This window comes from Arachis duranensis, chromosome 7, assembly GCF_000817695.3.
Source record: "Arachis duranensis cultivar V14167 chromosome 7, aradu.V14167.gnm2.J7QH, whole genome shotgun sequence".
NCBI lineage: Eukaryota > Viridiplantae > Streptophyta > Magnoliopsida > Fabales > Fabaceae > Arachis > Arachis duranensis.
Window position 1 is genome coordinate 63,401,415 of NC_029778.3, and position 70,437 is coordinate 63,471,851.

The 70,437-nt window shown below is 34.3% G+C and overlaps 1 protein-coding gene, 1 long non-coding RNA gene and 1 other non-coding gene across 3 annotated transcripts; 2 read left to right on the top strand and 1 right to left on the bottom strand.

The window, feature by feature from the left end:
- The first annotated feature begins 1,630 nt into the window (after positions 1-1,630).
- Positions 1,631-1,738, top strand: LOC127740757 (small nucleolar RNA R71). Its single transcript, XR_008001616.1, has one exon. It is a non-coding gene; the product is annotated as a small nucleolar RNA R71 (small nucleolar RNA).
- A 19,071-nt stretch (positions 1,739-20,809) lies between these two features.
- Positions 20,810-55,701, bottom strand: LOC107459337 (protein KINKY POLLEN-like). The gene is made up of 23 exons (XM_052251982.1): positions 55,458-55,701; positions 54,404-54,515; positions 53,251-53,541; positions 52,745-53,007; positions 51,706-51,924; positions 49,514-49,679; positions 49,333-49,410; positions 48,270-48,536; positions 45,358-47,457; positions 41,915-43,904; positions 41,742-41,839; positions 40,641-40,991; positions 39,584-39,702; positions 38,367-38,619; positions 37,644-37,871; positions 36,539-36,678; positions 35,570-35,642; positions 28,071-28,175; positions 27,898-27,984; positions 27,277-27,423; positions 27,021-27,188; positions 21,473-21,827; positions 20,810-21,289 (listed from the first exon to the last, which is right to left on the bottom strand). The coding sequence occupies exons 1-23, from the start codon at positions 55,526-55,528 to the stop codon at positions 21,138-21,140; spliced, it is 7,833 nt and encodes a 2,610-aa protein (XP_052107942.1). The 5' UTR covers positions 55,529-55,701; the 3' UTR covers positions 20,810-21,137.
- On the top strand, positions 21,817-26,683 carry LOC107459338 (uncharacterized). The gene is made up of 4 exons (XR_001586271.3): positions 21,817-22,589; positions 22,686-22,741; positions 22,821-22,996; positions 26,441-26,683. It is a non-coding gene; the product is annotated as an uncharacterized LOC107459338 (long non-coding RNA).
- Positions 55,702-70,437: the final 14,736 nt, after the last annotated feature.

The following is a 70,437-nucleotide window of genomic DNA, read 5'->3' on the forward strand; positions in this document are numbered from 1 at the left end:
ACTGACAACGGTGAAACCCTACATACAGCTTGCCATGGAAAGGAGTAAGAAGGATTGGATGAAGACAGTAGGAAAGCAGAGAGACGAAAGGGACAAAGCATCTCCATACGCTTGTCTGAAGTTCTTACCAATGAAATACATAAGTATCTCTATCTTTATCTTTATATTTTATTCATACATCATCCATAATCATTTGAGTTTGCCTGACTAAGATTTACAAGGTGACCATAGCTTGCTTCATACCAACAATCTCTGTGGGATCGACCCTTACTCACGTAAGGTTTATTACTTGGACGACCCAGTACACTTGCTGGTTAGTTGTGCGAAGTTGTAATAAATAGTTGAGATTACAATTGTGCGTACCATGTTGATGGCGCCATTGATGATCACAATTTCGTCCACCAAAGCTTCCAGGGTCCTTCAATTTCTGGGGCAATTTGTGTTGGATGATGGCACTGCATTCCTCTGTGAGTACTACAGTCTCATTATTCTTCCAGCTTCTCTTTTTGGTCATCAACTCCTTCAAGAACTTGGCATAGAGTGGCATTTACTCTATTGCCTCACCAAAGGGTATGTTTATTTGTAATTTCTTGAAGATTTCCAGGAATCTTGAGAATTGGTTGTCCTCCCCCTTCTTCTTTAATTGTAATCGTTAGGGGTATGGAGCTTTTGGGAGACATGATCTGGGCGCTTCTCCTTCTTGGTGTGGCTTAGGGGTTGAAGGTTGAGCCTCCTCATGTCCCTTATTTTCTTCACCCGGTTTCTCCTCTGGTGATTGCTTGTGGGTTTCCTTCAGTTCCTTTCCACTTCTGAGGGTGATGGCTTGACATTCCTCCTTTGGCATTGAGTTAATATTGCTGCAATTGTTGTGTCCAGGAACTTGCTTGAATAAGAATTCAATCTATATTTCCAGTTTCTTGATGGCAGCATCTTGATTCTGCATGTTAGATTGCACTTCTTCCCGGAAAGCTTTGCTATCTTGAATGTCGTTGCATAGGCTTTCAAGTAGAGCCTCAATTTTTGAGAGCCTCTCCTTGGTGATTGATGTGGGGTTGAGAGTAGGTGGTTGTGAAGATTGGTTGGATGGGTGTTGGTAATATCTCTGTGAGGTGTTTTGATGAGTAGTATTGTTGTTGGGGTTGAAGTTGTGGCGTCTCTGATCTTGCCCTTGGTCTTGTTGATTTTCCCATCCAAAGTTGGGGTGATTCCTCCATCCAGAGTTGTAAGTTTTGGAGTATGGATCATGGACTTGTCTAGGTGAGTTTCCCACATAGTTGGCTTGCTCCCAGTCACCTTCTTCTCCCATATTTACTCCGTCTTGAGTTGGTGATGAGGTGATGGCTGCTGCAACTTGGTTCTTTTCCACCTTCTTGGTAAGATCTGCTAGCTGCTTGGTGATCATCTTGTTTTGGGCTAATAGTGCATCCATGTGGTTCAGCTCCATTACTCCTCTAGTGTTACTTCTTTCGGAGGCATAGAAGTAGTCATTCTCAACAACTGTTTCAATGACATCTATGGCTTCTTCAATGGTTTTCTTCTTGTTTAAAGAGCCTCCTGATGAATGATCCACAGTCTTCTTTGACTCATAGGAAAGACCTTCATAGAAGATGTGAAGTTGAACCCACTCATTAAACATCTCTGGTGGGCATCTCCTTGTCAAGTCTTTGAATCTCTCCCATGCTTCATAAAGTGTCTCACCATCTTGTTGTCTAAAAGTCTGCACCTCAGTTCTTAGCCTATTAATCCTTTGAGGAGGATAAAATCTTGCTAAAAACTTGTTCACCACTTCTTTCCAATTAGTTAAGCTTTCCTTTGGGAAGGATTCAAGCCATTTGGATGCCTTGTCCCTTAGTGAAAAAGGGAACAAGAGCAGCCTATAGACATCCGGGTGGACTCCATTGGACTTCACTGTGTCACAAATCCTCAAGAAGGTGTTCAAGTGTTGATTAGGATCTTCTTGAGCACCTCCTCCAAATGAACAACTATTCTGCACCAGGGTGATGAGTTGAGGTTTTAGCTCGAAATTGTTGGCATGTATGGTGGGCTTCTGAATGCTGCTTCCACAGTTTCCTAAATTAGGATTGATATAGGATCCTAAGACCCTCCTTTCTTGCCCAGCCCGGTTCGCATGGCCTTCTCTGGCATGATTATGAGCTTCTTCTTCATGATTATTCTCCAAATTCTCTTCCATGTTGGGTTCGAAATACTCTTCCTCTTCCTTAGCACCAATAATCCTTTTTCCTCTTGTCTCCCTTCTTAGTCTCCAAAGGGTTCTTTCAGGTTCTGAATCAAAGGATGTTGAGACTCCTTCTCTTTTCCTTGTCATACAACAAACAGATTGCACAATAGGAGGTATAGTGAAGATTATTCTTGTTAGAGTAATAGTTAGTGTGAGTGATGCAATTTATCAAACAGTTAGTCGGTTAGTAGCTGAATTATGATCAACTAAGAAAAAGAGAATAGAAAATAGAGAGGGTATAGGGGGTGAGGAAGAAATTAAAAATGAACTAAGGCAAATTGACTGAATAATACAAAACGAATAACGAAAAATAAAAACATGCTCAATCTAGTGATCTTCTAACTTAATCATTGTTGATTCAAAATCAATCCCCGGCAACGGCGCCATAAACTTGATGTGTGAAAACTTGTCTCTCAACAAATTTCCCTTCGGCAAGTATACCGAATTATCGTCAAGTAAAACTCACAATAGAGTGAGGTCGAATCCCACAGAGATTGATTGGTCAAGCAACTTTAGTTAGAAGAATATGTTAGTTGAGCTAAACAGAATTGAGATTGAGATGCAGGAATTTAAATGACTAGAAAGTAAATAACAGAAATTAAAGTGCAGAATCTTAAATGGGGAGTTGGGATAATGAGTAGGAAATTAAATGGCAGAAAGTAAATAGAATGGGTATGATCAGAAATGGGGAGATCATTGGGTTTAGGAGATGTTGCATTCTCCAGATCAAGTTCATTCTTATCTCTTCCTCAATCAATGCATTCATTAATCTCCTTGACAATCTTAAGTGATTGGATCCCAATTCCTTGGCAACCCAATCTCTCTAAGCTTGAACAATTTCCCAATTCCTTGATTTAATTGCTCATGGGAAGAGATGAAAGTGTGGTCACTGATTATACCACATGTATTTCCAAATCAAAGTGTTGGGAGGATTAAATGTCACAATATCCATCCAAACCCCAATTTGGTCCAACATGAGAAAGCATTTCTAGCATGATTTCCTCATCCCTTTTCCAAAGTTCAAAGGAGATCCAATTATGGAGAGTTTCTTTTCTAAGACAACTAACCAATTGAATTAAGATCGAAAGCTTTCTACGTTAAGTACCACGTTAACTTAGTTAACGTGGCTCTTAACGTAAGCTATGAATGGCTTTGCAGGCGTTATTGGTGATCACTTTTCTCATTAATGTTGCAAGCTCTTTGCCATCCCACGTTAGTAGTCACGTTAACTAAGTTAACGTGAATGCTAACGTGGTTCTTCCATACTTCATTTGTCCTGAAATCAAGCAATTAAAGTGTATCAAAGCTCTAGCCAAAGTCATGAGATTATGCATCATCAACTTCTCATGCAATTCTGGCAAAAATCTCATGAAATCATGCAAAATTCACAATAGTTGCTTAAATGAAGGTGTAAGTGTATTTTCACCCAAAACTTGCCTTATTCACTAGGAAAATGCATGAAACTACCCTAAAACAGTAAAGAAAAGGTCAGTGAAACTGGCCTAAATGCCCTGGCATCAATGCTCATCTGAAGAACATCCACTATCACTAGAAGACTCGATTTTAGCAATGTATTTTAAATCAGATTTACTCTTCTCCTCCTCCACATGAATGTCAAACGTTATCTGCACATGGTCATTACTTTAAACTCGAAATGTCCTTCTTCGAAACCCTTTATTCGATAGTGGAATAAGAATCTATATCTGACATTTCTAATCTCCTTGGAACCAACTACACCTATATTCATTGATGCATCCACATATTTAGTAGTTTTTCCTCTTAATTTCAGTCCATAAGCTAATGATGTTTGTTATTTTTAGTAATCGATTCATGGTTTAATGTATATTATTTTGAGTGTGTGAATTTCTTTTGTTACAGGAGAATCTTGAAAGAAATCAAGTAAGGCAAGAATGGAAGCAACTAAACAAGGGGAGTTTGTGTACATCATAGAGAGCTCCAAGGACAACCAAGCCTAGCACTCACAAGGAACTCCATTAACTTTGCGCCTCATATCCCTTTCCATGCGCCTCATGCAAACCATTGACCTCACTCCAAGGCTACCTCTCCTTGTATGCGCCTCACGCCTCAGCCTAGGTGCCTCATGCATCATTCAAGCACATTCCAGGGGCTACCATTTAGCCTATGTGCCTCACGCCTCAGCCTGCGCTTCACGTATGGTCCCATGCGCCTCACGTAGTTTTACAGAGAACTCCAATTCCTCCTTGTTGGACTTGCACTTCACGTAAGATTTCATGCGTCTCATTCACGATCATGGGCCACCTTCCCAGGGCTTGTGATTCTTTGTCGAATCTCCCTTAATCTCCAATTCTTTAAAGTATTTTAGTTGATGATTAAAACTTGAGCTCAAGACCCATGATTTGGAGCATTGATTGACAATTGTGAAGAGTTATTTATAGCTTAACTTAGGATGAAAAACTATTGAAAGAACATTAATTAGTTTAGATTTGATTTTGTTTCAATTTGATTTGGTTTGAATTCTAAAATAATTAGGTTTAGAATTAGGGTTAATATTTAAAGAGTAGGGAGACACTCACATGGGCTTCCTCTCCTCTCCCTATCCGTTTTGACAATTCAGAGTTTTTGTTTTTGCATCATGAGCAGCTTATCTCCTTTGTTAAGGTTAAGAGCTCTATTCATTTTTTTATGAATTATTAATCTAAGTGCTTTACTTTATTTGAGGTTTATGCTTTGATATATTTCATGATTAAATTTTCATTCTTCATCCCTAAAGATTTAACAAATAGCAAACAAATCACTGAAATATGCACATGAAAAAGTTGAGAATGTCTTGGTCAAAGTGGAAAAGTTTTTTCTCCTAGTAAATTTTGTGATTCTTGACATGGAGAAGGATGAAAATGCCTCCATTATTCTAGGGAGACCATTCCTAGCCACTAGGGAGCTCTCATTGATGTGAAAAAGAGTGAACTAATGTTGAAGGTGCATGATGAGCACTTAGTTTTCCATGTTTTTAAAACCATGCATCATTCAAGTGAGAAAGAGAATTGCATGAAGGTTGAATCAAGCGATCCAAGCCTCCAAAAACCCCATGACATCAAACCTAAGTTTGGTGTTGGGAGTGCATTATCAAATGAAGAAAGGAAAGATTTCAAGAAGAAAGTGCCCAGGGAGTGGAGAAATAAGAAGATCCCTACTGAAGACTTCTCACCAGGGAAGAAAGTGATGTTAGTTCACCATCTATTGAAGCCATATACAGTAAACAAAATCCTTTCTCTTGAGCATATTGAGCTAATAAATGAAGACATAGGGAGAAGATTGATCCACAGTGAGAGGAGAGGAGTTGAAGCATTATGATCAACCTCTACCTTAACAAGAACTAACTGTCAAGCTAGTGACGTTAAAAGAGCGCTTGTTAGGAGGCAATTCAACCGTCGGTACCCTTTTATTTTGTCTTTAGTTTCGTTTTATTTTGTTTTAATTTCTTTTGTTTTATTTGAATAAGCTTTTGCATCATTTATTTGATTTTACTAGATAATCATGATTATTCATAATTCCATCACCATTGTTTTTTCTTTGTTGCTTGAGGACAAGCAACTATTCTAAGTTTGGTATTGGAGGCTATGCTCTACATAGTCTAGAATATGATGAAGAGAGAATTAACTCTATCCTTAAGCTTTTATTTCTTATATCTTACATCTATTTTTGTTCTTAGTTAATAATCATGATTCATTCATATTTCATGCCACCTTACTTTTGAAATTACCCAATATCTTTAAGTATACAACAAAGAGTTTTTTAATAGAAAAAGTTGAAGAAAATTTTTTAAATTTTAGGGCAAGTAAGATTAAGAGAAGTAGAGGTTTTGATAATGTGATTGTGTAATGAGATTACATGTTTGTGAAACTTACATGGAAAGCTCTACGACATGGAATAAAGTTTAGAGAAGTATTACGGAAGCTCTCAAAAATCAATAAAACCAAGAATGAACAAGAAAAAAACAAGGCCCAATGCTCTGAGTACTAATAGTTAGGAAGGTAAAAAAGAACTAAAGCTCAAAGAGTTATTTTTCTAGTTAAATGCTTGTGGTGTTTCTGTGTCAAATGAATCTTGAAATATAATATTTAGAGTCAAAGCCAAGTGCAAATAACCCCTATAAAAGAGAAGCCAAAGGCTATGAGCACCAGTGACTGGGAAGAATAAAAAGAAGCAAGGACTCAAAGAGTTATCCAATTAAGTGCTTGTGGTGTTTCTGTATCGAGCAAAGTTTGAGATAAAATATTTAAAGTCACGGCTAGACTTAAGATGCAAAGCACCCAATAAAAGAAAAGGAGAAGTTGACTTCAAGGTGAAAATATATAAAGAGACCTCCATAATATCATTCAAATGGAATTTCTAAGCTCTAAGTTTTTAATGGTAAGCCTAACAAGCATTGGAATCATACATGTTCACACAATTCAGAGTTCACCCCACTATCGCTTAATCACTTCATTCACTGAAATATCAAGCAATTCTTCAACCCACTCTAACATAGAGGAATCCTTTGTGCATAGTTCTTTTCTTACTTGGAGACAAGCAAGATCTTAAGTTTGGTGTTGGTGATGCATCTGCATCTTTAGTAATATTTTCTCTTAATTTAAGTCCATAAGCTAATGATTCTTGTTATTTTCAGTAATTGATTCATAATTTAGTGTATATTACTTTGAGTGTATGAATTTTCTTTTGTTACAGAAAAATCTTGAAAAAAATCAAGTAAGGCAAGGATGGAAGCAACTAAACAAGAGAAGCTTATGTACATCACAGAGAGCTCTAATGACAACCAAGCCTAGCACTCTTAGAGGACTCTATCAACCTTGTGCCTCATGCCTCAGCCTGGGCACCTCACGCATCATCAAAGCACACTCTAAGGGCATATGCACATCATGCCTCAGCCTGTGCTTCACGTATGGTCCCATGCGTCTCACGTAGTTTCACAGAGGCCTTCTCCAATTCCTCCTTATTGGGCTTGCGCTTCACGCAAGGTTTCATGCGCCTCACACACCATTATGGGCCACCTCCCAAGACTTGTGATTCCTTGCCAAATCTCTCTTAATCTCCAATCCTTTGAAGCATTTGAGTTGATGATTAAATCTTGAGCACAAGGCCTATGATTTAGAGCATTGATTGAAAATTATGAAAAATTATTTATAGCTTGATTTAGGATGAAAAACTATTGAAAGAACATTAATTAGTTTAGATTTGATTTGATTTTATTTCAATTTGATTTAGTTTGAATTCTAAAATAATTAGGCTTAGAATTAGGGTTAGTATTTAAAGAGTAGGAAGACACTCACGTGGCCTTCCTCTCCTATCCCCGGCTGTTTTGACAATTCAGAGTTTTTGTTTTTGCATTATGAGCAACTAATCTCTTTTGTTAAAGTTAGGAGCTCTGTTCATCTTTTTACGGATTATTAATCTAAGTGTTTTACTTTATTTGAGGTTTATGCTTTGATCTATTTCATGATTGAGTTTTCGTTATTCATCCCTAAAGATTTAGAATTGTTGAAAACATTCTAACTCCATTTTGAATTCTAAATATTAGGGTTAAGTACTAAAATCATCCATAACGTCTTGGGTCAAAATCAAAATTGTCTTTGACCTTTTTTCGTTATTAAAATCATCCTCAACGTTCAAAAACGCTTTAAAATCATCCTTTTTACCAATTTTATTTTTTATTACCAAACTACCCCTCTCATTAAAAAAATTATAAAATAAAATAAATATAATTATAAAATAAAATAAATATAAAATAAATAAAAAAAGGAAAGAAAGGGATATAGAGAGAAACGGGGGAGAGAAAGAGGGGGGTGGCTCTGCTCGACGGTGACGGTGGTGGATCTCAGTGGCGGCGGCGGCATCGGCGTTTCTCGGCGGCAGAGGCGCGGTGATGGATGAGCACGGATTTTCCCTCTCTCTCCTCAGCAGTGCCCTTGGTGACTTTGGAGACTCCAAAACTGTGAGTCATTGTTAGAGTTTGATTGTAGAAATTCATTCATAGAGCCTTTATCAACTATTGTTGCCAAATTAATTAGAGAGTTCAGAAAGTGCATGCTAACATCCATTAGTGACATCAATGATTTTAGAAGAAATTTAAAGTCTTTTATAATAAAGAAAATGTTTCCATTTTCTTTTGTTCTGGTCACTAACAATGGTCCTGTTGATGCAGGTGACTTGAAGCCTGGATCTGAAGTAACAATTACTGGACCTGTTGGGAAAGAAATGCTTATGCCAAAAGATCCTAATGCCACCATCATCATGGTACATTATCATTTATGGTCATCATCTCCATCATCAGAAGTCCAAGATGAACAAAAACCCACCACTACCACTACCATTATCATCATGGTCATCATCATCATCAGAAGAATAATAATAAAACTCAAAACAGAACCACCACCACCCTCACTATCATCATCAACACCAGAACCCACCACCACCCCCACCCACAAAAATCTAGTTCACAGAAGAAGGAGAAGAAGAAGAAGAAGAAGAAGGAGCGGGCGGTGAGGGCGAGGAGGAGGAAAAGGATGATTTTATAACGTTTTGTAACGTTGAGGATAATTTTAATAACAAAAAAAGGTCGGGGATGATTTTGATTTTCACCCCAGACCTTAGGGACGATTTCAGTACTTAACCCTAAATATTATTTTGGAAAAAGTAATATTGCAATTAGCTTGCACTCTTTCTCACTATTTTTTTATTTAACTAGGAATAGTATTTCAAAGAGTGTGTGACACTTTGTGATTTTCAATTGCTCTAATTTAAATAAGTGACAAAATTCAAATTAGAGGAAATCATTTTTTCTTATAAGTTTCAATTATTTTGGACTAGCATGGATAAGTTACATATAATTCAACTTAAGGACTATTCTTGAATCTTATTTGAAACTAAACCAGAATTGTGTTTAACCTCTTTTTTTAAATAATTGACTAAAAAATTAGCGATTAATTAGGTTAAAGAAAAATTGTATTGCCAAAAAATTGGAATTTGATTAATTATGATTTATCGTGATTGATCTTTGCATGCCTCAAATAAATAAACCTTAACAACCTCACAATTATTATCTTCGTTCACTCACTGTTTGCTATTTTATTGCCTGTGTTTACACGTTTACTTTAATTTGTCATTCATTCCTCTGTTTATTGATTTGTCTAATTAGAATAGTCAATTAATTATTGTTGCTTAGTCCTTTAATCCTTGTGAGAACGATAACTCACTCACTACTTAATATGATTGGTGCACTTATCGAGTTATGGTTTTGAAAAATTCGCATCATTCATCAACACAAGATTCTTCAATGCATCGAGAGAATTTAGATGGTAAGTATACAACATTATAAGAGAACTGCACCCTAATGTCGCTTCCTCCTTATCATTTCTTATGACTTTATTTAGGTAAACAGCCACGAAAAAAAATTTATCATTTTATAAAAAAATATAAATAATTTTTATTTTATGTATTATTTATTAATTTGACCGTCATTTAATTTTGTTTTGCTGCCTATGAAATAGAGAAAAAATTATTTCAGCAAAATTAGAATAACAAAAAATAGATATGTTTATCGATTGTTTTTTACTTTCATTAACTTTAAAATATAAATATCAATAAAAAATATCCTTATTTAAATTCAAATAAGATATCAAGAGATTAAAACTAAAAAAAATAGAAATTTAGATTTTGTGTTTTAGTTTAAATTTTAAAATTTTTTATGTTTTTTCAAATTTATGAATTTAAAATGGAATGATAAACGATTTTTTAAAATTCATTAAAATTATCCTTTGACTTATTGACATCAAAAGAAGTATTACTATAGCTTTTGATATTGAAAATGTTAATATAAAATATATCCCTTTAAGATAATATAGGAACTTGAACTTGTGTTATATTATATTATAAATTTTATTTTTATTCCAAAATTATTTGCTAATTAAAAACCATCTTTTATTCTTTGTAGTAATTTAAAAAGAAATATTTTGATGAACAATTCTATTGATGTTGATAACTTAAAAAAACTAGTGTATGTTTCCGTATTCTGTACGGGATAAAGTATAAAATTATATAAAAAAATTATTAAAAAATTAAAAAATATATATAATAATTATTATTATAAATATTTTACAAAGTTCTAATTAAAATTAAACCCTCAAAATTTTTAATATTAAAATATTAAAAATAATTAGTATTTGTTTTAATCAATTTGAGTTTGTTGAGTGATTATTTCACTTGTCCATTTAAACGACTATTAGGAGTTAGAATCTCACCTTGTGTGTGTAGCAATCCATTGGCTAGTGGTAAATCCTTAATAAATGGAGCATCAATACGTGGTTAGACTTGGCAGGAGTACCTTAATACGCGGGTACCCGACCCGTCTATACCTGTACTCACGATCGGATAAAAGTAGAAAGGTGGATAAGATTGAACGGAAAAGATAATATAAATATATAAGATCAGAGTTCCAAAAACACAATTAACAAGCTCTAGACTCAGCCTGCGGAGCAAAGACCGACCAGAGTATACATATACATCCCAAAGTAACTCAAATCCAGAAAACCGACAACTTGTTTCTCTGAGTCAACCTCTAAGAGGGACAAACATAAAATACAAGGTGGAGAATTTATATCATATATAAATATAAATAAAATACAATCTTGAATCCCAAGAGTTCTTCGCTTCTTCAGAGTCTCCGAAAAACACAGTGTAGGGCATCTTAACCTGCATCTGAAAAACAATAACACGTATGGAATAAGAACTGGAGGTTCTCAGCATGGTAATGGTGCCGCATACATAAGATATAACGTCCCGGAAAAGTCAGAGGCAATCCTAGAATTCCGACACTTAAATTTAAATATTAAAGATTTAAAACAGAGACCATAAATAGGGTGGTTCTCTAAGGTTATTATTACTAATTCCTTTCTAACTTAAGCCCTACTTTCCGCCTTCCTCCAAAACCCTCAAAAACTTCAGTGCACAAACAAACACTACAAACAAAGCAAACACAAATAGGATACAAATATAGCAGATAGAGCATATAGCAATTAAGCATAGATAATCAAATAGGCAAACCCAAGTAAAGCACATTCAAACAAACAAACAAATGCCTATATTACATGCCTGCCCTATGGATGATGAATCTCATCTGTTGGTTATATAGTCAACCCGACATGTCCTGGTAGCTAATCTTGGACAGAACACCATAACATGGGACAGGTATTACTTGTCCACCCATGCTGGCATTTCACTGAAACCGTGGTAGGCATTACTGTCCACCTAAGCAGGTGCCACATCCTTAACCCGGATAAGGATTACTCGTTTATGCACAGGCCATGGCTTGAATAGGAATTACTCGTGTATTCTTGGATCGGAATTGATCATCTACTCTCGACATTACACATCCGATAGGAATTACTCATCTATACCCACAAACATAGCTCGGATAGGAATTACTCGTCTACCCTCACCATCATAACTCGACCTTTCAAAATAATCCATAATTAAACTCAGTTCTCATCATTAATCATATCTCATTATCTTAACTCATAATCATAGCTTGGATAGGAATTACTCATCCATCCTCACAATCACAACTCCTTCATTATCAGCTCATAATATCACCACAATTCTCATTATATCTCATTCATTACTTTCACCACTCTCATCAAATCAGGTATCCCCTTCTTTAACTTTTTTGATGCCCATTTCTATCGTCTTCCACTCGCTAACCCTTACTTCGTGATTCAAAACCTCAATAGTTCAAAATAGTGAGTTTTCATCAAAATAATAGTTTCGGAAGTTTACCGGCTTGCCGGAAAGGTCAAACTGTGAAAAATATAGTTTTATGTGAAAACAGGATTTGTGCATACGCATAGGTCTTGTGCGTATACACACAACAGAGCGTCCTTCCCAACCCGTGCGTACGCACACACACCAGAATTCCTGCAACTTCAATAATTCAGTTTTTGGCACATAATTTTCGACGTTCATAACTTCTTCTACAAAATTTCAATTTTCTCAAATTTTATACCGTTTTAAAGCTATTGAAAATATCTTTAATTTGAAATAGATTTAATTTAAATCCAAAATTCGAGGCTTAAGTTATAGATCGCCAAGTTCACTAAAAATCCGTTGTTACCAAAAATTACCAATACCTCAACTCTTCAACGTTTTCATTTTCAAACCAAAATTTCTCACCCAAAACAACCCCAAAATCCATCCAAAACCCTTCCATACTCTCTTTACCCCTTTCTCAACATAACAATATCCAATCCTTATCAATTTCAATCCCATAAATTCATATCCAAACAACAATATCATAAATTAACAACATAACATTCATTATCAATATTCATCAATCATCAACTTCATCAACAATTAACAATTCACCACATTATCATAAATGGCTCAATAGGTACATCCAAAAATCACTAATCCATAATGAACCCAACTACTCCAACTTATCCTACGGTCAACTAGCCTATGTTTTCACAAAAACATTATATATTATCTACGAGAAACCAAAATCATACCTTGGCCGATTTCTTCCTAAGTTCATATCACAGATATATACATATAAATACTATTTAGGAATTATGATTTTTCTCACATCACAGATTCAGTGATTCATGGCTTCAATCCATACTCTATAGCCATGCAAGAGAAATCCAATCCTCACCCAGAATTTTCTTATTTTTGGCTTCTTCACAAAAAACCTCATAGCTCCCGTTATCGTTGTTGCTGAGTCCATCGCCGCCTACCCCTTCACAGCCCCCATCTTCCTTCATAACTCATGTCACCATCGCTGTTTATCTCGTTACCGTCAATCTCATCACTTAGTCGCCGTCGCTATGAGTTCGGGCATTACCGTTGCAGCTTCATCTGAGTATGTCACCGAATAAAATAAATTTTTTATTCAAATTGTACCAGTTGGAAATAGGCATGCATGAGATCATTTTTGCATGTAATTTCTGAATTTTCTCATCCAAATTTGATCTATGTGGTTGAGTATTTTAGTTTGGCGATCATCGTAGTTTCGTTGCGACAGTAATGTGATGATAAAAGTTGCGGTAATTTCATAACTAATATATGAGACAGACCAGATTATTAAAATAATTAGGGAAATAACATTCAGATGTGCATATAAAATTTATAAGATGTGATTATCTCAGGAAAATATATATGTATAGCCCAAGTAGAAGATTGTTAGGAAATTATTATTTTTTAATATATTTATGGGCAATACATATATTAATTATAATCGCAAATTAAGTAATTTCACATAAAATGACTTATATAACGATGATCTCATTTATTGTCATAAATGTTGAATTAAATAAGTCATTATTACTTTTGATTTGGATAAATGAGATTAAAATCATAGATACTATTTTATTTAAGTTTTAGGGTTTAATGAGTGTCACACTCAAATATAAATAATGACTTTAGGATTTTGGTCTTCAACACATCAAACTCGCCTTCGTAACTTTTTTTCCATAGTAGAATTATGATTCAGCCCTATCAGAAATACAAAGATTTTGGTTGACGAAGATCAAAGAACTACAAGAGTCAATCTCTCTAATCTCAATCATGCTCTCGAATGAAAAGACGCTTTTGCGCTCTTAGTTATATTTCTTAATGATTTAACATGGATGAGCTTGAGATTGAAAAATCCTAAAATTTTCAGCTAAAATAGCATTTTTATTCAATTAAATGATAATAAATAATTTTATTGAATTAAATTAAATTAATGTGATCATTGGATGATAAAGAATGCTAGAAAAATGAATAAATAATATTTTAAGAGTATAGAAATATTAAATTATCATTTTAATTTAATACAATGATTCAATGAGAGGTTAACTATTGAGAATTGAATATAGTATTTTTAAATTCGTATTTTCAATAAAAAGATGTACTTAGTTCTATCCATCCTAATTAATTCTATATTCACTATTACTTATCCATCTAAATAATTTTAACATTGATAGAAAATTATTTTTAGATGCAAAAAATTTAAAATATATTTATTCTATTTCAAAAATCAATATTCATATTTAACTTAGAATTTCAACAAATATGGCAAAAAATATTATATTTTTTAGTTGAAAAAATAAAATATCTATAAATATATTTTTGTGCTTTAACTTTAGATTTTTCAAGAAAAATTGACAAGTTAATGGAATCAAATCATATTTCTATAACATATATAAGAATGTATATTACACATAAATAAAAAAATTAGGTATAGTAAGAACAAATACATAAATTAAAGTAAAATTTTAAAAAATAAGAACCAATAAAATATTGAAAGAAAGATATATAAATATAAGAGAAACAAAATTATTAGACGGAAGAGAAATAATTTAATAAATTTTATGTGTATATAAAAGGAATAAAAAGAAGATATCAATACCTTGTTTTAGCAAGATTTATGGGAATAAACACATAGAATAAGAGAATAAAAAATAATAATAAAAGTGTGTGTATAATAATAATTTTATATAATTTTATTATTATTAGAAAGGGTAAGAGAGAGAGCAGTAGAGAAAAAGTTTTTGTGTATTCAAGTTGTGTAAAATGATACAATATAAAAGAAAATTTATTACAGGTGTTAAGAGAATCGAAATAATAAAGACGTAATATCCTATAATAAATATTTAGATATGTTAAATAATGCTTATTGATCTAATTGATCCTAATTATACTCTAACATCCCTCTTCAAACTCAAGTGACAATTTGAGTTTGAAACTTATTTGAAACAACTAAAAAAAGCATAAACTGATAGAACGGGTGCAGACGAAACTGCCTGAAGAAAGTGCAGACAGAACTGTCAGAAGGAAGCACAGACGGAACTGTCGGAAGGAAGCTCAGACGAAACTACCACAAGGAAACGCAGACGGAATTGCCGGAACGAAGTATATACGAAACTGTCGGAAGGGAACGCAGACGGAATTGTCGCAAGAGTGGCCAATTGCTGAGAAGATGGCGAACTGCCGCAAAACTATTGAAAAGTGACAAAGTGCGAAGAGATGACAAACTATCGAAAGATGACGAAAAACATATGATTTCTCCATGAGAATAAGTAAGTAGTGGATGAGCTAATCGGTAAGGTCAGAAAAGCATCAAAGCATTGACAAAAGAGAAGGAAAAAAATGGCACGGAAGAAAAGTATGAAAAGTATGGTGATTTCACCAAAAGAAAATTAACTTATCCTCTTCAAGGAGAATACCATAGTTCTGATACCATGTTAGAAAGGGGAGAAGGAGCAATAGGAGAAATGTTTGTGAGTATTCAAGTTGTGTAGAATGATAGAATATAGAATGGTATTTATAGGTGATAAGAGAATCGAAATAATAAAAATGTAATATCCTATAATAAATATTTAGATATGTTGAATAATGCTAATTAATCTAATTGATCCTAATTATACTCTAATAATTATATTCAATTAATTGATATACATAATATTAAATTGTGTGATACTTAAATATCTAATTAAATCAATTAGCTAATATAATTAAACCATCGTAATGAATTATATTTAATGAGTTAAAAGAAATAAATTAAGAAATACTCTCAGAAGTATGCCACATCAACTTTATCATTAAGTGTAAAAATCTAATTTTTATATAATAGAATAAATAGAATAGATTATAAAAAAAGAAATTATATTATAATTAATTATTTTTATTTATATATATTTGTATTATTATTTGACAATTTACTTGTCATTTTTTATCAAATAAATTTTAATTAATTTTACTATTTATTTAGAAAAAAAGTTATGAAGATTATCCTGTCGACTTGCCAATTCGTTATAAAACATAATGGATTAGTATTCTAAGCTAATGAAAAGTACAAGCCAAAAAGAAAAAGTTTTTGTCACTACTGCAGCAAACTAAAACTTATCAAAAAAAATATATCAAAATGATATTGTAGATTCTTAAAAAAACAACCATTTTATTTTGACCTGTGAGGCTAATCTGTCCTATTTTTAGAAGTACCTTGGTGGAGCGAAGCAAATAACATGCTTTCCCATTCCCTACTTTTAAACTTTTACAAGCTTACTCATGCAATGCACGGATACCATCTATGTATATAAACATGACATATGAATATATTTAGATATTTATAAGTGATATATATCCATTTTAATTTAATCATTAATGTTTTATTCAATCGCTTAAATAAATTATTATTTAACATTTAACTTTGTAAATAGTTCATCTAAATTTGTTTACCAATCCTTTTTATATATCAAATCAATTATAGAAAAATAACCTGTATAATTCAATTTTTTATAAGATTTTTTTCTATAATTGAGATTTAAATTTTATGGGTAGATGCAATGATTCGCTCCACTTGTTCCAAGTTAAAATTTGAAATTTTGTTGACCTTTCGTTATAAGATATGGCCGGATATTTATACATTTTCAGATGATTCCTCCAAAAGAAGTGAATACCTCTTGGGGATGTACACACTGAAGGACTATCCGGGGTTTGTTACCATCATGTTGGGTTTGACTGTATAACTGACAGATGAGTTCATTGGCCGTATGGCAGACAAGTATCATCTGCATTTGTGTGTATTGATTGGGTATGCATCTTGTATTTGGTTTGCCTTGTTGAATAACTGTATCTATTTGCTATTTGATCTAGTTGCTCTATCTGTTGCGTTCTCTCTATTTGTGTATTCCTTATATTGCTTTGTATGTGTTTGAATAATTGAGAGATTCCTTATGTTGGCGGTGGTGATGCTGAAGATTTATTCCTGATGTGGTGATTGGAGGTTTGTAGAAAACTGAGAATAAATGGATAGTTTAAAATTCCTTAGGTAAGTTACTATTTTTTGGTTTAGTGAGAACTTTATGCTTGGATTAATGTGGAAGATTAAGATTTCTTAGAGAGTTTCTGTTACTTTATATTATATTGATTCGACACTTTTACCCTATTGGAAACCCCCTTGGTTGGGTTCTCACCCACATATTATTTTTATTTTTCAGATGCAGGTCCCAGCACTCCTCAATGAGCGGGAGTCTTATTTGAAAGATGACGAAGAAGACTTTTGTTTATATTTTAGAATCTCTCATTCTTTTGAAAAAACTTACGTGATGTATTTATTTATTTTAAAGACTTATTTATAAAGGCTTATGATGTATTCTTGAAAAGATATATTAGGTTATGTATATCAACTGTTTTACTGTTGTAACTCTAGTCGGATTAATCTTCGCAGCTAAGACTAGTAAATATATATATGTGTGTGTCTTTAATCTTATTCTTCCTTTAAACTTTTAATTCTTTATTTTTTCGATGCGCTTACGCATATTATTGAGTGACGATTTCTCTTTTATCCAAGGTTTAAAATCCTCTTACAAATTTCTAGCTTAATATCATCTTTTATACATAAATAATTATATTTTAACGTAACAACAAACCCTCATTTTATGACTTAAACATAAAGATTTAAGGGTAGGATGTTACAAAAGTCATCAAAGAACTTCTTTGCAGTTCCATCCCTTCCAGCACATCATATCTTTTCTCTTAAAAAACCAGAACATTTCTAGTTTTTCAGATAGAATACAAACAAGTGTAAAAAAAAAAAATCTCTTTGTTCTTCTAGGATTTTTAGCATGTTCCTAGTCCAGGATTGTAGACTTACCTGATTTTCCGTCTTTGGACTTAACGTGAAATGTATTAAAAATCAAATTCTTTGTGAAAATCCACAATCTCTAAACAAATTCATATCAAATTCTTCTTTTTAGAAACATCTCTAGCAAAGAGTTAGGCACTTTGTTCCTCTTCTTTTCTTTACAAATTAAGCCTTGTTGGTAGAGAATTTCTCATCAACCTCCACACAAAATTCAAAATTCTTGAGTGAATATTGAGCTTCCATAGTGCACTCTAATTTGGTTTTTTAGTGTATGTTTGGACGCCATTATTTTGTAAGAAAAAGATTTTTTTCAATGAAAAAAGATATTTTTTTTTATTTTTTAACGTGTTTGGCAAATTTTTAATAGTAAAAGTAAAAACACTAGTAAAATAAAAAAAGATCTTTTTTGAGAAATTGTAATTTACATCTTTTTTTAAAAGATCTTTTTTCCTTAGAAAAAGATGTTTTTCATGTAATAAATAAAAAAATACTTTTATATTGTTATATCCAAATATAATTGATAGATAAAAAGACCTTTTTATATGAGATATCCAAATATAAAATTACTTTTACTTCTCTATAAGATCTTTTAAAAAAAAGATAACTAAAAAAAAGATCTTTTCTTAAAAGTTCACCCAAACAAACCCTTAGTTTGGACTCCTCTCTCACTAGCGTTCTTGGCCTTAAATCATTTTCCTTATCTTGTGATATGCGCCTTAGACTTGGTATTCACCTTGCCTTGAGAACTTCCAAGAGAAAGAGTCTTCTTGCTGTGTCATTGGAATCCTTATTTTCAGAATTTGTTCTACTTCAAAGTTAAGGAAAGTTTCCTTGATCAAGTTCTCGTTCCAGCCACTGCCCTCAGAATTCATTAGCTCTTCTTTTGTAAAGTCCACATTTTCCTAATTTACTCTTCCCCTTACTACCTCTACAACATTTTCAGCTTTCTCAACATCCTCTGAAAGGAAAAGATTACCTTTTCTCTCGTCCCATCTTCTTCATTCACTATGCCCGCTTCATCAACAATGCTATCAATGTAGCTTTTATCCCTGCTTCTCAACCAGTTCATTCTAGAGCGTTGGGCCCACCAGGTTTGTTACGCTTTTAATAGCTCATCCAGTTCCTTTTCCCCGACTCTCTTCCTTTTAATCACCTCATGAGTATGTGGACGAGCATCTAGAGTAGAAAGCATGTTTTGGATATTTCTTATATGCCCTTCACTTTCTTCCTAGGCTCTTCTAATCACATCCCCACACTCTTCTTTTTGGAGCCAACATTTTTCAAATCTAAACAAGTGTGGTTTGTTTCTTCTCCTATTACTCTCCCCCAAAAGGTCCATTCATTATACAATCGTTCACCATGGCATTCCGTTAACAGCAATTAGATTTAAATTCAAAATTATTTAACTTTTATATGTAAAATTTTTTTAAAAACTAATATTAAATTTGAATACAATTGTAAGCATATTATATATTTTAGTGTTTGGAGAAATTCATCACCTAATATATATTGCAAATTAAACTTAAATACTATAGTGCAAGAATAAATGTAATGTTTCAATAATTAAAAATAATGTCCACCTTTTCATGAATCATGATATTATATATTGTTAATATTATTATTACAACTAAATAATATTAAAAAATAAAAATTGTTGAAAAAATAGGTGATATATAAGTGACAAAAATAATATATAATTGATAAATACAATTAAATAAAAAGTTAAAACTTAAAGATATTGTAAGAATATTATATATTTTAGTGTTTTAGGAGTTCATCATCTAATATATAATGAGAAAATTATTTTGTAAACTAACTAAAATAAAAAACTTAGTCATCAATCAAAATTTTCAAATAATTGTACAAAACATTAGCAAAGATAAAGGAAAAGGAGTGAGAGACATAAGATATGTGAGAGGAGATAAAAAAAATATCTGAAATGAATGTTGATTTATATAATAAATATGAATAGAAGTGAGAATAAAAAGAGAGAATAAATTAAATTTTATTAAATAATTATATCTTTAATGAAATAATATTACTACTAAAGGCATAGAGTAACCTACATAGAAATTAAGAGTAAAAAGAGAATATTTAAAAGTAAGGTTAAATATTACATAGGAAGAATAAAAAGTGATGTGAAGAAAAATTATAAAATGACAATTTCACTAAAATATTTATATAGTAATATTAAAAGTTATTTAATATGCCAAGAGTTTATTGTGTTATTACTTAATTTTTCTTTTTATATATTATAATAAATTAACAGATAGATAGATAGATAAATACGCAAATAGATTCTTACAAACTATATTGTTGAAATGGATGACATGGTAATTTTATGTAAAACTTAAATCTTATATGTCATTCATTCACTATAATACTACTTTTGGGCTCTCCTTTAATATATTATAATTTATAATAGATATTAAAAGTGAGTAAAATGAGATCATAAAATAATTTTTATAATTCAATTACATCTATTAAAGATAAAAGTATAAACATAAAAAACATAGAGTAACTAAAGGAAATAATTGTCAAGATAGTAAGATGGAAAAAAAAAATTCTAAGTCATAATACAAAGAAAAAAAGTAGGCTATGCCACCTTAGAGAAAAATATAATGTGGCACAATAGAAAAATCATAGGTGTTTGAGATTGATTCTCAGACTATCTCAGTATCTTGGTTTCTCTTTTTATTTATTATAAATACATAAATTGATAAATAGATTGTTTTGGTTTTTTCTTTTATATATTATAAATATAGATGTTCATACGGATGGGATCGGAATTCACTTTCTCATATACCAACTTGTGTAAATTTTAGGAGTTAAATTCTTTGTTAACAGTGAATTTTCCTTTCTTTCCCCTATTTTTATTTAAATTGCATTAGCTTGTAAGCAGTCTATATTGTTCAAATTATTGTGTCTACACAATCATGCCAAAACAACTCCTATCTTCTAAAATATTAAGCTGCCAAAATTGCATATATATTGAGAAGCTACGTGAATATGCAACCAGAAGAGATGATCACAAAGTTGTTGATGAACAGCAAGTAATGGTAGATGTTAAGAAATGGTATGAACTATGAATACAAGTAGTTCAATGAAGAATAATCCAAAATTTGAGTCCATAGTATTCTTTCAACAAGTTCATCCTCTGAATATGCATGCTGATTGTGAATGATCAAACGCATTGTGCTTCTTGCTTAGATAAAAATTAAGACTTTCCATTTAGGTAACTTAGAGCTTGTTCAATTCACTTAATGCTTCATAGGCTTCAGATGCACTTGAGGAATCACTGTCATATGCTAATGATGAGTCAATCACTTGTTGAGGAGATGTTGATGTTTGCAATGCTGATGCTGGTGGAAATGATTCTTTGGAGAATGAAGCTGTAAAAGATTGGCAATATTTCAATCAATAAACTTATCAACAAAGTAGAATTTTAACATGAAAATCATCTATGAAAACTTCTATCCCATTTTCATGCCCTGATCGAGCATACCGGAAAGTCTAAGTAGTAAAAAGAAAGAAAAAAAATATTAAATAGTAGGAAAAAGACATGAGAATAAAACCTTTGTGTCCTTTAGCTTGGAGCTTTTGAGTGTGTCGCTTAATAAGCTTTTTAGCTTTCACAATCGTAAGCTGCCTAGCAAATGTAGAAGCTTCAGCTTCATTTTCACTGACATCCGAACCCTGTGCCTCTTGTTCTCCTTCACCTTTCTTTGTCTTGTTCACAAATGCCTTTGCTTTTTTCTTTTGAGTGTGGAATAGACCTTTAATGGATGTTACAAATCCATCACCTGCTCCATCAGCTGGACGCGGAAAACCTGACTGGTCAGATTTTACTGCTGAATTGTCTTTGTCCCTTATCTCTGGACCACTAGCTGCACTGGGCTGAATTTGACCTTTGTCTTTAAATTTCTTAACCTGCATGACCCATTTACCAAAAGGCATAAAAATGTATTTAGTACACCATTTACCATTTTCTAACAATTACCATAAAATAAATCTAGACTTTTCTTAATAGGAATACACCATTTTAAATGGGATCACAAGAAAGAGTTTTGGCAATAGAATGTTTTCTGATGTTGCAATGGTTGGTGTGAATAACATAAATATCAAGAGTATATGGCTACTGAAGGGTGTTTGGTACGAGAATGATATCGCTTATGAAAATACAAAAACTACCCTCATCTCCATCCACCATTACTGTGCAGGTCACCTAACCCACCATGTCTACTACCAATTGTCAAGTATTCTTCTAAATATACTTGAAACATTACTGGAAACTTCATCCACCTATCAAATGTAAAACTCAGATAAATATTGAATAATTAATTAATAAGTTAATTATAAGTAAAAATGGTTTAGAATAAAAACTCGGACTCTTATTTTAAAGATTTTGGTTTAAGGTGGAGCCAACAGTTTAAAATTGCAAATGGACTCATGTTGGGCTCAAACCTATAATATATAAACCCTTCACTTAACCCATTTCAGCACACTCCCCCTTCATTAACTCATATACATTCAGCACAAAGAAGGAAGAGAAGAAGATAGTGGTGCCCTAAATATTATTATTCAGCACTTCACTAAAATCCACATAACTTTCAAATTGTAGCTCTGATTGATGACCCATTTACGGCTACGCGTTCGTCTCGACTCCCTCTTCGATTCTATTTAAATATTGTGGTAAGGAACTTCGAAATCCTTGCTCCATTTTTCATTTCTCTTCAATTTCGCGTTTTGGGTTGAGGTGTTGAGAAAATTTTGATTTTTGATATTTAGGGGAGGTTCAATCTTGAGTTCTAATGGAGTTTCAATCCAAGGTTACGTGAGATGAGGTAAGGAATTTCAATCTCCCAAAATTTTCCACTATATGCGAAAACCTAGACTTGAACTATGAGGAATTTTTGTGATTAGATGAATTATGAATTGTTTGGCTTGAATTTGGCACGGAGAAAATTTGCTTGGCGTGGGACCGGTATGGGATTGAGTTGAGGATCATCATTGGTGAGGATTTTAGTAGGGCTTGGACAAGTTGGAGTTGGAATTGCCGGAGAAAAGATTTTCCAAGGTTGAGACTGCCGTCAAAGAAGGTACTGGTTTTAGTTTTGGGTAGACATTATGTAAGGTTATGTGAAAATCTAAGTTAAATGCCCCTACGATATTGTTGAATATTGATGGATATTGTGTGAATGATTAATATTGATTGATGATTGAATGATAATATGTTGTGGTATGAAATTGAGAAATTGAGGTTTGATTAGCCATGTATATGTGTGTGATTGAATTTGGATGTTAGTTGTGCTTGGATTGCATAACATGGCTAATGATATGAAAAATTAGGCCGAAGGCCGTGATTGGGTGAAGTGCACCCTTATGGTAAGTTATGAGCCTCATTTTAAGTGTTGGAAAGGTAAAATTGTATTGTGGATTGTGATTGTGAATTGGTTTGGTTATAATTTTGAGTGAAAATTGATGAAAGATCGAAAATGGTTAATTGATGGGAATTTGATGGCTTTAGGCCTTGAATAGTTAGGACGAGACTTGAGAATTGATGATTTAGTATAGAGGGTGTTTGAAGGTTGGATGATTATGTTGGTTTTGAAATAAAATAAATTGAGAAATAACCAAAATGAGCATTATGTAGAATTTGGTAAAACAGAATTTTGACCAACTTTGACAGACCATAACTTGGTGTTCGGAGTTTGGAATTGAGTGAAACATGTCTTAGAGCTTTAAAACCGTCCATGAACGGAAGAAAAACGATTTTTGTAGCAAAAATTATGAACGCTTGAAAATTGGGGTTAAAAACTGAATTGTGCAGAGTTTGCAGAACTTGGGACAGTAGCAAGTTCCGCGCGTACGCATGCATGGTTCGTACACATGACCCTAGATTTGTGTGTATGCACGAATGTGAATTTTTGCAAAACCAGACTCAGGTTCCGTGCGTATGCATTAGGCATGCGTATGCACAACTACCCAGTTTTGGCCAAAATGCTATTTTTGAACTATTTAACCTTCCCAATATGTTTATAACCCCCTTTAACCTCCATATGGAGTCGAATAACTAACTGATAAGCCTTGAATATACTAGGGAGTGATATGATAGATTAAATTGAACTATTCCTGGATAAACACTTAGTTAACTAAATGAAATATTGCGGGAATGGTGGTTTGTCCTGAGGCTAATTTCTTTTATATTGATTAAATATATGTGTAATACATTGTTGTTGGAAGATTAGGTGTTTTTTTATATGGTGTTTTATTCAAATCGGACGGTCCGATTTGTTTAAAAAAAAGACTATACAAATCGGAGGGTTCGATCTGTTTGAAAAAAAAATAAACTACAAATCGGAGAGTCCGATTTGTATTTGATATTTTTTTATTTTTTAAAATAAAGATCGGACGGTCTGATTTCAGCATTAAATTTTTTTTATTTTCGAAATCACAAATCGGTCCGATTTGTGATTGTTTGTTTAAAAAATAAAACAAATCGGAGGCACCGATTTGTAGCTCCCATAGCAATGTCAAACACTTCTCTTCTCACATCATCCTGAGATACACTCTTCTCTCTCACAAAAAAGAAAAAGCGTTGTCCTGACTGCGGTGAGGACGGTGATCACATTCTGCTCATGGAATAATGAGATTAAAGTAGCTAATAAATGAGTGGGGTCATGTTAGGTTGAATCTTCCAAGACTGGATGGAATTGTCAACTGGCTTAAGACATGATATTGATTTCTTGCCGGACAAGGACGGTGGTATCATCCCGCTTGCTAAGTGCGTAAACTACTATGCGGGGATGGTGGTTGTATCCTGCCTGCGGTGAAAATGGTGGTGTTATCCACTCACGTGATAATGGAATTGGTAATTGATAAAAAATGGGGTTAATAAATCTAATAAGTTGTGAAATTGATTAAAGTTAATGATTATTGACGATGGTGTTATCCCGCTCATAAAAGAACGAAATTGAATATTTGATAAAGAGTTGGGGTTAATGAACTTAATAACTTGTGAAATTGCTAAAAGACATTGATATCGATTGATTGTGGCCTCAATAGCTGGATTGGCCAGAATAGTGGTTTGTCCCACTTGCGTGGCAAAGTCTGGGTGTTATCCCGCTTGCATGGCAAAGTTTGAGTGCTATCCCGCTTGTGTGTTTGAGAATTGAAAATCATTTTTGATTGGCAAGGATGGTAGTCTTATCCCGCTTGCGTATTGGTTTGGCACCGGCACCGGCACCGGCACCGGCATCAGGCAAGGACGGTGGTTGTATCTCGCTTGTTCGTGTTTGCTGTGTCGTTATGAGGATGGTGATTTTGTCCCACCCACGGTAAGGACGGTGGCGTTGTCTCGCTCACAAATTAGACAGAGGATGAAAGATTCCCTCTTTTGATGTGATAGAAAAGTTGAGGATGAATGATTCCCTCTCTTGTATCATGACTGTGATGAGATTTGATGTTGAGCACGATCTCGTGAGGACGGCGATACGTAACTCTCACTTGAGATAATGTGCGTGAGGCTCAGTGAGGACGGCGATACGTAATCCCCACTTGAGACCTAAAAGTGGGTTTTCCATGAGGAGGGCAATATGTAACACTCATGGAGGGGACAAATCTCGAAGTGGGGATGACGATACGTAATGCCTAGTTGAATCAATGAGTACGGCTCAGCAAGGAGGGCGATACGTAACGCTCACTTGAGACTGGAAGAATGTGTTTTGTAGATGTAGAAAATTGGAAAGGCACTCTCCTTTGTATTAATTCTCCCACATCTCTCTCTGATTGCAAGGTGAAAAGGCACACTCCTTCGATATGGAAAGATACACTCCTTCATAATTTCTCCAGGAGAATGTAAAAAAGCACTCTCCTTTATTTATGTTCCTCCTGGGGATGTGCAACCGAGAGACAATATCCGGATTAGCTAATGAGAGTGTCAGGTTCTGACAGTTTAACCGACATGTAAGCTCATAGCCCATGGAACAGGCATGTATAATGTGCATTTTTTGCTATTATTTGAGTGTGCATATTTGTTTGGTTTGCCTAACTGTATATTTCTGTTAATTACTAATTGAAATACTTGCCGTACTTGTTCTCTACTTGTGTTTGCTTTGTACTACATACTGTTTTTGTATGATTTCGCTGTTGAGACATGAGACTTGGGATTAATGATGATTATGACTATGGAAATGAATGAGATCAATGATAGTTTAGAAAATGTTAAGCATAGCGAATTAATCCCATATTAATTAATGTTTGTGATTAAAATTATTGAAATGAATGCTGGACCAAACAATTGTGGTATTGGGATTTGGATAGTAATATATAAGAAATGGTTGAAAATAAAGGTGGATATGGAACTGAGATTTAGTAACTTAACCATGTTTGGATTAGAAAGAACCCTAGGCTTGAACCTTGTGGGTTTCGAGACTAGGATTAACTAGCGGGTTCATATAGTTTTACATAGTCTCTATTTAGAATTATTACTTTACTAAGAACCTTCGGGTTCTCAACCATTGTCGAAATTGTCTATTTTTCAGATAACAGGACGTGACGCATCCTGCTAAGAGCGCGGGACTCGTTGGTGAAGTGAAGAAGACTTTAATTTTAAAGTTTATCTTGTACTTAACATATTTTTCCACTGTTAAACATGTATTTGTATATTTTTCTCTTAGAGGTTTTATTTTGGAGAAACATGATGTAATCTGCACTCTTTCGATTTCTATTATGTTCTAGCCGGCCTTTTCTTTGTAAATCGAGACTATTACTATTCATGTATCTAACTCTAGCTTATATATATATATTTTTTGTTGTTTTTGAACGCGAAGTTTTCTCACTTTAACGTTTCGAGGGTGATAATGGTTGTCGCTTTGGTTTATCTTTCTTTCGTAGGCTCCTAGTTAAACTATATTCCTTCAAATACTACATATGTTTCTTTGTTTTTAGGTGTCGTAATGTTTCGCCACCTTTGACTTACGATTGCAGCGTGAGGCCTTGTGTGATAAGGTGTTATATCAAATGCTTTAAAAAGCACATGACCGAAAATCACGTTCCGAAGATCAAAACCAATTTTTCTACCAAACATGTTATCAAGATAGACTAAAAGAAGGAAAAAATCACCTGCATTCCAGTCACAGATTTCAGGACTCCCCAGATGACATGCTTCTTAACTCGTGAGAAGAGTCTTTGCCAACTCCCAACAAACTCTACCCGATGAAATTGATCCATTAGTAATCTCAGATCACTTACGGCGAATCTTGACCCTTCATATGTAACCGATAACTCAACCTACAAGAAAGAATGCAAGATAACAAGTGATCAGATGGAAGATGGCAAGTGACAACTTCTTTTCAAACCGCGTCCAACAACCACCAACCTGGCTAATCTTGATTTCATGAAACACCATCATCTTTTTTGGCTTCTTCTCGTCACTAGGCTTAGAACCTTTAGTTTTGCTTTTAGGTGCCTCATCCTCACTAGAGTCGGCCAATATTTCTTCCTTTGTATTTTTAGCTTTGGATGCCTACAAGCACGTTACCAAAGTCCTTATGACAAATCTACCATGCAAAAACATATAAACTTGGATAATAGGAAAAAACATGAGAAAAGAAGCTAAAACCTTCCTTAGTTACCCCAACGATGTAGATTAAATTAGCATTACCTACAATGTTGCATAGATATGGGCGTGGTACTTGTACTAGGTGTATGAGAATGAAAATTTTGCAGAAAAATAGGTATAAGTATGCGAGCATAACTCTAACAAAAAAGATAATTAAATCATAAATCAAGTATAGTTTGCAACATTTAATGTTTCATGAAGATTAATTTATATTTAGATATATTTTTTTCAATATAATATTTGATCAACAAGTATGCAAGTATCCATATTAGGTAGATACTAGTATCAATGGCCTTTAAGATACCCATATTTCAGACCCTAATTATATTAACATTATTACTTGAGAGACACGAACCAGACATTTTATTAAATAGTCACCTGAGTTGAATCGGCTTGGGCTGAGGATGAGGTATCACCTTTCTTTGCACGCCTTGCACCAGCTGTCGCTGAAACCTTCCAAACCTCCTGTACGGATAATCATTATTAACTGATGACAAACCATGAATTTTATTAATGTTGGTGAGATAAAGTTTGCAAGATCCTTAACTAACCTTTCGACGTTGAGAATCACGTTGTTCTTCTTCTGGAAAGAAATACCCCCACATCATTGTGTACATTGTCTCTGTTAAATGGATCTTAAGGGGGTAGATATCTACCTATAATGTAAAAGTAAACTAGAGTTAGTAAACAAACTGCAAGAGTCAAGTTCAACAAAATGTCTCATAAATAACAATTTTGATTGAAATGCTTTTGTACTCAATAGATTCTCAATTCTAGACACAACAAATGAATGGAATATTCTAGGGAATGCAAAAGTTATCAATTAGTCATTTCTTTACCAATAGCTATTAGAGCAATTCATATTGCAACAATTATTGTACGCTTCTCATCCCATCCCATCCCACCCTCCTCAACAAAAACGCCAAAGTGATGGAAATTACATCTGCATGAGAAAAAGCTTTTCCATGCAATAGCAAATGACAAGGAGAGATATGGGTGTACCTTTTTCTATGTTTCTGTTGAATATCTGATTAGATCTGTTTTGATATAGTTTCCCTCTTTAGATATTTGATTATGTTGGATCTCCTAGTATTAAGGGATCTGATTCTATCATATCTCCTAGCATTAAGGGATTTTATTTCTGTACCTATGTATATATATATTGACGCTGAGAGATGATACTCTTAAGGAATTCATCCAAAAACAATCCTTGTCTCACTCCATTCATATATTTCAAGTTGGTATCAGAGCGGGTTCCGACCCGGCTCTGGTTTCTATTTTTTTTTCTTTTCCGGCTGCAATCTCTCAGCCGTGTTCCCTTTTTCTCACCAGCTGACACTATCAGCTGTGTCTCTTCGTCAGAAACTGTTTTTCTGGCCAAAACCTTATCAAACATCAGACCCACTCCGAAGCAACCCCAAAATCAGAATCGGAAAGCCAAGTTCGGCCTATCCCCAAAATTTCTCCGCTGCCCAGGCTTTTTCCGCCCCTCGTTTCCCTTCTGCAGGTGTTTTTCGGCCGTTTCTGAGTGTCTACCATCATGTCTTCCGAGGTAACCCCCGACACCAACTCCAATGGTGGTAAACCGGCTGTTCTAACATCTGTCGTTTCTGGAACCGCTACAATGACCTCTGAAAAATTGATGGGTGCCAAGAATTACCTTTCTTGGGCTGATTCTGTGGAACTTTGGTTCATGGGCCAAGGCTATAAAGACCACCTTACTAAATCTGTTGATGATGTTCGCGCCGTTGACAAAACCACTTGGAAGAAGATTGATGCCCAGCTATGTAACCTTATGTGGCAGACCATTGATCCACCAAAGCTGACTATGTTTCGGGCTTACAAAACTTGTAAAAAGGTGTGGGATCGTGCTAAAGCTTTATACACTAATGACATTGCAAAGCTTTATACACTAATGACATTGCAAGACTTTACCATGTTGCTAAGAAGCTGTGTAGTTTACAGCTTCAAGGAACTGATATGGAATCTTATGTTGGGGCTGTGGAAGCTGTCAAGGAAGAGTTTTCGACTCTTCTTCCCTATGTGTCTAATGCTGATGACCATCATGCTCAACAGGGAAAGCTGTTTTTGGTACTTACATTACTTGGGTTGCCAGCTGAACTTGAATCTCTTCGGCAACAAATATTGGGCACCTCACCCGTTCCTTCCCTTCAAGACGTATTTGCACGACTCTTGCAATCCGGCCCCTCTCTTGAGACCCATACTTTCGACCAAACTGCATTGGCATCCCAATCTTCTTCTCAAGTGTCCTTTCAAGTGCCCACTCGCGGCGGCCGTGGGGGTCGTGGTAATCGTACTCGCCTTAGTTGTACCCATTGCCATAGGATTGGTCATACTCAGGATAAATGTTATGCTCTCCATGGTCGTCCTACCAAGGTAGCTAATGTTGTCCAAACTAATGAGCCATCTGACGTTCACTCCGCCGCACAACCACAAGGGATATTTGTCTCTGGCAATGATTATGATGAGTTTCTCAAGTACCAAGCTTCAAAGCAGGCATCTACTCCCGTTGCTTCGGTGGCCCACTCTGGTAATTCTGTAGCTTGTATCTCTCATTCCTCTTCTCTTGGACCATGGGTCCTTGACTCAGGTGCTTCTGATCACATTTCTGGTACTTCTTCTGTCCTCTCTAAACTTGAACACCCTGCATTTCTTCCTTCTATCACTTTGGCTGATGGTTCTAAAACTGGTGCTAAGGGAATAGGTCAAGCTACTCCTCTTCCTACATTACCTTTGAAATCTGTTCTTTACATGCCCAATTGTCCTTTCAATTTGATTTCTATTAGCCAACTTACTCATTCTCTCAATTGTTCTGTTACCTTTTTTGCTGACTCCGTCATTGTGCAGGATCGAAGGACGGGACAGACGATTGGTACAGGAAGTGAGTCTCAAGGACTGTATCGGCTTGCCTTACCCACTACTACTGTGTCTTCTGTTGCTGCTGTTGAGTCTCCAGACGTGGTCCATTGTCGCCTGGGACATCCCAGCCTCTCGAAGTTACAAGCTATGGTCCCGAGTTTATCTCGTCTTACTACCTTAGAGTGTCAAACTTGTCATTTAGGTAAACATCTTCGTAGTTCTTTTACAAGCCGTGTCAATACACGGGCTGCGTCTCCCTTTTCTGTTATTCATTCTGATGTATGGGGACCTAGTCGGGTTACTTCTCATTCTGGTTTTCGTTATTTTGTCACCTTTATTGATGACTTTTCTCGTTGCACTTGGTTATATTTAATGAAGGACAGATCTGAATTATTTGTACATTTCAAGTCTTTTTGTTCTGAAATTCAAAACCAATTCAAAACTTCAATTAAAATTTTACGAAGTGATAATGCTCGTGAGTATTTTTCAGCACCCTTTTCGTCTTACTTGTCCTCCCAAGGCATTCTACATCAGTCATCTTGTCCTCATACCCCTCAACAGAATGGTGTGGCTGAGCGTAAACATCGTCACTTGATTGAAACTGCTCGCACTCTTCTTCTCCATACTCATGTTCCCTTAAGTTTTGGGGTGAGGCTGTTCTGACTGCATGTTATTTAATTAATCGTATGCCTTCTTCTGTTTTGCAAAATCAAGTTCCTCATTCCATTTTATTTCCTCATGAGCACATTTTTTCTCTTCCACTACGAGTCTTTGGTTGTACTTGTTTCATCCATGATCTTACCCCAGGCAAAGACAAGTTAACTGCTCGCTCTATCAAATGTGTTTTCTTAGGGTACACTCGATTTCAAAAGGGTTATCGTTGTTATTCTCCAGCTCTTAATCGTTTCTTCGTGTCTGCCGATGCCACTTTTCTTGAGAATACCCCTTTTTTCTCTGCACCCGACATCACTTCACCTTCCATTACGGAGGTGCTTCCTGTTCCTTACTTAGATGGGCCTCCTATTCCCACAAAGCCTCTCCAGGTTTATCATCGCCGCCCACGGCCTGCAGTTCAAGATAACTCATCTCCTGAACCCGTGGTTGAACCGTCCTTGGATCCTTCTTCGGGAGTTAGCAGTAGTCCTCCTATTGCTCTCAGACAAGGTACTCGTTCCACTCGTAATCCTAATCCTATCTATAATTTTCTTAGTTACCATCGTTTATCATCTTCGCACTATGCTTTTACCTCCTCTTTGTCTTCTGTTTCTATACCCAAAACAACAGCAGACGCTCTTTCACATCCAGGGTGGCGCCAGGCTATGATTGAGGAGATGTCTGCCTTACATTCTACTGGTACTTGGGATCTTGTTCCATTGCCACCGGACAAATCTACTGTGGGTTGTCGTTGGATCTATACTATTAAGGTCGGCTCAGACGGAACCATTGATCGATTAAAAGCCCGCCTTGTGGCTAAGGGCTACACTCAAATCTTTGGTTTGGACTATGGTGATACCTTCTCTCCTGTTGCGAAGATGGCCTCTGTTCGTCTTTTTCTTTCTATGGCTGCCATTCGCCATTGGCCTCTTCATCAACTTGATATTAAAAATGCCTTCTTACATGGTGATCTCAAGGAGGAAGTATACATGGAGCAACCTCCCGGGTTTGTTGCTCAGTGGGAGTCTTCCAGCTTAGTATGTCGTTTACGCCGATCTTTATATGGCTTGAAACAATCCCCTCGAGCTTGGTTTGGTCGCTTTAGTGCTGTTATTTCTAAGTTTGCATGATTCAGAGTGAAGCAGATCATTCAGTTTTCTTCCGTCATTCTTCCTCCATGACCTCCATATATCTGGTTGTTTATGTGGATGATATTGTCATTACTGGAGATGATCATGAGGGAATCACTCAGTTAAAACAGCACTTGTTTGATCACTTTTAGACTAAGGATATGGGGAAGTTAAAATATTTCCTAGGAATTGAAGTGGCACAATCTAATGCTGGGATCTGTATCTCACAGAGAAAATATGCTCTGGATATTCTTGAAGAAACCGGAATGTTGGATTCTAGACCTGTAGATACACCAATGGATCCCAACACAAAACTTAGTCCAGATCAAGGAGAACCTCTTGCAGATCCTGGCAGATATCGCAGATTAATTGGCCAATTGAATTATTTGACAGTCACTCGGCCATATATTTCATTTGCCACAAGTATCCTAAGTCAGTTTCTTGACTCCCCATGTGATAGTCATTGGGACGCAGCTGTTAGAGTCCTTAGATATATCAAAGGTGCTCCAGGAAAAGGTTTGTTGTATGAAGATAAAGGACATAACCAGATTGTTGGGTATACTGATGCAGATTGGGCAGGATCTCCATCCGATAGACGTTCTACATCTGGTTATTGTGTTTTTATTGGTGGAAACTTGATATCTTGAAAGAGTAAGAAGCAAAGTGTTGTAGCAAGATCTAGTGCGGAAGCTGAATATAGAGCTATGGCGCTTGCCACATGTGAACTTATATGGTTGAAGCAATTAGTTAAGGAACTTAAGTTTTGTGAGCCGAGTAAGATGGAACTGGTGTGCGATAATCAAGCTGCCTTACATATTGCTTCCAACCCTGTGTTTCATGAACGGACCAAGCACATAGAGATTGATTGCCATTTCATAAGAGAGAAGTTGCAAAGTGGGGAAATAGTAACAGCCTTTGTCAACTCCAACGATCAACTTGCAGATATTTTCACCAAAGCTCTCCGGGGTCCTCGGATACAATACATATGTAACAAGCTTGGTGCATATGATTTATATGCTCCAGCTTGAGGGGGAGTGTTGAATATCTGATTAGATCTGTTTTGATATAGTTTCCCTCTTTAGATATTTGATTATGTTGGATCTCCTAGTATTAAGGGATCTGATTCTATCATATCTCCTAGCATTAAGGGATTTTATTTCTGTACCTATGTATATATATATTGACGCTGAGAGATGATACTCTTAAGGAATTCATCCAAAAACAATCCTTGTCTCACTCCATTCATATATTTCAAGTGTTTCCTTGAAAGGAAAACCATCTTAAGCCTCTATTAGGAAGATCAATGAAAATTTTAAAATTGTAGTTGATTTGCTAATAAGTTACTAAATCTATTAGGATTAGTTCCTAATAAGTTACTAAATCTATTTGCTACACATAAGTGAGTAGTTTAAAGCAAGAGATAATGATAAGTTAAGGAAAGTGAAGAATGATATTAGTTGGTTATAACTGATACAATGTACGAAACCAAACAATAAAATAAATGGTAAGTTACACTCACACTACTTAAAGCTTATCAAAATTACACACCACCCTCTATTTGACTAGTATACATTCACCTCCCCTTTATTGCATCATCAAATTGAATTTGCATTAAAAATAGGTTGAAAAAAAGTCACTTTTAACCCGACAATCTCTCTATGCATATAAAACTCATCGAGAAAGCAGAAGAATCACAAAAACTTTGTTTCTTTTAACCTTATTATGAAGGGCATTTTTGTCATTCTAATTGAATAAAACAAAATAAAATAAAAAGAATATTTATACACATGTGACAAGCATGTGTATAAGGATCTGTTAGTTAAATTAACATCAAGGGATGTAAGTGTATTATTTGGTTGTGCAATTTGTGTAAAACAAGGGAGGTGAATGAATACTGGTCAATTTACCATAGAAAATAAATCATTTAGGTTCAGGGTTGCCAAAGTACTTTTTCAACCGGTGCCCATAATGTATTTTGTTTCGTTTTGTTTGAGCTTTATCTTCAAATACAAGACATTGATTAAGGTAGGATCCATCACAAGGAGTTACAATAATTAAACTGGAACAAACTTGGATTCATTGAAAAGGAGAAATCAGGCAGCATAACTTTCATGTTGGTCATCTTAGCTAGTTCTCGAGGATTCTAGGCAAAATTTGCCGAAGAAAACTGGTAGCAATAATGTTACAAATCATGATATCTTTCCACTAATGGGACCATAACAGTTAGCAGAGTCCATTTGAGGTGGTTGCAATGTCTTTTGAAAGCTAATAAAAATTATAATTTTGCCAAAAAAAAAGGGTGCAAAACAGTAGTTCCAGAACCACTTATCCAACAATTCTCTCCATTTGCAAGCTTGTGAATTCTCTATTTCAACAATTCTCTCCATGCCAGGATTCCTAAAACTTACCCAAGTGGGGTTAGCAGCGGACAGTTTTGCAGAATGCAGCATTAGAGTTTATTATTAGGATTTAACTCTTAGGGATACTCTCATTCTCTCATCTTTAAGTAATAGACTTGAACAAAATGATTAAAACAACATAGCAGTGATAGATGGATCGAAGACAGAAGCACAACGAGGTGATCATTGAGGCAGCAGATGCTAGAGGAGGCAGTGGATGTGTAGTGGAAACGACTGTGGATGAATAGTGTAGCAAACTTAGGGAAAAGAACAAAAATGTAGAAAATGCAAGAGATGAAAAGTGGTTGGATGGAGAAAATAAGACTAGGTTTGGAAAGAGGACAGCAAGGTCATATTTAAAACTCTTTGCTATGATTTAATTTTATCCTGATTCTTAACACATGTAAAGTACATTATCTTAGTAGGAATATTCTAGACTCTCAATCATATGATGATAATGCTCAAGTGAGCATCTAATGAACTCATTATAAAGTCAACCAACAATGTTTGTGAAGTTTGCGATAAATCAACTTAGGATAGATAGTGGTGTATTTATTCCCTCCAGCTCCATATGGTATGTGTAAGAATAACTCGTAAGGCTTATCTTATGAAGACTTGTTAGAAAGAACATGACCGTGTAGTTTATAACTAGCCATAAACCATATTAACAGTCTCCTATGGGTTCAGGTAAAGGATTTATGATGTTCTAAGGTGTATTAAGTTATGTGTATATTCATATATGAAGTGTTCATCTATATTACTAGGACTTGATTGTGGATGATAGATGTTTTGGATGCTTCAAAACTGAATCCTTATATGTGGTTAATTTATAATGTTGTGATTTGTTGATGATGTGGAACCATTTAATGTGTTTAGATATATTGATAACTAACAGAATTTATGACTCAAAAATAATTATGTTACCAATCTGTTCATTTAATCTATCTCTAGTATTCTAAAACAAAAGAACCTGAAGGAATCACTTACCTGAAAAAGTTCAAAGGGAGCTTTTCCATCCTTTGGTTGTCCTTGTCTTGCATCAAGCCTAAGCATCACTTTTCTGGTGGAAGCAAACATACAATATCAACATTCGAAAATAAGGAAAACATGAAAAGTAAGGCATTGGAATTTTATTTGTTATTGTTTATACCTAAGTGGATTCTAAGAAAATATATAAAGATATTCCTTGAATTGCTTGTGTTAATTTGGAAGTTCATTAAGCCTTTATGTACAACTAGAAAATGATTGTAGTAATACTGTAATGTTTACTACACAATATATTACAATTATCTGTGCACATGAACTTATAGGTTAATGAGCACATTTTATTAATATCTATTTATGTTTCAAACTCTTAATCTAATTCTATAACATAGAATTCAAATGTTTCAATTGTTTAAAATGTTGAGGAAATGTTTACACAAGTACCAATTGTGAAGGTCAAGCAAACTTTAATGGCAAATCATTTTTCTATCATCATATTCACCTTTTTATACATATGTAGCTGGATATAATTACCAAGAATGTCCCCAAAAGTGAAAGTAACATATAAAAGATAACAAAAGAAGTATTCATTCTCTAGAGAGCTTGGATTTGTGAAAATAGTTTTATCCAGGCTTAAGAGATGGTAAAGAAAATAGAAACATTAGAAAAATTATCAAATAAACATGTTGGAAAAGCTCTATTACATTGATTTTGAATTCTTTATTTTTTGTTATGATTTTTGCATTAGAAGTATGCCTTATATTCCTTACTTTCTCTAATTATGGCTCTTTATTCCAACACAATACTTTTCAATTATTAAAAATTAAGTTATATCAAATGACTAAGATAATTACTGGAATGACAAAAGTAATACTGCAACAACTAGATTTTGCCCCAGTAAAATAGTATACCCTAGAAAGTTGTCTTGTAAGCACCAATAGGGACAAGAAAATTCCAGAGAAGAGTACATACTTTCCCCATTCAGACGGAGGATTCCAAGCTGCCAAAACTGTATCAGACTTGGCATTAGCCAGACAATTTCTGAAAACAAAGTATTTTGTTGTGAAATGAGAAATGCCCACATCCTTGAAATCCCGGTCAAAGTCGTAAATCTAAGTGGTTAGCAGAAAAAAGAAATCGAATTAGCATATTCTTGAAAATTCAGACAGAAAAAAAAAAGAATTTTGGAAGTTAGAAAACAAGGACATGAAAATAAGGGAAAATCTGTGTAAGTATACTACTGTCCCTTTCCCTCATAACAATCAAGAATAAGAAATTACAGTAGCTTAGGTTTTGTAGTCCACTTAAGGAAGTTGAATGAGAAAATTCAAATCTTTTTGCATTTAAAATTTCTTTAGTACATGTACATATAAAGCAAGACTTTAAGGATATGTTTAGAAGATTTTGATATAATGGGAAGGAGAAGACATTAACAGGATGGTAGAAAAACAAAGAAAAAGGAATGGATTTCCTTATTTGATTATGCAATAAAAAAATGGATGACTTCTTTCAACAGTTACATCCTCTTGTTCAACCCTCCCTTCCCCTCCATTGAGTTCCCAATTTGGAGGCTTAGAAAAATGAAACCGTTGAGTGGAGAGGGACACATTGTCCCTTCTTGGCCATCCCACCACATTCACTAAAGTGTCTTGTAATCATAGTTCATTTAAATCTAGCCAGTTATACCACTTATCCCATTGCAACTCTTCTATTGTGTAAACTTATCTTGAAACTCATTAATTCCTCGTTATTTGATAGAATGCGGTTTCCACTTTGACCACATTCTATATATGGTGAGGTGATGAGTCTCCAAATGAGTACACACAAAATAAGTTAGTTCTATCAATATTCTAGTTGACTTATCACCATAGGATGAAGAGTGTCTCTTCCTTTATTTTCACCCAATCTTATTATAATAAAGTGATGAGTGCAAATGAGCACACTAAAGAAGAGTCATTCAATCATTAACCTATTTCCATTTGATATTATGATAGAAGTTCATATTTCAAAAATATTTTTCAGTGAACAAACTAAATTATAGAATGAGACACATTAAAGCTTGCAGAAAAGAACTTACCAGGTCATTGATCTCAACTTCAGCGAAGGATTTACCATGAATAAGCATGCTCCAAACAACTTTATTAATTTGCAAAGATAAGTGCATGGCATGGGAGGGACTTTTGCTCTTTTTTTCCTTTTCCATTAGTTGCAATTGGGCAGCTTTTTGCAGAGCAACTCTTAGAGATGCATATGCTTCCTTCCTTGCTTTCTTTGCAACTACAAGTTCTTTTCTCAATTCTTGGATCTGCCAGCAGTATAGGACTAATTCGATTACAAATGAAAATTTGTTCTTCACAAAAATATGCACAAGTGCATATGTTGTCAAGATTCAAATTATTATTCCCTATGATTGACAATATTTGTCACTTTAATCATATGTATACTAATAAAGAAATTCAAAATCAAGAATTGATTACAAAATTATATATCAAAATAACTTTATTTAAAAATTTATTTATTTATGATATTTTATTATTTGTTGTCTTCAACATTTTGTGGAGACTAAAGGTAAAAAATACTTAATAAATATTAAATTAAAACATTAGATTATCAAATATATTTAACAAAGAAAAATTCTTTAAAATGATAATTACTATACGTATATACCATATGGAATAATAAGATCTGTAAAACAAATTTAATGAATAGAAAAAGCCTAAATTTAATAAACAAACATTTATAATTAGAGTCGAGCTACCAGGTCACGGAATTCTATGGATTATTGATAAGATTTACTTACCAACAAAGGTATCCCACCATCTATCATCCAGCACTCATCTTCCTTTTCTAGACTCTGGTCACCAATATTGTCGCACCAAAGAGATAATTTCCCTATATCATCAATAAGCAACCTCTGTTTTCTCTCTACCACTTCAAGATTGATTTTTTCAAGTTCAACCTCTTCAATCCCATCAGGAACCACCTCATCTGCTGCTTCCTCTTCCACAATATCATCATCTTCAACAGAAAGTGACAGGCTACTCTTTTGAGGCCTAAATTGTGTACAATAATATACTCAATTTTTTTAAGAAACTTTTCATATAAATAGAAAATATCTTGAATTTTATTTAAAGGAAAAAGAGCATCAAAATATATATAATTACATAACTAATCTACCCAGGTTATGTATTATTAAATATCAAACCCATCAATAAGAAGCATATTTCACAAAAAATAACATAGTAAATGAACAATAGAGGAAATCAATATAAAAGTAAATTCAAAGAGGAATTTTGTAGTGTCCTCAAACATCGAGGACTGCAAAAAGAAAACATGACACAAATATGTAACAGGTGACGTAAAGTAACCCCAAAAAATAATAGTGATCCTAGCTACACAGCACATATAAGTTTCAACAACCAAATTTTATGGTACCATTAAGTTTGACACAGTAATAAAAGATATAAACATACATCAGTATGTAAAGTAGGTAAACAGATAGAGAAACATCACATAGAATACTTTGAAAATTTGATACATCTTTTGATCAATAATTTGTATTTAAATACATTAATTCAAAAGTGAATTACCAATAATTTGGTGCATAGTTTTTTTACTGTGGCAAGCAAAAAAAATTCTTATATGAAACTAGAGCATATTTAATGCATGCTCTAGGGATATTCAAACCATTTTATTTATAGTATCAAAAGTTATATAAAAAATAAGAATGAGTTCCTATGAATTAAATACAATAAGAATGAGTACCTAAAGCACAAACTAAACATGCTATAAGAGTATACAATATTTATTAAACATAGAAAGGATCAAAGAGTATAAAGGTAGAGAGAGATTCTTGCACACAAAAACATCCTTAGACATACTCACAATGAAAGTGGATTCTATTAACGTTATTCAAAGTTTTAAACACTCCCCCAAAACTTTTATGTGAGTAGCCCAATGATGATTGCTAAACATGTGTCCAGATAAGAATTTTTTCGACATAGAAATGGATCATACTTTGGAATGCGTGCAAAAAGAAGATTGCTTAGTACATCCATCATGACTTGAAATTGGCGAGATGTCATTATTGCTGTTATATTGTGAGAATTGAATTTAACCTCTTTCAAGGGCTTCACCTGCAGCAAGGATGCAAAACTTGTCAACAAATTATGGACATAATTTTTTTACTTTATTAAATACTATTTGACAACTATTATCCATCGAGGTTAATTTTTCTAGTTAAGTTCTTACACAATTCCTACATGAAAGCTTATTACAAGTTTGTTAGTTGGGTCACAAGCATATATCTGTCTTTATGCATGGAAGGGGAGTATTATAAGTCTCTTATTGTGCTAGGCTCACTCAATTCAATTGGATATCTTATTTGGGAAACAACACGAAATGAGACACTTGATTATGGAAGACAACATTTGATTGACAAGAATGTCATCGAGGAAGATTTAAGGGTTCCTTGAAGTGAACAAGCAAGGTACGAGTATATTGCATATGAATTCCAGTCCAGTTCAATTTAAATTATAGTGTTACATATGTATATATTTATACGAATTTAGATCCTCTAAATTTTGAATTTTTACTTTAGACGATAAAGTGTGATCTCTCACCTTGAATGGTTTCTTTTTCATATTTTTTCTTGGTTCCATTTATAAAATAAATGGTGAGAGATTACACTTTACTCTCTAAAGTGAAATTCAAAATTTAGAGGATCCAAATCCCATTTTATCTTGCAAGAATTATTAAAAGATGCATGATATACATACGATCAATTCTAAGATATATGTACACGTTACCAGAGTAAAGGCCTAATTTGGTCAATTAAGTTGCAAGCCTGTTTCGTTTCGGTCCATAAAATTTCAAAAAAAAAAAATTCATTTATGCCATGTGGTGTGCATGCCACATGGCACACTAATGCGTCAATTAATACGACAAGTCAAAAAAATTGTAATAGTTACCTAATGATTACCCGTTTAGAATAAATTAACTTATGAAATGTAACCTAAGGAACTATAACCCTTGAAATTTCAGGTATTTAATATCTAGGTGGGGAAAAAGGTACCTTGAGTTCGTTTGTACATCCTTTGTGCCTGGTGTATTGAAAGTACATATCGCAAGGCATAAAAACTCTCTCAAGAAGAGCACCTGTACGCATTACTTTTGGAGAACCTCTAAGAATTTTTGGAAGCCATTGTACTCCAGCACCAAGATCAACATCTGTTGGCGCAACATGGGCCTGCACATGCTCCAACATAACAGACATCTCCGTTCTTTTCCAAGCAATTTCAGGTACAACAGTAGGCAGTTCTTTAGTGCTAAGTTGTTGCTCAATCATTTCCTGACCAACTTGAAGGACCGATTGAAATGATTGGGCCAAGACACGACCACTAACAGCAGCAAGTAAAAATCTACCCTGAAAAGTTATGATACGAATTAGTCTTCTAGGATTGATTTCCCTATTCTTCTATATTTTCTTCTATATTTCAGGATTTGTTTATTCATTTCTTCAGTAGTTTAGGAATAGGATAATAGATATTATAAAAAAGGCTTACGGGATGTAATATACAATATAATGTACTGTCTACAAAATATACTATATCAACTTTGATATTAATCATCTTTACTCTTTTTTTTCTTCATTTGCTACCTACAATTTATAATCTTAACATGGTCTATTGGTCATCCTCAATGACTTATATATCCACTATTCTATAGTAAAGTTTCTTATAATTTAGAAATCTTTTATTGTTCCTCCATTGGTATTCTTTGATACTTATCTTGAATATATCTTTCTTATCACATATATTGCAATGGAAAGAATGATTTCTTCCAAAAGCTTTTACTAGGTATAAGCACATTAATGATTTCATACTTTAACACATCCCTTGGAAAAAAGAAAACAACCTGTGGGCTAAAAGCTTGGATTTTTTTTTTATGAAAAATTGAATATATTACACGAACCAAATTCAAATAGATCTTAAAATAACAAAAAAGCAGCGTTGGCTGCTACTTCTAAAAGATCTTTCGAAATAATAAAAAAAAGAGAAAATATATATCGTTTTAATATCAGTTAAGGTTTCTAGTCATCGGAATGAATTTTCCTCAGGCAAACCTATTTTTGCCATTTAACTCAATTCAAAATGCATAAATAATTGAGACTTACATTTGCATCCTCTGAGTGCAGATTAAATTGTGGCTCAATAACATTCACCATGAAATGTCGAGTCCCTTCTGTTGAATCTTCTGTATTTTCCTTTTTTGCTGGAAATAAATGAATTAGTGAAATAACATAATTACTCAAGCAAATGGTGATCAGCAATATATATATATACTTACCAGATGTCAAGTTGTCCACCTTAGTCAAATCTGGTGGATTTGGAAGTGATCCAGAAGTCTCAGTGGTTTGAAAAGAGGAAGAGTCTGATATATTACTAGCAGGAGGGCATTTAGAAATCTCATCTTGACGGTTTTCTTGAACTCTATCATCCCTATTAGTTTTATTTCCAATCGCAGCATCATGATGGGTTTCAGCTTCTGATTCTTTACTGCTTTCAACTACTCCAACTGCATCTTGCTGGGTTTTTGCTCCATTATTTTGTTGGTTTTCAGCCCCCTGATCTTGTTGGTTTGCATTAGTACTCACATCATGTTGTTTGGTTTTCTCAAGAAGCTTTCTCCGCGCATACTGTCGAGATGGAGAAGGTTTGGAAGGTGCAGCAGCTTTAGCTAGACAAGCAATCCAGGAGCAAACAGCATCTCTGTTTTCAATGTTCCATAAAATCTTAAGGCAATACACAAACACACGACGACAATTGTCATCTATTATCACACTGTAACCATCGTCATCGCTTGGGTCAGACTGCTCATGCTCATCACTTTCAATTCTTTTTTCAGGTTGACCCCGAACATTGGTTGGCTGAACATATTTTTTTCCTGCTTCTTGCCAGGCTAGTAATCTAGCAGGATCAATCTTTGGAGACTGCCTCCTTATAATGAAGTAATCACAAGATAATATGAACCCGTCATCATTATTCTTTTGTACGACAATGTCACCTTCTTTAGAGTTAGCTTTGTCCTTAGATGCAGCTGAAGGTTGAGAAGTTTTTGGTATTATGTTTAGTAATTTAGCAATGCTAGTAGAGTTTTCTTTATCTATAAAAGCTTTGGGCATGTGTAAGTCGACACCTTCATAAACAATTGCCAGAAGGTCACGAAAGCTTTCAAAATTATACTTCTGCCTACCCCTACTAAAACATACTTCAAACTTCATCTTATTCATCGTGAGGGTTAGTCCTTTAGCCAGATCATCGTCGTGGAAAGGGATGTTCTTTATGCAAGTTGGTGTGGAATCTATACGGATCATAAATTCAGTCATCACTTTATCCATTGCAAGATTACCAGATCTAAGAATCCTTGGAACTCCAAAACGAGGGAAACGAGAGAACAAACGCAACTTATGCGGAGGGAGGTACATCACATTACCAAATTTGACAAGCCATGCAAGATCATGAGCACCAAGTTTGATAATTGTGTAAGCAGGTGAAACATTATGAGAAGGACGAGTATCTGTTCCAGCCATTGAGGATGAGGATTGTTTCTCAAACGAAGGAAGAAAGGAGCTGAAATATATGTCCATCCGAAGGGACCAATTGGTGGATCTAAATGGGTCAAATACTTTCTCCCGAGTCTTTCCCTCAGCTGGAAGTGCAAATAAGAAATGATTCATGGGGTCCCCAGAGTCACAATCCCAATCCATTCTAACATCAAGAATAAAGAATGGAGCTTCCAAAAATGCACCAGACACACCTGCTGGAATTTCAGAACCTTGCTTGCTTGCCAAGTTTTCCAAACTGCTCACTAGAACCTTGAAATCTTTGGCAGAAGCATAAATTTTACCATCTGACTGATGAATTTCCATAGAGCTTGTTACAATTTCAAGTTTATCAAGCTTTTCATAAGGATTTGAAGTTGCCAAAAGATGAAATTTTGTTTCAGATAATGTTAAAGAGACTTTTCCGTGGATATAGTTTCTCATGTCATCCCACCACGGTAAACTCTTCTCTTTTTTTGGTGGCAAAATAAGTGGACCAGGTTTTATGACACTTAGATTAGCCCTTCGCATTACTACTGTGAACGCATAACTAATATCAGCGAAAACGGGTTCATAACCCACACCAAATGACACTTCACCCTTTTGAAAATGTATTGGCAAATTTAAATATGACTTCATTGGTGGAGTAGTACCAGTAAGTGATCGAAGCATGGAAACCTTTCTCCATTTTCCAACATAAACATCCTGAAGCATTTGAGGTTGAAAGAAGGTTGCCTAGTTGAAACAATAGAAACATGATCAGATTGAATATCAAGTATACAATCTCCCAACTGAAAATCATATTGAGTTAAAGTGGTAGTAAACTTATTTCTTTTCAGTTGCAAGTAATATGAAACTATATTATTTTCATATTTATTACATAATTAGGATCCTTTATCATGGATCCTTCTTCCAAAAGTTTACGAAAGAACAAGAACAGGTTTTATATCTAACATGCCCACTCATTTAAGTCCTATAAGTTTGAAGTGCAAATCATGCACAAATATGTCGTATATTCTGTAGTATTTTAAATTTTATTTAAAAGTTTCAAATAAAAAGTTACACTATAAAATATTGGCAGCTAAACATATCAATTTATTAGCAAATTTGTACTAATTTTTGTGAGGGTTCAATTGAGCACTAATGGTTATGTGGACAAAAAGACAATGGTTAAACTAGCTAGTATCTTGTTTTTTTAGTTAATTAATTATTTTTTCATATTTCATAACCATTATTATTCCAACAAGACATAATTTCTTTATAACTAAATATCAAGCTCCAATATTTATCCCTATATAATTCATTTATCAATTATCAATTATACAATTTCTAAGATTAAAAATGTGCCATTAAATATTGACACTTTTATATTTCAAGTTGGTGTTCTCTTGCTCTACATTATTTTGTCTGAGGCTCCAAAAAATAGAGACTACTACTATTTTTCCATAACTGTCAATTGGCCTCATTAGTGATCCCTAATGTAATTAAGGAAGTGCATTCTACAATAGCAATAGCATGATATTTAAAGTTCATATCTAGATAGAATTCCAAGTTAATAAGCTAAAGGTAAATAAATACTCAAACTTTTTGTCAATTAAGAGTATGTTGTTTGTAATTTTGAGTGTCTATTTAATCGCAACCATAATAATATCACAAAAAAAGGAATGCTAGATAAAGAGATTATTTGCGAAGGAAAAGGAAAGTAGCTAATGAATATAGTGAACACTATAATGAAAAAGAGTAAACATAAAAACGATATACTAAAATGGAACAATTTTCAAATATTATTACAAGTTTATATGGTTTTTATAAAGTTTGAATATAAATTATTTATCTTTGTTTTTCCTATTGTTGCTTCTTTTATTTATCATAAATAAATAGTATTTTTAATTTAGTTATGTAGTCATTTACTTCTAAGTACTCTAACTATATTTTTGAAATTATTTTTATATCTACTTGTGAGATATACAGATCCCCCAATCACATTTTATTTTGAAGGATGAGAATGTTATGAACTGAATTTTGGACCATTTATTATAGAAGTTCCAATTTGTAAAACACCATAAGCTAGTAGTTGAAATAGCATTAAAAGAACCTATTAAACCTTAACTTGATGGTAAAAATATGAAATCAACTTAATGAAAAAGATATAAAGAATGATGAAAGAAATCAGGATTGTCAATATTACCTGCTGAGCTAAGACAGCGCTGCCTTCACATCTGCCAGAACTTCCAGAGAAAAGAGGATATGTGTAATCACGAATCTGGGCGACAAGAGAAGCAGTGCGTAAGACAATGTTTGCTCCAAACATTCGCGAAAATGGTATATTATGTTTAAGAATGATAGGATCAAGCTTCTTTAGAAGTTCAATCATCCCATCTTCTCCACCATCAATTTTTGTCAAGGTTACATCTAAGTCTGATGCAGATAACGTCAAAAGAGAAATCCTTGAAGCACTCGGTTTGAAACCAACTTGAAAGCCAGCATCTTTATAAGCACCTGAACCTTCTGATAACACTAGGCTCTGACATGCCTGATAATATTGTTGGAATGATTGTTTATAAATTTCTTCCCTCATAGAATTAATTGTTGAAGAGTCACTTGCATTAACTTCAATATCATTACCATCAACATTCTTTCCTTGAGAAGAATTAACAGTGGTAGTATCATCATTATTAGATTTCGACCCTTGATTGGCCTTTGATACAAATTCATCTAGGAAGTTCATCCGAACAGCTAGCTCACCCACTTCCCTTTTTAGCAGATGATAATGTTCATCGAGCCATCCTTGGATAGGTTCTTCCTCAATATCAAAAGTTAGCTTGCGTATGAAAAGCTTTAGGCATCCAAACTTTACCCCTGAACTAGGTTTCTTGACTTTAGAACTCTCTTTCTTCACAGGGAAAATTATACTAGTCTTAGCAGCAATTATCAGCTTCAAAGCTCTCAACATATCCTCAAGAGCGTCATCAATAGCTCGAAGTTGCAGTCTATATGGCATACAAATTTGGATATCAAGTCCTTGAATTACCCAATCCAAGGTTGGGCCAATAGATGAACTAATAGATTTACTAGGAATTCGTGAAATTTGCATTCGACTACTCTTGATGATTCTAGCCCCATTAAAACCAAACATAAGTCCTTCGAGGAGCACTCCTATGCGAGCATTCTCAGAGAAAATTGATTGCACCTTAACTGTTGCTTCAACTCCATCTCCCAACCCAGCAGATATATTTAGCATTTCTACATCAACTGCAAAAATTTGTTCTTTCTTCTTCTTCTTCTCAACATGTCTTGGTTCTGGTATTGGAGCATCTTTAGCTTTAGACAAATCTTCAACATTCTCATTACCTTGCTCCTGAAGCTTGCTATTATGCATTACAGATTTCAATCGAAGAACAAAATCCATCAGTGATATTTGTAAATCGGGCTCCCACCTCACAGTAATGTCAGTAACACTAAAAAGTGACCTGGTACTATTCTCTTTAACGCCGCCTGAGCGTTGTAGAAACTTGGCATTCTGCATATCAAATAAAGCCACCTTTGTCACTGGCCTATCATTTTCCTCTATGTATTCCTCATAATTGGATCGAGTCCTTTCAAGTTCTATTTGAGTGGATTGTTTTTCCTTATTTAAACACAACTTTGTATGAACAATTTCAAGAGAGATAGAGTACTTAAGCTTTGGGTATTCACTATTGGACATTACGCTTGCAGTGCGCAGGGTACCATCAGCTGATTCAGTTATTACAATCCTACCACCTTGTGAACCATAATTGACTCGCTTGGGATCTGGAATAACTGCATTTTCCAATTCGGTCTCCCCAAATATATACAGTGAACATTGTTCCAGATTGCATTTCACCAATTTAGCTCCCTTTCCAGACGGAGGTTTTGGTGGAGGAGGCTTTGTGATCTGAGTTGATTTCTTCTTTGAAGCAGATAAGCTTTTTAATAATGCTTGCAAGGGCATTGCTACTGCTATTAATGGTTCTACACGCTTTACAGATACAACAACTCGCACATTATTTATAGTAACTGATAAACTTTGCATACCCTTAGAACTGTCTTCTTCGGAGGATTTCGTGTCCATTTTGTCCCAGTCCAAACTAACCTTTGTAATTTGCATAATGGAGCCAGAGTTTGTTTCCATGCCAAGAAAGCTTTCTTCCAGGCACTTTTTATATTCATCATCCAAGCTAAGATTTATTTCACCAAGTTCAAAGTGTACAGTAGTCCCCATATGTGAAATGTTGTTTGCAACTAGATGTGATGATTGTAAGCAACCCTAGATTTTGAAAATAGTAAATGGATGCTTGCCAATGAATGTTTTGACAAAATCTTTAAGCTAACAAATATGGCTAAAACGTATTAAAAGATAACTTCATCCAAAACAGCATATCTTGAATAAACATTAGTGGAGATTTAAGGAGCTAAATAAATGTAAAAAAAAAAATCAAACACAAACCACCGAGTAACTTAATTTCCTACAATAAAAATTATCAACTAATGCCCTTTAAAGAACACTAAAATCCAGCAACAGAAAATGATCCTTTGGAGCTTGAAAATGTAGAGAAATACATGAAAAGGAAAACAACAACTGCAATAAGCTCACAATAATAGAAAATGATCCTTTGGCTATATCGTGTTATGTTGAATAAGCCCTTGCTTGTTGGAGTAAATAAACTAGAAACACTATTTATATAGTTATTATTAGAAAATATATACATATGCACGCATACTTTCATGATTAAGTATACTTGTCTATCTACGACTTCATGTTTCTAATGCCACACATTAAACACATGCTCAATAAACTTAGATTCATGAATTGTTCTCAACAAAACTCAAATTATATCTGTGTACCCGATGCATGAATTGTTCTCAATAATACTTGATCCGAACCTTTTTTATTTCTTAAACAAGTCATTTAATTCAGGACTGACCAACGCACCCAAGACATCCAAAAAGTCATATTTGAAATGAAATTGGTTGTTAATTACAAAATGTGAGAAATCTAATAATTTTCAAGATAATGTTTCAACATTTAAAAGGTTTCTGTTTTATGAAATAGTGATAACCATGTTCATAAGCACTCACATTGTACGCCGGAGATCCGGCCATATCAGAAAGCATTATTGTCACCTCAGGAACTGACACCGTACATTTCCACTTGATAGCCATTTTATCAGTAGATTTTGGTTTTGGTTTTGGTTTTGGTTTTACAACAGAAGAATCTTCTTGAAGAACCATTCTTTTCTTCTTGGACAAATGGAGAAGCAACCAATGCCTTAACCTGTTAGTTAGGATATTGCATTGAAAACCTTCGAGACTAATTTCAATTTCAGCTCTAATAGGTGACAATGACTGAAAAAAAAAAAAAAACAAAAGAACCAAATTGAAGGATCAGTGTACCCAAAAACTACAAAGAATCGTAAATCTACAATATATAATATACATTGAACAACACCACAACACATAGAACCCAAAAGGGAAAAGTTGCAAGAATTAGATTACACATGTACTTTTGTTTACAAATAGAACAATAATATGTATTATTAAAAAGGAAAGGGTATTCAAAGATATGAAGGATGAATGATCCTAGTTAAAAAAATTAGCAAAACAAGAACCTATAGAAAGAAAGACACACAAAAAACAATCAGAAAAATAAATATCCCCCTAAAGTGATCATGCTCCATGATTTGGAATCACATATTTTATAGTTTCCTTATTAGAATGCTTTTCATTAAAACCTAGAGAGTTATGCTCCAGTCAAATACCCCCATTTTTTGTCTTTCTTCCTTCTAAGAAAACCAATGAGGCTAGTCAGCAAGAACTAGTCTGTACTTTATGGCAATAGAGTAGTTAAATGCAAAATATGAAATCTTTTGATAAAGTTAGAATAAAGTCTTTTGATATGTACTTTTGGTTTTGTTATGAAGTATATTTCATACCAAAAGGACTATATTAAATCCTACCGTTAATGGGAGAGCCATTTTAGTCAATGACCTATAAGTACTTTTGTAGATGTTCAAAGAGCCTAGAAGCATACTCTCACCTTGGTAGGAATTTCATGTGCTTCTACTTAATAGATTGATTAAACACAAAAAAGTACCATTTTTGCAAGCACAGAAGATGCTTATGTGGAGTGCAAATTACTTGCCTGTACTGGAACATACACAAAAAATATTAGATCCAACTTGGATATCTCCAACATTGAAGAACCAGCTTCTCTAAGTAGCTGTAGTATCGATCGTACAAAAGAAAACTGTTAGCCAGAAACAAGATGAAAAGAGAAAAATCATATCACAAGAACTTTAATAATTAATAAACATACTCCATACATGAATTTCACTAAACACCAGTTGGACATCAACTTGTGTGATCTCGCCAACATCCTCAATGGATCGAAATTTGTTGATGTTCAATTGGATACTCGTGATACTATTTTCAACTAAAATACCATGTTCCCGATGGGTAAATTTTACATCCACTTTTGGCAGGTTGAAGCTGACCTATCAATGACATTATAATTCAATAATTGACATTAAAATTATTTTAAGAACCACTATATATAATTTTTTAAAACAAAAATTGATAGATGGTAAAGCAAACAAGTGCTTTTACTTTCAAGGGGGTCTAAAATTGCCAAATTAAATTAACGAAATAAACAAAAGCAAGATACCAAGGCATGAGTTATTAGGTAAAGGTATGCACATGCCTTTATATTTAAACACATCCCAATTGCAAAAGCTTATTAGGCATGAAGTACCAAAGGCCAAGAACTATCTTCCCTAGTTTAGATATTTAACTTTTATTTAGAAGAACTAGGGGAACAAGAACCCAACTCAGGACTACTTAATCATAAAGGCTCTAATATCTTGGCCAAGATTTATTTTGAGTAGCTTGCAAGAATTCACATTTTTCCCTAAGCAAAATCAGTGTTTAAAAAGGAAATGTCTCTTGTTTTGGGGGAAATTAGACAACCATAAAAATTAGAGTTATCCACAGCATGGCAACTAATAAAGAATGTATTCACATTGTCTATGTATAATGTCTTTTAAAGTTTTTGAATCAAGATTGATCACGAAATGGCCTCAAACATAGAAAAAATTGACTTAATTTGCCTAAAGAAGACACTTATAGATGGATAGAATTAGTATAATGTTTGAGCAAGTTGTCAAAAGGCCAAAAAAAAATTACCCATGCAATTCAACATAAAAGAAGGGCAAAAAACAGAAAAGAAAATCGAAGTCTATGGAATTGTTTGTCATAAACAAGAAAACTTTTTAATGAGAAAAAACGGTTAGGAGTTTAATAGTTCATTTATTCTACTATTTGGAACGACAAAAACAAGAAGGGAAGAACCAAAGAAAAGGCGCAAATTCCATAAAATAGTTACACCCGCATTCAGGCTTATATGTGAGTAGATAGAATAGAAAAAAACAAAACCATACTAAGAGTCAAGCCAAAGAACCTAAGAGAGACAATGTTCGGCATTTTCAAAAATACAGAGCCAACACAATACAACTAGGAAAAAAATGTTTAGTTAGAAGAAGGGACAACCGACAACTCATATTTTCAAAAAGTACAACTTTGTAACTAGTTGAGATTTCTAACCAAATAGTCTATGTGTTATTTACCCTTTCTGAAAAACATGATGAGCTACTACTAGATATAATAATATGGTGAAACTAAATAACCTATAAAACATCTAGCATATTTTGAAAGAGGGACTATATCAAAAAGATGTTTATGGTGAAAAGACCGAAGACTTGTCTCAAGCTAAGAAAAGATATCCAAAACATGATATCTACATTTTAAATGCAAGAACAAACTAAAAAGAACTATTAATGAATCAAAGCCTCTAATATCAACATATTTAAAAGTAAGGTTCCTCTAAAAGACTTTTTACTATTTCCCTATGTTAAACATGTTAAACTTTTATGTATAACAAATCATTTGGGTGTGAGAATTATACTACAACCAAAGCTATATAGCAGACTTCCACAAACAATTAGCTTCTTTTCTTTTCCTATAACTTGTAATGATAGAATAATCTATGGTTATAAGGCAAACCCAACACTCACTTCAAGATACCAACTAAATTTTACTTTTAATAAATGGAAAAAGAAGAGTACAAAAAATTATCATAGATTTAAATAAAAAAATATGAATTAATGATTGTCCACAGGGAGGATAATACATTTTCCAGCTCTCTAATCTCTAGATATTTTGGCAAGGTATATAATAATGAATATTTAAACATGAATGATAATTAAAGAAATTGTTAAAGTAAGGATAGTTGCAGTAAAATGCACCTCATATATTATATATTGATGTATTCTCTAGGATTTTAATATGTTTTTATTATCTTAGAATAGTTGCAAGAATTCTACCCCACATAAACAGAGTTGTTTATCAAACTTATATATATTTTCTTCTAGTATATAAGGCTTAGAAATGCACATCGTGATTTTAAAAAAAAAAATGCAAAAAGGTAACCAAATAAGTATAAAAAAAAAAAAATCAAAACCAAACCTTCTCAGGAAATTTAGAAATGTTGGCCGCAAGTTTTTGCTGCTTACTTAATGGCTCTGGTGTGCTTATAGAATCTTCACCTGGTGTTGTACTTATATCAGGGGTAGAGTGAGATTCCAAAGAACTCTTTTTCTTAACCAGAATCCCCTCATTCAAATTCACCATGATCTCTCCAATAGAAATATCCACATTCTTAATAATTGTACCTACTTCACTGTCTCCAAAGGATAAAAGAAAGAGAATAGTTAAGGAGCAATGGATGGATAAAATGAAATATTAAGAAAAAAGAAAAATTAAAGAATTTAAATATAAAATCAAATAAGCTCACTACAATGGCAACATCTGAAAAAGGTGGACTTTGTTTTTTTAATCAGTAGCACTCTAACTGGTACTCATTGATGTATGCAATTCTAGCCAATATGAGGCGTTTCAAAACATGCTCATCCTCTTGAAAAAGCACTCAAAATTCATTTGCTAACAAATTGGAACTCCCAAGAATATGAAGTACTTAAAAACCATATTAGATGACCCCAAGACTAAAATATGAAGCTCCCATCAATATTTATCTTGACAACAAAATCAACAACTAGCATTGTTCATAGTCAGAATCCATTGCAATATAACAAAACCAAGGATATTGAGATTGATTGATACTTTATCAAGTAAAACATTTTCATATTAGAATTGACAAATGACTTGACTTAATGTCTTCTCACAAAAATAGTTTAAAGACTTGCAAACTAAGAATAATATATCTCAGAAAATATATGATAACAATATTTAAACCAAAGTTCAGGCAAACAATCATCAAGTAAATTAATGTTTATTAGGTAATAGTTTCTCTATGTTATATGTTGTAGACCCTTGTAGAACATTTATTTGAAAATAAAAACCATTACTTTTTCCCTTAGATCTCCTTTCATATCAACTTGTTCTTGTCTTACACACAAGTCCACTTCCTCTTTTTCATCCACATATCCAAGAAGTGAAAGATTAATATTTTCTATTAAAAAGTATATCGGAAAGAATAGTACCTATTATGATCAAATTCACATGAAACGTTGAATTTTTCACACATAAAAGAACCAGAAGACTTTTCTGCAGCTGTAGCAGATGCTTGGTTAGGAGCAATGTACCCTTTTCTTGTAGGATTGGACAATTGATCACCCATTTGAGGCCCATGAATACGAACACCAATGGGCAAAATGTTTACCCTAACAAACAATTTTGTTTCAGACCCTTGATCTTTAGATATATCCACATTCAACTCCCTTATCTCAAGTGCAAATTTAGGTGTCTGTGTCATTTAAAAGAGACTCTGAGTGACCCAAAGACAAGTGTCTAAAAAGGTCTAAATAAAAAAGATACAAGCAAGTTTAAATATAAAAGTAGACATGATATTTTAAAATTTTGTTTTACCTGGCAAAGAAAATAATTCTATTAATAAATGTTAATATATACACAGAGCAGTATTAAAAATACTACAGCCAACATGAATTTGGGCAAACTAAAAGAAAATTGTAATGATATAAATGCATACCTTTAGAACTATATCTGTCACACAAACAGACAAATATTTGGCAATGTTGCTTATCATTATCCACTTTTTATTCCCCTTTCCCTTTCCCTTTCCCTTGCTTGAACTACGAGCACGGGACTTCTGAGTTTTCTTCTTTGCAGGGCTTTTAATAGAAGGTCTTGTAACAACTTCTAACTTGCATATTGATAGTTGCAATTTTGGATCCAAAGAACTAACACCCGCAACATGTTCGACCAAGGAATGACGCAAGATGATTTTAATTTCACTAACATATACAGATTCCACAGCACCCTGTTCATGTCATAAATCAACATAATAATGCATCAGATTTTGTAGACACAATTCTTGTTCAAAAAAAAGGTAAAATAAAATAAACATGATAAATCATTAGAATAAAAGAAGCATAATTTAGGATTTGGAGAATAATCAAAACAAATCAATTGAGCCAAGCGTCTCATAATAAGGATGAACATTGCACAATACTCCATGTATGAATAAATTTGGGAAGGGATAATTAGAAGTTTAGAACCACTTTCAGTGGTAGTATTCTCAATCTATGCACACAATAAAAACATTAGTTAGAAGGAATGTCAAGAACTAAAGTCAGAATTATTTAAGAGTTTGGTATTTTTTTGAGTCAAATACTACATTTCTTTGTTTTATTTTAGTTTTAAACTTTTGAAAATGTGAATTTATGTGTCTTCTCTTAGTATCGACTAATGAGTCCAATTATTGTAATAATTCTCCACTCATGGAGTGTTGAGACATGAATGAGTTATGAATAAAAATAAAAAAAAATTAACAGTTCCACAAGAAAGTGCTTTGTTTTATGATATGATTTTTAATTACTTAGATGATATGATAATTAGAAATTAATTCTATACAAAATGCAGCAAAACCAACTTTTATTGCACACTCTTTTATAAAAAATTAGTTAATAGAAGGAAGAATCTTGGCCAAACAGGAACTAAGCTCATCATAGCTTTTTCACCAAAGATTTGATAGCCTAGGAAATATTACATTTCAGATGAAACTTGGAGAGATTAGAGGAAAATGTTATTTAATTTCTTCGGTCAATATACATCAATTACCCTTGGCATCAAAATTTGTTACTATGATAATAAGCTAGTGAGTTAAGGCGAAGAAGAATAACCTTATTAAACCTCACGACAATGTCTCTTATACGATTACATCCACCAACTCGAAATCCAACTCTTGCACCCAAAATCTTACTCACAATCCAAACCGAGAATGCACAAACAAATCTGCAGTGGATGCATCGTCATAATCAGGTAACAACATGATTCTTTCATGAAACACTAATTATAATATAAACAAAATAATGACATTCGAACGTTTAATATTAAACCTTGAAGCCTAGTATGTAAATTGATGCATAACTATTTAAGAAAATAAAGAAATTCCCAGGCCTACATGATCGATTAGTCATGATTCATGAATCTCTATGAACTTTAAAGACTCTTGTACAAGAAATTTGATACATGAAAATGGAAGACTTTATGAAGGACAATGTTCAGACAACTTAATAAAACAAGCAATGATCCCTATTAATTAAACACATGGCTGCTCAACCTCCTTGTCAAATTCTTCTTTTTCCAACAAAACCAGTCTTTCAAATCTTCAGAATTTTGTTCCAACTATCAAGAGAAAAAAAATTACTTTGTAGAGAAAAGAACACTTTGTCACTCAATGTAAATCTTGTTAAGCCATGGGAAGACCAAAGTAATCCAGATATCTACTGCAATGAGTTTAGTAAAGAGTCTTATGCATGTAAATTTTACACATCCATTTTCATTTTTCCATATGCAATATCTTCACTTTCCATCAATCCAAACTTTGATTCCCAACAACTAACCACAATCTTTCCCTTCAAGTGTAGGAAGTCTCTTCAACAAGAAAAAAGGACCACCATTAAGCCTAAAAATCACATGGGTTTTCCTTCCCATAATCCATTTCATGCCAATGAGGAACAATCATTGCTTACACACATGCACACTTACTAGCAACCAATTTATCAGTTCAATTGATTCCCCAATTTTAAAACGTGCAACAAGAATTTGAATTTAATTCAATCCATTAAAAATTTGTAAACCTTGCATTCATAGCACAAAGGCATAAAAAAGTAACAATAACTAAAAAAATTAATATTCAAAATATAAATTAAAACATTGTTTGGGAGTACTTACAAAAACGTGAAAAACGCTGTAAAACAAAATGAGAAGAACGCAATCACGAAATTAGCAGGAGTAACTTCCATTTTTGCCGAAAGGGAAAAATCATGTGTCTATTGATGAAAGGAGAAGAAGAAACACTTAAAATTGAAGTGCTTAGAATTTGTTTGAAAAGAAGGGATTGCGTATGAGGAAAGGGGATTGAGTCTTGAAAAGCGTGGCGTTAGGAGAGCGTTGCAGTGTTATGGTTAAGATCCGATCCATTAGGTGGTTGATGATCAGAGGACATGAAAAAGAAGTATATGCATATTCATGCTGCTATCATTCTTGTCTTTTGGTAGTGCATGAGAAACAAAATGTAAATTAAGATGATGTGCGACACGTGTACGCCGTACATTGTGTGGGTGTTTCATTTTTTTTTCTTTTCAAGATAATAATTTGGTCTCCTAAATCAATAATCTTGTGTTTAAATTTTAGAAATTAAAAAAATTAATATTTTAGTAAGTTTGATTTTGATCAAATTATATATTGTCGTGTTTCTAAAGTAGTTATTTTAAAATTTAATGCATAAATAATTATCCAAAAATAATTTATAAATGATTGTGGAAAAAAATTATTATCGGTGTATTTAATTTAATAAAAATGTTAGAGAACTAAATTTTTTGTTTTTTTTTTTACATTATGATAGTTGTATTTTTAATTTTATTAAAATATATCTAATAAAGATATTAAATAATTAATTTTATATAACCATAAAAAAAATTAAAAAAATGTACACATAAATGCAATACGATTATTAGAAGTATATTTACGAGCCTGCTACACATCCATGTAACTATGTAATCAAGTAGGCCTAAACCCAAAATAACTAACGCGCTTCCAATCTCATTAAAAAAAAGTGACTTCCACGCGCCCCATACAAACGAAACAACTACTTCATTGGCGCTTTATTATGAAAAAATGTTCCTTCTTCTTCAACACACACGAAACCGCTCCGTCTCTTCGAATCTCTCTCAAAATCACTCAAACTTCAGTCATATTCTCTGCAAAAACCACTATTGCAACATAATCGCGAGAAGATTTGGCAAGAAACAACCAAGAAAGAACGAGAACAGCATCATAGACTACCAAAGGTATGAGAAAAATTACTGTTCATCTGAAATCTTGCAATGTCACATTTCTCTTAGTTGCATTTTAGGTTTACTGGATTATTTTTCTTTGTTTAGTAGATCGAACTATTGTGAATGCATTTCTACAATATAACTAGGATTTGGAATGAAATTTATTGTTGTTTTCATTCAGTTCAGTAGACAGTGTAACTAGCGCTTTGAAATTGGTTGTTACTATGTTCAGTACTTCTTTTTCATAGAGAAATACTATTCTTGATGATTAAAAGTTGAAAACGATTTATTCTTGACATGAACATTATTCGGTTCGATGGCATTCTTGAAATACTGTGATTGAATTTTTACAGTAGTATAACTAGGGTTTTGGAATAAAATTTGTGAATATTTTTAAATTTGGCCAAATGAATTTTATTCGGTTCGTTGGCTTCATTTTGCTTTGTTCATTGTTTAAGATTATTGTGATAGCATGCAGCAACAATTTCCTAGTTGTTTCATTATTTATCATGTTTGATTTTGTGCATGAATGAGTTTTGCTTCGGTGGCCTGTGGCATTTTAATTGACTTGATTAAGATATACATGCTTGTGCTTATTGGTGTATTGAGTGAAGTATTGACCAAACTTTTTTCTTACAGCAAAACAGAACAAGACAATGGCAACAATGAAGGAGAAGCCGCACTATAACGTAAGCACATTAAATATATTTATCCGCTTTCATTCGAATAATATCTATTTTGTATTATAAATATATCCTCACATTCTGTTTCAAAACTTACAGAAAATTCATTATTGCAGATGCCAAACAAAGGCAATGACAATAGTGTACAGAGATATGACTCAAGAAAAGAAAGATATAGTGGAAGAAATGGGATTTGGTGTCCTAGTACATGTCCCAGAAATGAATGTCTCTCATGCTCTGTTGAGAGAATTGATTGATCACTTTGATGAAGAGAAAGGATGCTTGAAAACTCTCTAGGACAGAATATAAATAACTCCTAGAAAAGTAGCAGCTGCTCTCAGCATAACCAACGGAGGTAATACACTTTCTACTTACTGCTTATTTTCAGTTCATTGGTTTACAGAAAATTAAATTGAGCCTTTTTAACTGATTTTGCTACTAAAATATTGTAGGAAATCGTTTTGATGATAAGGTTAATTACAACAACCTGAATCCAGAAGACAAGGAATGTGATAGATATGAGCGTAGAAGGAGAGGAGAACTGGAAAAAATTCAAGAGGACTTTTGTTGTCTTCATACAAAAGTGCTTCTTGCTGTCCATAACGGTAAGTGTGGCCTCTCCAATCCATAAGCCACCGATCTTTCATGTGGACAACATTCGAGAGTGGGATTGGGCAAAACATATGCTCAACTTCTTGATGAAAGGAGTTGAAAACAAGAGAAAGGGGAGGAAATAGTTTGTTGATGGCTGTGTTTTTGTGTTGATGTGGATATACTTTCACGAAACCAAGTTTCCTCGTCCGTTCGCACCTGATGCTCCCCCAGCATCTTGGGTGGCCTATTGGACAAAGCAAATGATGCTTGAACGGATTTCTAGAGAAGCAATAGAACCATTGGTAAATACTCTACTAAAATTCCCCCTTAAATTTGGTTTCAAACGCTTTTAAAATACCCTACTAACTAAATAAACTTCTGTTTTAGGTTATAATTAATTTATTTGTACTACTGGCAACTGTTCACCATATGAACCTTTTTCGGTTCAGTGGGCTCGCTCCCTTTGCTTCACCTGATTGTTACTGTTTTCAATTGAGTTCTTGTGCATGCAAAAAAGTTTCTTTGATCATTAAATAATTATCATGTTTTATGGCTTTTTATTCAGCACATTAGTATCATTCGGTAAAGTGGGTTGCTCACATTGATTAAATGGTTTTTATTGTATTTCTCATTAAATGATTGAGTCCTTGTTTTTAGTTTAGGGACTTCCATACAAAAAAGAAAAAAAAAGAATGAAAAAATAAAAACAAGGAAGTTGGATAAAAAAGAAAAAGGAAAGAAAATAAAAAAGAAAATTGTCGATCTGGATATTTCTTCGGAAGAAGAAAGATTTTTCGAATCTGAATCTCAATCTGAATTCGACAAAACACCACCGGCAAAGAGAGCAAGACAAAAGAAGGTGCTTGTTGAGAAGGATTCACAATCAACAAGTGAAACTGAAAGCATTTCCATGGATTCAAAAAGCAAAAGTGAATCTGAAAACCAGTAAGTTTAATGTTCATATTGATTTCATTTAACTTGTATTTGCTTAAATTTTTTCTTATACACTAGTTCTTATGTATTGCAGAGAAGAAAAAATCGAAAAAATCGGAACAAAGAAAAGAAAACAACCACCGAAGGTGGTTAAAAAATAAACCAAAAAAAGGAAGCTTGTGCCAACAGATTCAGAGAGCACAAGCAAATCTGAAAGCTTGTAAGTATTGTTCAGCAAATGAATTTCTTTCGGTTCGGTGGTCTTCTAATTTTCGGTTTTGCCTTTTAATTGTTTTTGGTTCGGTGGTGTCTGTCAATTTGGTTGAATTGACTGTTATTTTCTTGTTCTTGCTTATATTTTTTTCGGTTATAAATTCGATGTGTTTGTCTGTCTTGCAGAGAAAAAGAAATTGAGAAAACACCCATAATAAAAAGAAAACAACCACAAAGGGTGGCAAAATAACAAACCAAATTTGACAAGGAGTAAGTTTCTCGAATCATATTTTCTTTTACTGATACTTTCATTTTAGGTGTATTGATACTTATTTTTATGAACTTTCAGAATTAAACAAGCAAAAGACAACACTGCAGAAAGAAGAAGGCAAACGTTGGAGACGATAAGAGAAAAGAGATAAAAAAAAAAAGAAGAAATGATAGAGCTCAGTCAAGACACATTGCTCCAGATCAGTTTGCCTCAATAGAAGTACGAAATGAATCCTCTCAGACGTAAGATTCAATTTCTTATACCAAGTTCTTTTCCTTTCTTTGCTTGCTTTCGCTAGAAACTTTTGTAATTCCTCTATATTCAATTAATAATATTTATTTATCTTGGTTAGACTATCAACTGTAAATCTAGGAAGTGAACCACTCTTGCAGACTCAGGGAAGTTGCGCACTGTTTGTAAATGCCCAAGACAATACCAGGTTCGTTGCACTCTTTACTTTCGGTTCGATGGTTTTTAAAAATGAATTTGATGTGTTTCTAGACCTCTACTTTTAATCTTGGTTTCTAATTTTAATTTGTATCTTTTTTTAGGAAAAATACCTCAGAATCTACGGTAAAATATTTTAGAAAAAAGAAGGAAAGACTTTAAAAAGTCCACCAGTGAAAGTTAAAATATTTATGTTACTCTATCAGATTTAGATAATTAAATTTTGTTTAATTAATTTCACGAAAAATGTGTTTAAATGTCACTAGCGCTACACCCAATTCTGAGCTACAAATCATTCCGGTTCAACAAGAAACTCATTCTGAACCTTTGAAAATGTGAGCTTTTCAATGTGCGGATTCTAATTATTCAACATTAACTTCTTCCTTGTTTACATTCATTAGAAATCCTCTTGCATTGTCTCTTCCAAGTTCTCTTCAGGAAGAGTTAATCAATGATGAATTTATCTATGTCCCTCCCAAAAGTCAAACACAACAAACCTTTGATAAAGAGTAAGTTTATAAATATTTATTCACCACATGAATCTTGTTCGGTTCTGTGGGCTTGGTAATTTTAAATCATTACTGAAATATTTGCTGTTTAATGTAGCATCCCTACAACAACAACAACAACAACAACAACAACAACAACAACAACCTGAATTGTAAGTTTTACCATTATTCACCACATTGGTTAATTTAGGTTCAATGGATTTGGTTATTTTAAATAGCTTGATAGATAGTGTGTTCATGATTTAGGGTTATTTTAAATCACTTCAATATCTATTAATGCAGCAGCCCTCTGGAACCACAACATCAGCCCAGCAAAGAAGCAACAGTGAAGCAATCGGAAGAAGAAGTAGATGTTAATGTGTATGTTTTACTACTTATACAAATCCCAATAATTTCACTTCACTACATGTTTTAATTGTAAGTTTTATCTTTTTTGTTTCTTACAGCTGCCCTCCGAAACCTAAAAAGCAGGCTGTCGAGATATCTTCACCGAGGAAAATAGAGCCAAAACCTGCATTGTCTCTTACGAGTTCTGTTATTGAAGAATTATTGAAAGATGACTATTTCTATGAAATTTATGATGATGCGTAAGTTGCACATAAAAGTTCCTTTTATTAATTTTAATGGGTTGTTTTTGAACTGTTATCTGTTTAATGCAGCAGCCCTGTCGAAGAAGAACAACAACCTAGACAAAGGAAAGATGATATGCCTTCCTTTAATCTTGGGATAAGTCCACCAACATCTCATCCAACTGATCCCTCTGAGCCGCCTGTTTCACAGCTTGAAGTCCTGTCAGAGGTGATGGTAGATGCTGGAGTGATGACGCACTAAAGTTTGTTGAAGCAACAACTTCCGAGCCATCCTTGCCAGCTACTGTAGTTTTAAAAAATCCAGAAAAAATAAAAATCTCAAAGGAGTTGATCGAAAAGTGTTATCATTGGATGACACATGTAAAAAAGACAAAAGATAGTAGCAACGAATATGATGCAACATGAGGCGCTTTACGAGGAGTTAAGAGAATATTTCATGTCTATAATGCCCGAAGAACAAGTGTATGCCTCAATAAATTCTTTTCCAATTGCTTTAACAATAATATTTTTTCTAAACACTCTTATACAGTATATCTCATAACTTTTCTTCGTGTAGGTTGTCAGTATACATAGCATGATTCTCAACCAAATCAAAATTTGGCGGTATCAGGAACAAATATACATTGTGCCGCTGGATATTGTGGTAAGCTAAATTTCTTATTCACTGCTGATTCCTGTTTGGTTCAGTCAGAATGTTAATATTGGTTCACCTGATTCTTATGTGTTCTGTTGAGTTCTTTTGCATGAAGAAAACTTTTTTCTTCATGAATGAATATTTTTCACGTCATATTCAGTATATGAATTATGTTCGGTTCGGTGAAAATTTGATTTAACTGATATTCGTCTTGTAGAATTTTATGTTGGGAAGACATGGCATGGAGTACATTGATAAAACGACAAACAAGACATACCGGTTTGATATTAAGCAGTATGCCCACCACCGCCAGTTTCTTGACAAAAAAAACTTGCTTCGCATCCATTTGTAAGTTGTAATTTCTAAAATTCTTCAATAATGCTCTCATTTGTTATTTGTTTCCACTGAAATATTCTATCATTTACCCACAATTCAGCTATTTGTGCCAATTTACAATGGAGCTCATTGGTGGTTGTGGATTGCTGATGTCAAGAAAAAGAAATTCTATGTGCTTGACCCAATTAATAAGCCAAAAAAATATATACCTGAATCAAAAGTGATGCTGAACAAATTTGTTGTAAGTTATTTTTCTTGTAAATTATTCAAATAATTTAGTACATGAAATGAGTTCGATTCACTGTTGATGCTTTTTTTTTTAATTTTTGTGTCCCTTTCAAGGATTAATAATTTCTCAGATGAGGGTTTATGTTGGGGCAAAACCCTTAATGGAAGATGGGTTGGACAAAGAAGTAGAGTATATCCAACTGAATAGTCAACGTACAAAGTAAGAATCTTTCTCTTCTATAGTGCTATAATTAATGTATTTTATTTTGTATAATATTAATCATATTATACTCAATTCTTGCTTAGCTATGATTGTCGAATATACGTTATAAAATGGCTCGAAACAATTGATCCACGAAAGATCAAAAGTGAAAAGAGATATAAATATAGAGTTTGGACACAAGTATTTTCTAAATTAATAAACTTCTTTCTTTTCTCATTTCAGTTGGGTTTATTTGTTATGTAACTAATTCCTTTCAATTGAAATGTAGGAAGAGATTGATGACTTCAGGTACCAATATAGTCTAAATCTTCTATTGCATGAAATGAATAAAATCAGAGAGCAAGTGATTTGGGAATCTGAAGCAATAAGGCTGCCAAAGCCATCTGCTGTCCTCTCCAGCCCGTATTGTAAATTCACATTTGGGAATTTAGATAGTAAATAGGATATACTATGATTCACTGGTTGTATTTGACAATATTTTGTTTAACTTGTTTAGAAAAGCAAACAATGATTCTTTCAATGTATATATGTGAATATTAATGTAAATGCTAATCTATGTATCTAATCTTAATATCAATACTTTTTTCAATGTATTCAATGTACTCATTTGAGATGTTAATTTATAAATCTCTTGGAACTGTCTGGCTGTTGTTTTATTCCAGGTTCTCAGCGATTGCAATCAGTGTATTTACCAATACATTAGTAACACTAAAAAATACAGTGAACCGAAACTAATACACTAGCCGAATCGAAAGTTACAAACACACTGTAGAGAAATTCTGAGAGCTAATTACAAAAAAATGTTTCTATGAGTATTCAGTTTCAAAAACACCTGAACCCTAAACCCTAAACCCTTAAAACCCTAAAAAATGTTTCAATGCGTATTCCGCCATGACCTTGTCAAATGCTCGGTGCAGAATTCCGGTCAACTCTTCAGACTCCGATGCAAATTCACATATATTGTGCGACCGAAACACCAATTTATAACATCCTAATTAGCCTAAGCTTTACCCCGCATCGTAAAGCAAAGATTAACCAGAGATTACAATAGTTCTAAGCTCATACATATAATATATATAGAAAGAATAGTATAATCTAGAAGCCCGATGAAGGATATAGTTTCAAAACACAGGATTTAAAAAACACAAAACGTACCAACGAAGCTACTAACTTAAGGCACAAGAAATAGATACAGTATAACAAAAGATAAGTATATAATATTATAAGAAACTAGCCACGGCTCGCGGAGTTTAAGCCAGCTAGTCATATATATAGACAAACAGGAAGCTGACAGTAAAAACAGGTTATACAAGTTTTGTTCTCTCAAATACAAGCCGCTAGGAAAAACAAGATACAAAAGTGAGAGACATATACAAAATGAATCAAAAGACTCAAAAAGAAGTATCCGGATCCTCCGCTCCTGTCACCAACCAGACAACTCACCGAGGTGGGTTGCGGCCTGCATTTGAAAAGCACAACAGAAATATGGTATTAGAACTGGAGGTTCTCAATATGGTAACAGTGCCCAGTGATGTAGGATATAAGACCCCGGGATGCCAAAGGCAATCCTAAGATCCATATCCATCACAAGATCTCATCTTAAAGCATATTAAAACAATAAACCATATAGTATAAACCTTATCATAGATAAACAGGGTACTCTATCTTAGGGGATTTCTATTCTAACCAAACATCACTGTCCCATAGCCTTCACCAACCTATTCCCCATGCGATCCCATCGCCACCGCCTTCCGAACCTCCTCAATCTAAGTAGAAATCACAAGTATGTACAATGCAAGTAAATCACAAGTAAAAGCATATAAAGCAAGTAACTCAAGTAGCAATTAGACATGTTATAGAAATAGGCAAACAATATCAAGTCGGCAAAGCATATAAACAGATAGAAAATGCACATGATGAATGCCTATCCTACTGGCTGCGATATCACATTGTCAGTTCAACTGCCAACCCGACACACCTCCACGGAGATGTCGCCCTTTGGAATCATCATATGGGAACCCCCGACATATAGTGCTTGGATCACTGTCTAGGATTTTGCGCCTACACGCTCTATTTATCCGAAGGGATGCAAGTGAGATACTCTTGCCACGGACCTCACATCTCAACGCAAGCGGGACGAACCACCGCCTTTACGCCGCCGCTGCTACCTCGACAGGCGGGATCCAACCGTTGACCCTGCCGGGCGCATATCGTCTCATAATCATAAAATAGTAGTACAGTGGTTTTTCAGAAAACAGTTTCAATACATCAGTGATTCCTCATCACACATTTGAGTCCTCGACTCATCTCAACCACTGTCAATTTATATTTTAATTCCGAACTCAACAATTCATCAATTTCCATCTCATACACCAACCATTCATCACATACCATCAAACCATCCTCAGTAGCCAGAAACCTAGGCCTCTATTTTCTAATTTTTCCAAATAATATCATTTAAAACCCTTAAATTCTTTCCCATGTTTTAAATATCCAAAACTAGGCCCAAGAGTCCTAAAATGGTGTTATAGAAGCTTACAACCTTATTGGGAAGGTAGAATACTGAAAAATAAAGTAAAATTTGAGAAACAGGGCGTGTGCGCGCGCATGCTCTGGAGAGTTTTAAGACGTGTGCGTACGCATAGGGTTGTGCGTACGCACAGGTGCTAAAATTCATAATGCATGTTCACTCGCACAACCTATGCCAGCGCCCCCAACAGACTGGCCTTCCCAACGTGTGCGTGCGCACAGGGCTGTGCATACGCACAAGTTACAATTTCTCATTGATGTGTGCGTACGCACAGGTCTGTGAGTGCGCACAGGTTGAAATTTTCGCAGAGGTGTGCGTGCGCACACGGCTGTACGTACGCACATATCAGAAATCAGAAAATTCTACAACTTTGCATAATTTCATATTTTTAACCCCTACTTTGAATGATCATAATTTGCTCTACAAAATTCCAAATTTTGCAAACTTTATATCGATTTAAAGGGTTTTCAATGAACTTTAATTCTAAACAAATTTCAACCACTTTTTGAAAACTGAAGCCAAGGTAATGATCTGACAAAGTTCATTAAAACCAACTTTTACCCAAATCCACAATTTCTTTTAAAACTTAACCAAAACCATACCAAACCTTTCCAAACTCCATTTCTCATCAAAATTAACCCTTTGTGTCATATTACACCAAGCTTACCACATTTTCCTTCACCTTTCATCATCCCCAACCTCAACATCAATATATCACATTATAATCAATCCTCATTACCATTTTCCCAACTACATTACCAAATCATCAACATTAACATCACATATATCAACACAATTCACTTCTCAACTTCACCAATCATTCATCCTCATCATATCATTATCAATCATCATAATCAAACTCAACAATCATCAATTCATCATAAATCATCATACAATAACATTCAACCACTCATTAACCATTTTAATTCAAACCTATCCTATGGGTCACTAGCCTAAGTGTCCATGAATATTATATACTACATAGAGAAAACCGAAACCATACCTTGGCCGATTCCTTATATGCACCAAAACCTAAAAAATAGCACAAGCAAGCTCTCAACCACAATCCATGCTTTCAATCCCACTTCAACAAGCACCAACAAGTTCCAATAGCTCCCAAACTCACAATTATTCAAGATATATATGCATAAACCATCACAAATCAACCTAGAGCTCATAAAAATTGAAATTTCACAAGGGTTCAAGAATAACTCACCTTACCCAATAGTTTTGGAAGCCAAAACCATAAGCAATCAAGTGCTAGTGTGTACCTAAACACCCAAAACACAAGATTTCACTCAAAACCAAACCCTAAAACTCGAATTTCTCAAGAACACGAAAAATGGGCAGAGAAACTCAAGAAACTTAGCACGATTCTTAGATAAAAACGACGGGCTCGGCGAGAACTTTGCGCAGCCGCTGACGGCATGCGAATCGGAGCACTGTAGCTAGAGATATCGCGAAAAGAAGATATGTGTGAATAGTGTTTCTCTCTTCTCCTCTCCCTCTTCTTCTTTTCTGGTGTGTGTATGTGTTTATGAGGTGAAGGGTTCATTAATGACCCTTTATATATGTTGGACTTGGGCCCAACTTGGGCTCGGTCTAACTCGTTAGCGTTTTTAACCCGGCCAAACCTTTAAAATTAACGCCCGATTTTCCATTTCTAATGTTTGTCTATGGTTTTTGACTGTTTTCACTTTTTCTCGTGTAGTATTGAGCAGACTTGATCCGATTTAACCGATTCAACTGCCAGTTCACGATTTTTCACAGAAAACACAATTTCTAACTCAGAAAAACCTACTGAGTCCAAAAATCACATTTAAATCCTCAAATTCTCTCTTTAACTTTTCGGAATCTAATTTGGGCAATATAATCACTTAATTAACCGGTTGATTAGTTGCGGTTCTTACATTCTCCCCACCAAATAAGAAATTTTGCCCTCAAAATTTGAATTACCTGAGAATAGCTCGGGATAATCCTTTCGCATTTCGGACTCCAATTCCCAAGTATGCTCCTCAACTCCTGCTCGCTCCCAAGCAACTTTAACCAACTGAACTTCCTTTTCTAGCAGCTTCTTCACACGAGTGTCGTCAATTCTCACTGGCGTCACTTGGAAAGTCAAGTTCTCCCTCAACTCGACCGACTCAAGCTCCATCACATGAGCCGCATCCGACATGTACTTACGAAGCTGTGACACGTGGAATACGTCATGCAGGTTAGACAGATGAGGTGTCAAAGCAACTTGCTACGCCACCGGCCCGAATCGCCTTAGAATCTCAAACGGTCCTATATAGCTCGGATTCAATTTCTTGGTCTTAATCGCTCTTCCAATCCCATTAGTCGGTGTAACCCATAAAAATACATGTTCTCCCACTTCAAACTCCAACGGTTTCTTTCTCTGGTCCGCATAACTCTTCTATCAACTCTGAGCAGTTAACATCCTTGCACGAATCTTCTTAATGTTCTCAATAGTCTCTGTTGTCAAATCAGGACCCAAAACACTTACTTCACCAGACTCATACCAACAAAGTAGAGATTGGCACTTCCGGCCATACAAGGCCTCATACGGAACCATCCGTATGCTCGCATGAAAGCTATTGTTGTACGCAAACTCCACCAATGGCATGTAGTGGTCCCAACTTCCGGGTTGATCCAATACACATGCTCTCAGCATATCTTCCAACGTCTGAATAGTCCTCTCTGATTGTCTATCCGTTTGTGGATGATATGCAGTATTGAGACATAGCTTCGTACCGAAAGCTCTTTGGAAAGCTCCCCAAAACCTTGAAGTGAATTGGGGATCACGGTCCGACACTATGCTCAACGGCACACCATGCAACCTTACTATCTCATTTATATACAACCTTGCTAACTCCTCCAAAGAATAGTTTACTCGAATAGGCAGAAAATGAGCAGATTTGGTTAAGCGATCCACGATCACCCAAATCGCATCAAATCCCGACCTATCCTCAGAAAACCGGTCATAAAATCCATCGCGATTCCTTCCCACTTCCACTGAGGAATTTCAAGTGGTTGTAGCATTCCCGATGGTTTTTAATGCTCTATCTTCACCTTCTGACATGTCAAGCACTTTGAGACATGTTCTGCCACATCCTTCTTCATACCAGACCACCAGAACATAGCCTTCAGATCGTGGTACATCTTAGTACTCCCAGGGTGGATAGAAAATCCGCTCTTGTGTGCTTCTTTCAATATATCTTACCGCAACGTCCCAACATCCAGCACAATGATCCAACCCTTGAATATCCACAATCCATCTTGATCCCATGACATTCTCCACTGCTTCCCTTGCTCGTTAGCTGGCAACACCTTAGGTAACACGTCATCGTTTTGATGAGTTTTTAGGAGTTCGGATTTAAAGTCACTTAAGATTGGTAACTGATTCAGGCAAGCTCTTCCGGCAACTTCATCAATGTCCAACTTAAGATCCACAAACTTCTCCACTAGCTCCTCTTCCTTGATTCTCATCCAAGCTATTTGATGAGCGGATAATTTGTACGCTTTTTGACATTGTTTTTAGTATGTTTTTAGTATGATCTAGTTAGTTTTTAGTATATTTTTATTAGTTTTTAGTTAAAATTTACTTTTCTGGACTTTACTATGAGTTTGTGTGTTTTTTGTGATTTCAGGTATTTTCTGGCTGAAATTGAGGGACCTGAGCAAAAATCTGATTCAGAGACTAAAAAGGACTGCAGATGCTGTTGGATTCTGACCTTCCTGCACTCGAAGTGAATTTTCTAGAGCTACAGAAGCCCAATTGGCGGGATCTCAATGGCGTTGGAAAGTAGACATCCTGGGCTTTCCAGCAATATATGATAGTCCATACTTTGTTCAAGATTTGATGGCCCAAACCAGCGTTCAAAGTCACCATTAGAATTCCCAGCGTTAAACGCCGGAACTGGCACAAGGATGGGAGTTAAACGCCCAAACTGGCACCAAAGCTGGCGTTTAACTCCAAGAAGAGTCTCTACACGAAAATGCTTCAATGCTCAGCCCAAGCACACACCAACTGGGCCTGGAAGTGGATTTTTATGTCATTTACTCATCTCTGTAAACCCTAGGCTACTAGTTCTCTATATATAGGACCTTTTATTATTGTATTTTCATCTTTTGATCACTTTAGATCTCTAGATCATCTTTGGACAGCTAGTTCTTAGATCAAATCTTGGTTCTTCTGGTTCCCTCTCTGGGACCGAAGCCAATGATCACTTTTGTTCTTATGTATTTTCAACGGTGGAGTTTCTACACACCATAAATTAAGGTGTGGAGCTCTGCTGTACCTCGAGTATTAATGCAATTACTATTGTTCTTCCATTCAATTCCGCTTGTTCTTGTTCTAAGATATCACTTGTTCTTCAACTTGATGAATGTGATGATCCGTGACACTCATCATCATTCTCACCTATGAACGTGTGCCTGACAACCACCTCCGTTCTACCTTAGATTGGGTGAATATCTCTTGGATTCCTGATACACGATGCATGGTTGATCACGTGACAACCGAGCGCTCGCCTGACAACCGAGCCAGCCATTCCGTGAGATCAGAGTCTTCGTGGTATAGGCTAGAACTGATGGCGGCATTCAAGAGAATCCGGAAGGTCTAACCTTGTTTGTGGTATTCTGAGTAGGATTCAATGACTGAGCTTGCCATGGAAAGGAGTAGGAAGGATTGGATGAAGACAGTAGGAAAGCAGAGAGACGGAAGGGACAAGCATCTTCATACACTTATCTGAAATTCCAACCAATGAATTGCATAAGTATCTCTATCTTTATCTTTATGTTTTATTCGTTTATCACCATATCCATTTGAGTTTGCCTGACTGAGATTTACAAGGTGACCATAGCTTGCTTCATACCAACAGTCTCTGTGGGATCGACCCTTACTCGCGTAAGGTTTATTAATTGGACGACCCAGTACACTTGCTGGTTAGTTGTGCGAAGTTGTGATAAAGAAGTGAGATTACAATTGTGCGTACCATGTTGATGGCGCCATTGATGATCACAATTTCGTCCACCAAGTTTTTGGCGCCGTTGCCGAGGATTGTTCGAGTATGGACAACTGACGGTTCATCTTGTTGCTTAGATTAGGTATTTTTTTTCAGAATTCTTGAAGATGAATTCTAGAGTTTCATGATGATTTGTTGAAGTCTGGTTGGCTGTGAAGCCATGTCTAATTTCATTGGACCGAGGTTTCAACTTATCATCACAAGAGCTTGTTGATTTCTATCAATCTTGCTGTTGGAGTAGTGATCTGCTAAGGCTTGGCTGGCCATTGGCCATGTCTGGTGTTTTGGACCGGAGCTTTCTTTGAAAGCTTGGCTGGCTATGAAGCCATGTCTAATTCCTGGACCGGAGTCTTAGACTAGCATTGCAATGATTCCTGGAATTCTCATTAAGAATTTTGATACCTTTATTTTCTTTTCCACTTAATTTTCGAAAAGCACACAAAAAAATTACAAAATCATAAAATCAAAAAATTTCTTATTTGAGTCTAGAGTCTCATTTTAAGTTTGGTGTCAATTGCATGTTTTTGTTCTTCTTGCACTCATGCATGTGTCTTAGTGATCTTCAAGATGTTCTTGATGATTTCATTACTCTGATCTTTGATTCTCTTGACTTGAGTGTTTAAGTGTTTCATATGCATTCTCATTTTGTTAGTGTC

Coding starts and splice junctions, on each gene's coding strand:
- LOC107459337 (XM_052251982.1), bottom strand. CDS start 55,528: ATGGAAGTTACTCCTGCTAATTTCGTGATTGCGTTCTTCTCATTTTGT. Junction 53,008..53,250: donor TGACAGATATAGTTCTAAAG/GTATGCATTTAT, acceptor TAAATGACACAG/ACACCTAAATTTGCACTTGA. Junction 48,537..49,332: donor TTGTGTATGTTCCAGTACAG/GCAAGTAATTTG, acceptor TTTTTTTTTCAG/TCATTGTCACCTATTAGAGC.